The following is a 71,642-nucleotide window of genomic DNA, read 5'->3' as shown; positions in this document are numbered from 1 at the left end:
TTTAATCAAGTCTAGTACATCTGTCAACAACGCCGTGAACATAGTGCTAAACCACAACAGAGAGGCCCCTGTCAGTGTGTGTGTGTGTGTGTGTGTGTGTGTGTGCGTGTGTGTGTGTGCGGACATGACCAAACACACCCCTCCATCCATCACGTCGACAGGACAAATAAAATGGAACTAGTTTTTAAGCAAAGGGGACACGTGTGCTGTAGCGTGTTGGCAGCGGTCAGCATTACAGGAAGGACTGGAATGCAGCATCTGTTAACACTGTGTGATATTAAATTAAAAAAATGTTGTTATTAGTATCGAGTTGAATATAAATCATGCATGTCCAGATGCCTGGATGCCCGAAAGATACACAAAATAACACTTTGTATCCAGTCAAGAGGGTAACAACTACCTGCAAATATAGGTGCATGCAAACACACATACACACAAATACACACACACATATACACACATACGCATACCAACAGGTTTCTCTTGGTAGACAGTCAGATGCAGGCGGAGATGGTTCAGCTTTGATGTGAAAATCAAAGTGTTGTGAGAGGCTGCGCACTGATAAAATACATTAAACTGTCATGTTAGTGTACGTTTAAAATGAGATCTGTCACAGCATGAGTGAAAATAAAGATGAATGACTAACTGCACATAGAAGAAACTCGGATGTGAAATCGGAGATCAAGGGCAAAAAAAAAAAAAAACACTTTCAACTTCAGCTGGTTACCGAGGCTTCTCTGTGTCTCTTGGTTCAAGTGATGAATACAACCAAAAAAGTCAAGGGACATATTTCAATATGTGTAGCCAGCAAAAACAATATTAACTGTCTACATGATTTAAGTAATTCCTTGTTGAAAAGTGCAGGAATAATGAAAAACAGTAGCAACAGAGCTTGGTGCTGAGTGCAGAGTTTTTTTTCTGTGGTTAGAGCTGCAGTGTTGTAATCAGTATGTGGGTCAACATCCTGATTACAGTCCAGCATCGCATTCCTCTTCTGTTACAGTCAGCTGTGATTAGCATGTGGGTGAGCCTGTGAGCCTGCAGGGTGTGTGTGTGTGTGTGTGTGTGTGTGTGTGTGTGTGTGTGTGTGTGTGTGTGTGTGTGTGTATGTGCACCTGTCTATGACCGTCTGAGTTTAAATATGAGTGCCCACTCACTTTTGTGTCTGTTTGTGTGAGGATGTGATTATGAAAAAAACACATCTGGAAACACTAAAAATGGTATGGTGGCTATGGATGGTGGCCACATCTGCCACTGATAGAGTTCAGTCAAGCTCCAACTATTTCAGGTCTGTGAGCTTTGAACGTTCAGAGTAGAACTGACAACAAAAGGGAAGCAACACGTCATTTGTATGTTCTTAAGTTGCTGCCTTGTGCTGTGGAAACCTCCTTACATCAGCTGAGGAAGTTCAACCTGTCCAGGTCTGTCATTGAGTCTGACCACAAGTCAGCAATAAACAGTTGTGTCTGCAGAAAACATCACCGTTGCCACCATTAAGCACTTAAGCACACATACACCTTTATATGCCAAAACTAGCAGACATAAGACCACACAATCACTCTCAATATATGCACATAAAACCACCTACTTATATACAGTAACTTATTCATACAACATTTATTTCAGTATTATTTGCATTACACTGATCCAAAACCCTGAACAGTGAAAAGTAACAATCTGAACTGAGTATAACTGTGTTGTTGATGTTTAGGGTTGCAACTAGGGCTAACCATTATTATCAATATAAGTGGTTCATATTTCTGCTGATTTTACCAGTCTATGACAGTGACTTCTAACTCACGCTAGAAAATGTACCTAACTAATTAACCAAGCTTGTTACATGTTAAACTTTGTTACCATCAAATAACCAGGACATATAAACCTGTCTACAGCTCGCCATCAGAGTCTGCATACGTGCCCACTTGTCTTCCCTTATGTTTGTGTGAGAGCCCGCCTGTCTTTGTGTGTATATCAGGTGTGTATCAAATTCAGCCTTCACTAGGGGTGCTGAGTTTTGTCCGTGGATGTGGGTTTGGAGGATTACCTGCATTACTTCGACCTGATCCCTATCACCTGCGCCAGCTCTCCCAACACTCTACGTAATCTCCATCACTGCCAAGATGAAAGATCCACCATCTGAGGCACTGAGTGGGTAAAAGACCCTTCAGGGGACCCTGAATTGCAAGTAAACAAAATAATATTTAGAAGAGATTGTCTCTTTAAGAAAACCAGGATTCGGCAATAATTCTCCATAATCTTGGTTGTGAAATTTGAGTGTTTTTTCTTATTTATGTGCAGACTTTAAAATACAGATGTGGGAGTAGGAGACAGGGAAATCTAAAAGTGAAGCATAACTTTGCACAAAGTCTTTTATTTATTGGCAGGGATAAGACCATAGAGGGTGAAATTGTGGTTCACGGCCCTCACACTTTAGACTTAATGCTTATCTGTTGCAGGGAGAGGTCATGAGGAGTAAGGGAAGTGAATTGGGGGGGCGGTGTGGAAAGAAGACGGTCAAAGGGAGAAAGCAAAGCAGGATGGGAGCACCATCAGCTAAATTAAATTGAGAAGGAAAGGGCGTCATGAGAGCACGAGACAAGTGGAGAGGGAACAGAGAAAGTGTCACATAAATCTGCAGCCCTTTAGATAATAAAGCTGAGGGGCGGATGGAGAAAATGGAAAGCGTGAACACTTTTCTCTTAACCCCTCCTTAATCCGTCCTCACATGGAAATGGCTGCCTCCTCCGTCATTCAGCTCCATGCCATGTCCTCTTTCTGTCTATCACTACACTTTCTTTGTCCTTCCCTCCTTTTTCTGTCCTCTCCTCCCCCTCTGGTTGTGGTCCACTGTGGCATGCTGGGAGGCAGGTTCAGGCAGGTCTTTCTGACCCCCCGGGCCTCAGGTTCGATAGGATTTACCTGATCACCGGTGTTTATGAAAGACCTGGTCACTTCATAAAGGCTTTGCAATTGCGTCACAAATCTCTAATCAACGATGTCAAGCATTGTCATGGAAACCAAATGCAATTAGATTTGCTTTATGCAAGGAAATAACTACAAGAGGTAAAAGCAAGAAAACCAAACAACTACATAACAAGACAGAAATATAGACTAGAGGAAGTTTAGCAAAAATAAAGTAAAAGACCCCAATCATTGCTAAAATGATGCCACATCCAGGCATTCTTTGTGCATGCAAGAATCTACTATAATAAAAAAAATCTCATACAGCACAACCAAGATAAACATCAATTAGTTTTACTTATTAAGTAATTAGTCTCTATCCACACACACACACACACACACACACACACACACACACACACACACACACACACACACACAAACGAGCATGCTTATGAAAAAAATGTATTGACGTATAAACATAATTGATGTAACTGACAAAAATGTATGCACATATACAAGCACACACACACACACACAGAAACACAGAAAAACATTCACACAGCTGGGTTATTCAGTTTCTTAGAAAGCAGCAACTTTAGAAAGTGGACCTCAGAGCTTTAATGCATGTCTCAGTAATAACTGTCAGTTCAGTTGGAGCTGTGACTGGATAAATAGCACCAAGTTCTTCTCTTTGTCAGCTTGAAGGTCATTTGTCTTCATCTCTCTTCTTCTTTTTATTATTTTTAAGCCTGTAAATCCTGCTGTTACACATTACGTCAGTCTATGGTCTGTTTCTACACACCTGGCAAGTCATAAATCAACTCTCATATAGTACCAAGCATATCTTTATAAGTAGTAAGAGTATCTCCGTATTCTAATAAATATTTAAATCGATTACTAAATATTATAAGTAACTGCTTAGTGATAAACTGAAAAATGGTTACTATATTATTACTAAATTACTATAGGCTACTTTTACCACAAAGGGTGATTCTATTTTTCTTAACTCATATTTCAGAAAACAGGGTACCTTTTTGCTAAGTATGTGGCATGGTTTAACTGATAATGATCTCATCTGAATTGCATATTTAGTTTAAACATGATCAAAAATGCTCTTCACGAAGACAAATAGGTGAAGCAGTAATGCAGCATTCATGCCATGTTAGCAGAATGAGAAGAATGGGAAAAGCTCCCTTTATTTTGGCGATCATTCATGCATTATTGTGGCTGATGGTTGGCTACACTCAGTGCTAGCCTGGGTATGCTTAATCAAGGCTAAATTAGCTGTTTTATTGCACTACATTGTATAAAGTCATTCTCAGCTGAAACTGACCTATTCGGTCTGAATGGGAACCAAATGTTCATCTTGTATTATTTGTGTGATTTGACCAGTGGACTGATTTTGCTGTAATTCCTTCCTTCAACTGATATCAAGCATACTGTACAGATGTTTTCTGTAGCTATCACACAACAGCTGGGTATGTGTTTGTGTGACATCTCAGCCTCTGATAGCAGAAATCAGCTCCCAGTCTTTCCTGTTTCTTTCCTTAATCAACACTAAATTAGCTGTTTCTTTGCACTACATTGTATTGTTGTTGTATATTACTGAAACAAATATCACATTTATGTAGTGCCACTATCACATTTTTAAAGTTTTCTTCTTCACATCCTGATGGAAAATGGCACAGGCAGGCATCTGGATGATGGTGGATATGGATGTGTTGTACAGTATGTTCGTGTTGGTAAGCAGTAAATCTGCTCACAGCTCACTGAGCTGACAGAGGAAGGAAGGGTGTGATGAATGGAGTGGGAGAAAAGAAGATGGGAGGATAAACGAATGGAGGAGAAGGTCATGCGTCCCACAAACACCAGTTGGAGGAAGAAACAGCTGACTTGAGGGCAAAAAGGTGGAAGCAAGGTATTTTGTTTATGGTGGAAAAGCAGTGTTGGGAATACGATCTATAAACGTCTCAAGTGTTGACAGAAAAATTAAACTTGTCACAGAAAAATGCAGGTCATATGAGATGACATATTGTATGGTGTGTTTAATGCTTGGAAAGGTTAATGGTTCAGTCTTGATGCTGTCATTCCATATTTGACCTAAAGAATTTAAAAATCATTAACTTTCTACCCAAAATGTTTACCTGCATTCAGTGAATAAAGGGGCGAAGAGAACAGCGATTCAAAAAGAAGAAATATAAATCTGCAAAACAGAAGTAAAAAGAGTAAAAAGAGTAAAAAGAGTAAAAAGAGTCACGTGTAACTGCCTGCTAGAGAATCTGAAAAACACTGGTCACACTTCATTCTTCCTGGAAATATTTTGTATTTGAAAGGTGAAACATTTCAAAGCCCTGAGGCTGTTATTCAGTTTGGAGAATACACACATATGAAAATTCTTGGGGTCCCAGCAGAATCATAAATAAAACATAATATCTTGGTTAAACGATACATACGTGACGAATCATATAGAACGCTCGACTGTCTGTCTGGGATTCAAAACTATAACCTTGTAGAAAAAAAAAACATGCATCTTAACACCAGCTGAGCTCACACACAGAAGAATTACACGCAGCTCAGATTGAGGCAGCACAATACCGTTTTAATAATAGAAGATGTTTTGTTTTTTTAAGGATATTTTTTCTTTGGTTATTTTTTTAATCTGAAACAATCTGTAAACATATCCTTTTAAAAATAGATGGATACAAAACACACAAGCTGACACCGAAACCACAACAAAGACTTATACTGGAGCAGCTGATTGAAACAGAATCCCTGTTATTTCATCTAAAACAGGCACCGGTCTGCAGGAATGATGTGAAACAAGCTGTAGGAGAGAGGCCGCTTCGGGGGCTATTATCTCTTTTTATGTGTGCTTATTTGCTTCTATGGCTTTATCTTTTTTTTTTTTTTTTTTGAAATGCACACACACTGATACGTTAATAAACACAGGAAAAACAGCAGAATCTCACTTACAGCAGGACAGAGGGTCTGTGCAGCAGAAGAGAAGAGAACAGATTACGCTCTGGGCCTGATGCTGGTTCAGAAACATGGGCCAGTGCTCCAGAAGAATGTGGTAGCAATAGAAGAAAAGCAGTGTCTGTAATAATATAATCATCCTTAAATGCCCCAGAGTACATCAGGCATGTTTGGTCAACTTCATAACTCTGGACTGTTTTAGCGAGAGGGAGAGAGAGGGGGGGGGGGGTCTTTGTAGGTTTTATTTCCATTACGTATTTCTTCTTCTCTTCTTTTTTTTTTTTACTGGAACCACTTAATATTTTCTCTTTTTTTCTGCTTTTCACATTAGCATTGCAGTTTTCACCTTTGCTGCTTTAATACTGGTTGCTTATAATGCTATACAGTAGTAAAGTACCACCATCTAAGAAGTATAACTACTGGAATGTACACATAAGGGCACACAGGTAAGCAGATGTGACAACAGGATGGTAAAACACAAATAAACCTTTAAAATGTGGGTGAAAAAAACCATTAAAAACAGACAAACGGGACATTGAAAAGGACAAAGAACTTTAGCAGATTGACAATTCCCCCATTATACTCCCTAATAGCTGCATTCTGTTGTCCAGTATCAATATTTGTTTCTAATTACAGCCTGAGCGGAGCAGCCAGGTGGAACCAGTGAGCGTCCTGCAGGAGAAATAAGAAACCCATCTAGATCCGTCCATCTGCGACACAAATGAGCATCAAACACAATCATGCACTCCGGGAGGATTGTTTTATTGACCGTTTATAATCCGACATTCAGCAACTCATATTCACATGGCCCAGCTGCTGGTTTCTATTGGAGCAGTCGAGTGTTTACCGCCTTGTTTGATGGCACCCCCAATAACAAACACTATTCCTGAGAGCTCACATATTTATTAAATCCATTTGCCTGGATTGCAAAACTGCATGATATTCAATGAATGCAGTTTTTTTTCAGCTACAGCACATGCCACACATTTTCGAATCAATATATAATAATATAACTACTGTGTGTGTGTGTGTGTGTGTGTGTGTGTGTGAGTGTGCCTGAAAAAGCAAGAGAGTGTACTTTACGGTGCTGATGCTGGCGTTTGCCGAGCATGACGGGCACCTTCACCGACTCCCCATACGGGATGAAACTCACACCAAAATGATGATGACACAGGGCCTCCTGTGCCAGCTGGCAGGGGCCCATCACAACCTCTAAACGCTGTAGAAAAACATGTCACAACCTCTGAGCCTGTTCATCTCTATATATATTGTTTCAGCTGATACACACACACACACACACACACACACACTCTAAACCCACTGCAAATGCTAGTAAAAGTATGTGCAGACATGAAAGAATAAATTAATCTAGTCAGACTTCCACACAAGCATGTAAGGACATGAGATACCGCATGATAAGATGAAACTTTATCGATGCCAGAGGAGAAATTGTGTTGTAGATTACAAGAAACATGCACACCTGCACATCCTCTTCTCTCTGCCAAACTCTGGAGGCTGAAGTCTTGGGGAGCTTGATGAAGAGAAATAACTATTAATACCTCTTGCTGAGTCAGCTGGTAGAGTGGGCATAGAGTATAGAAATAAACACTCAAAAGGACACAAAAGGCTGAACACTCTCACGCTGTGGCTGAAAGTTTCTCTGTATATAGCATATCTTATAGTACAGTATGTATGAGGATGTTTTGCCATGCATAAGAAATCAAAGTCCCTGTCTTTCTTTCTCTTCCACACACACACACACACACACACACACACACACACACATACACACACACAGACCCCTTTATCCCCCACTGCTCTGCCAGTTCAAACCAATTAACTCAGAGGTCTGTCTCTCTAAAACCCAAAATTATGCTATCCATCACTCTTCCACATTTGATGTTTTTTCACGCACAGGATGTAAACGAAAATGAACACAGATAAAAAAAATAACACATGAGCACACAACAGTGTTTCGAAATCGCAGAGTGTTTCCATCTCTCCTGGGACAAAGCCATTAGAGTCTGGACCACCCTGCTGGCTGGACAACCATGAAACCTTCCACTGAAACTAAATCCAGCAGGGGCCACAACAGAGAAACACACAAGCACCAGATCGTCACTCACAAAAACAAATGCGTGTGCAATCAATGCACACACACACACACACACACACACACACACACACACTTAAATGATCAGGGACCTTGTATAACTCTTGGTCCATAGTTTCAAACACAGTTTCTGGACACTTTAATGCAAGATGTTCACAGTTTCAGCTGAATCTGAATATTTTATGGAAGTTTTAATTTTAGAATACTTGTAATTTATGTCAAATATGTCATGTCATTAACATCATCTTAGACACTCACCTTGCTCACCTGTGTGGCCTCGCCAGCCCGTACAGCCCTGCTGCTGATACATGTCTGTCAGCTTATCTCTAAAGGCTGACAAAGCCTGAACTCTTCTTCTAATGCTGCTTTTCATCAGGACTTTCTTGGTTTGGTAGCAGAACAGACATGCCTGACTGCTCATCCTCAATCATCTGCTGCTTTACCAGAATCACTTTCAGGTTTGCTCATGCTACCTCCCAAACCAAAATTTCTATTTGTGGCACAAAAGAAGCTGCCATCACTTGGTTAGTCAGTGTGTCGGAAGTTTTCCACTCCTGAAAACAACCTGTGTGAAGCCCCGCCTTCTAAAACCTCATTATAGTCCTTAAGTCATTAAGTCCAGTGTTGTCTTAAACTTTGTCAAGAAACTGTCTGACCATAATAACTGATGACAGGTATGAGATTAAATTACACACAGATCTCCAGAAGAAGGCTAAATGAGTGTGAGATGTTTTTCCTAATAGCTCTATAAATGGCAATGTATGAATGTATGTGAATGCATGTACAGGGAGAAGTCACAGTATGCACCTCTGGAAATATATAACATATAACTTAAACATCTGAATCCAAGTATTCTGAGTTGAGGAAACAGTGCTTTAATATTTAGATGGGAATCATTTGGCTTTATCACAAGTCAGCAATTCTAGCACTGTGCTGAGTCGTGTGTATGTGCGTGCTTGCATTAGTAATAAATCAATATTTGAGGATATGGCTGGCCTGTGTGTGTTTTGCATGAACTGTATTAACGCAATGTTTGTCTATTGTGTGCTTTGTTAACACGGCTGTGTGGGTGTGTGAATTTAAGAAAAGGCGTCTATAGTAAGCGCCTGCACAGTGTGTACATCAGTATATTTGTAGCAGTGTGTCTTTATTCAGCACTGTGTGTGTGTGTGTGTGTGTGTGTGTGTGTGTGTGTGTGTGTGTGTGTGTGTGTGTGTCTCTCCTTAGTTTTGTCCTGACTCAGCTGTTTGAGTGATCCAGAGATCAAAGTGTGGAGAGTCAGACGAACACTGCAGCGAAGTTTCAGCAGCTGATGAATAAACATGAGGCTGGAACATTTATGCAACGTACACATACACACATCTCTTTAAGAGCAGCGGACAGTACGCAAACCCCACTGCTGCTGCTACTGCACACCGCCTGCTGAATCTCAACATCGCCGCAGAGAGATGAACAGACAAATGCTGCACAGGGTCGACACACAAACATTTACAAGATACGCACAGTAACACTTCTACACAACATTTTACAAAGTATTAAACACAGTAAGAGCAGAATCATCACACACACACACACACACACACACATTACTACTGTGTGTCTACTGTGTGTGTGTGTGTGTGTGTGTGTGTGTGTGTGTGTGTGTGTGTGTGTGTGTGTGTGTGTGTGTGTGTGTGTGTGTGTGTGAGTGGTTGAGAGTCTCGTTAAGTGGGACTCAGCTTCTGCCTGTTTGTGCAGAGACAGGCAACAATCCTGCATTTATGAAAGACAAACATACAACGTCACCACAGTCTGAAACAACACGCAGTGCACACACACACACACACACGCAGAAACTCATATGCATCAGAGTGTATGAAAGAGCAAACACACACTCATAGTCCTCTCTCTGCTCCACCCCATAATGAGCAGAAGTCTTTGGCAAACACTCCACTAATGGATTAAGTTTTAAGGACTTCAGTAGCCAATAGCAGGTTAATCTCCATACAGACCCAACAATAGAGGGTATTATGGGGTGGGTGGGGTGAAGAGAAAGGAGAAAGGGAAACTGTGGCCAAAAAAATCCTGACATATGTAACTCCTGTTACATATTACATGTTATGAAAGAAAGATGACAAATCATCTATTGTTGGAATTAAAGCCCAATCAATACATTTCCAACCACCTCCAGACAAGCTAATTATATGTATCTACATTCATCTACATGTCATAAATGAAATCAGGGTAACATTTACAGCTAGCATTGATATTATATTAAGTGATGTACAAGTCTCACTTCCAAATGTAAGCTCACAGCCGTACTTTAAATAGTTCAATTTCTGTTTTTTAGACCTACTCTAAATGTGGCAACAATGCTTTGTTACTTTAATCATGTTAAACTCTACAGATGCTGCCCATATATATGCAGTGTTTATCAGTGTGTATATGGTTTCCAGATCCCCTCTGAGCAAAGCACTGATCTGATATAAAATATGGATTTCACAGCCTTCTTCCTGGCCTCAGTATTCAGCACATGTAGACACAAACCATAAAAAAACATTTTGAGTAGACTATTGCATAATCCTAAACTCATTATCCACTGCATAGTTCAAGACAAAATTATATACCTCATGTACTCACAATAGCACACTTAAATGAATACACACACACACACACACACACACACACACACACACAGTATGAATCACTGAGCAGTGTAATGATAGGTGTGTTCAGGCGGCATCTCTCCAGCCATCGGTTTGACTAATGAAAACGCAACTCTCATCAATGAATTATGCATCACACATTTTACCACTGCATAGATTATTAATATACACACACAAATACACTGAACACACGTATAGGCAGACAGGCACATATGCTGACACTAACACAAAAAATGCTGAAATGATCAAAAATCGCTTTTAAAAAAAACCACACAAACAAAAAAGTCAAAAATTGTGCTTTTTGAAGGTTATTCTGAATAATACTGCAGTTGTTAAAATAATGAATGTTCTACAAGCACTCAGCCAGGCTAGTAACATGGTGTAACTAATAACTAACACACACCAGAATGCACTGTGGTGTGTAATTGACAGTATTTAACATTTAAAAAACTAAATTGAAAGTTGCACACACGAGACAAGAAGTAGTGTGTTTTTTCATGTAGAGAAGCTGAACTGTTAGTCCCAGCATGCTTTACAGATGTACATTTGGCTAAAGGTTAATGATGAGGCCATTACCTGCTGACAGAAGAAGAGTTCAAGCTGAATACAGAGAAAATACCTAACAGATTTATGTGAGAGGAGTAAATGGTTTTAAGCACTCAGTCGCATTTTGAAGCAGTGGCTTCTGCTTTGAACCTTCATATTAGTACTGTGAGTACAGTTTTAATGGATATGAACACAGTGCTGCAATCATTCACAGGTTCAACAGTCAGGGTTTGAATTTGGGTTGTGTGTGCAGTACAAGAAGTTACAGGCCTGAAATGTAAATCAATGGAGAGTAGAGTTAGATAACACAAAGTGAGCAAAAACAGTGAGTGATGGCTGTGGTCATTCAGGATCTCCTTAATTCAAATTTCACCCATTATCATTGTTTAATAAAATGTCTTAGAAAACAGTCTGAACACAGTGCATCATGCAGGACAGTTTAACCTCAACTCAGGTGCACATCTGCAGTGACGGATTTTTATGAGTGATTGGGGACGTTAATAAGCTTTCTGTAGATTTAACAGATGGCCGAAGTGGAGAAGCATTGGAGAATATTACAGTGACGAGGAGGTAAGCCAGGCCCAAAATGTTTAGAAGTGCGTCAGCTGTTTAGACAATGTGAAATTTCCTGCGTGCGATCTGACGGTGACATCAGAGGGTCCGAACCAAACAGACTTTGAGTTCAGAGAGTCCATTCACACTTGAGTGACAGGGAAGGTTGAACATGGAGAACTTCTCTTTCTTCAGTAACAGGTGTTGTGATACTTAGTCTTTGGCAGGGTCGTGTCATGCATCTATGCGGACGAGTATGGGGGTGAACTTAAAAGTGTAGGCGAGTTTTAAAGAGTATGTTGGAGCAAGATGTTTGAGTGAGATGTTGACGCGGTTGTCAGAAAATACAAGTCCATACATGATTGAAAATGTAAAACATGTTGTAGTTAATGGTCAGTTAAATACATAATGCACATTTTACTGAGCTGAAAACACCCCTGCAGTATATATGAAAATAATTAAATTTGCATAATAATGAAGCAACACGTTGTGAATTGAAGATTATGAAGTTAAGTCATTAAGTTTTCATCAGAGCTGACAGCAGGACAGAGCAGTTGCAACACAACAGACTGAATGAAGCTTTATTATTTCAGAATAAGAGCTACATGTCAAGATTAATATATAACACTATTTAAATAAACATCTGGTACATTTTAATATAACAGTATAATAAAAATAAAAGGTTATTTGACACTAAAGCTTTGTTTTTGCATCACATTTCCTTCAACCAAACACCAATAAAGCAGCATAACATTTTAATTTCACCAATTCTGATTCCAGTTTTTATTTGTGCATCATATCCCTTTATTGACATATTATTTCAGCGTGGAAAGGAAACAATATGTTTGGAAAACAGACCGCCATCACTTCAAGCAGATTATCCAGCTGCACAAAAAAAACATTTCTCATAGAGACAAGATGCCACATCTGGTGAAAGTTTGCATTTTAATCAACTACCTCCATTGAGAAATCCACCACGTATGAAGGCGCTGTTGCTTTATGACACGTCACTCTCCTGTGAGGGGCTGCTTTTCATCACTGTTTGTAACAGCACCAAAGCAACTATTCTGTGACACTTCATTCACAATTATCTGAAGTTCTCCAGGTCTCTCCGGCTGTAAATTGCGTGCTGCTGATGGATGTTTTGAAGCTGATCCATAATTTGTAAGGATTCTTGTGTGTGAAAACAAATCCAGAGTAATGACTCCCTCTTCCAAACAAATAAGAAACCAATCTGAGTTTGGACTCAAATATTTTGATGCCTGTTCATTTTTATTTTTATAGCCTCATTAAGCTGTTCTGAGCCAGTGGTGCAAAAGCAGACCCTGTGATAACTCCTACACTGTGAGTTATAATTGTTCACTACAGTCATCTACAGTACATGACATGAAGGCCATCATGAACTCTCTTGGCCCACATCAGCAACTTACAGGTAAAGGAATGTTGTACAGAAACAAACAACGTCTATCTTTTGATTATCACAATCTCTCTAGCCAACAGGTCATTAACACTTGCATCATCATAGAAACCAGCACCACAACAGTAAACAAGCAAAAAGCAACAACAACAACAACAACAACAACAACAGTGAGGTCATGAGATCTCATTGTATCCCCAGCATGAGGACTTTGCAGCTGTCTCTTCCTTTTTTGGTGCGAGTCGTTCTCCAGATAAGAGAGCCGTGCTAAAAGCTTCTGTAAATGGGAGCCAAGAAAATGTTACCCTCACCCCCCATCACCACCACCACCACCACCACTTCCCATGTTAGCCTGCGTGGCACTGGTACAAAAAGTAGCTTAGGACGCAGCATGGGAATCAGGCGATGGATAAATGTGACAAAAGAAAGATGGAGGCGAGCCAAATGGACGGAGGAGGAGAGATGAAAGAGATTTTGTGTGTGACGGAGTTTAGACGGCTCCCACAGCTACAAATTAGCAGAATAAAGATATTCCCATGATCTGCTGCTGCATACTGTAGTCTTAGACAGTACAGTAGACAGGCAAACAAAGGCTTCATGCTAAATTTACAGCACATGCAATGGAAAACTATTGTATAAGCTGTATTATATTACAATTATATTTAAGAATATATCTAAAGGTATTCTGTCAATTACACGATCATAAAAACCTTTTTTCCTTAAAACATATGAAAATGTCTCCCATTGCTGCTAAATTATTCCATCCTGACTCCAATACAAATCTAATTGCTTTCTAATTGAAGAAGTTTGTCAGAGAAAGGCAGATTATAGCACTAGAACTGACATCACTTTTTTGAGCTTTATTTGTATTGGAAACAGACTTCATTTCACATAAACACTCATACACACACACACACACACACACACACACACACACTCTCCGCTACAGACCTGAAAGCAAACACAAACCAGACCCCAGACTTCCTTAGCACCCTCATAACTACTGACCCACCCCACCTGCCTCACTGTGTGTAGACAAAAGCCCCACCTGTTATAGAAGACAAACCAGAGTCATCACACTCCCAACCAGCTGTGCTGTAAAACCACGTGAATCCCAGAGACACACTGACCGTTCTGTTGTGATTCATCAGCATTTATGAGGCTCACAGCAGCGGAAGATTTACCGCATAAAGACAGATGAAGAGAAAAGAATATAAACAAGAGCAGAGAAACAGAGAGAATGAAAAGAATGACCAAAAAAAGAAACAAAGTCAAAGGTCAGGGCTTACGTATAGCGCTGACATAACGGAACATCCTTTTCCTGAGCAGGGCCCTCGCTGTTCAAACAACCTTTAACAGTCATAGGGTGCATCAAAAGGGAGATGGTAAAATGCTGCTACCCCTCCCCATCAAAGCTTTTGTTCATAAGCTTGTGAATGAATGAACGCTGTCTACACACACATGCATAGTTTTGTGGTCAAAAACATGGAGACAAAGAAAATACAGAGCGTGGAGGGCAGGAAGAGAGACCAAAGGTGGAGCATCAAAGGGGAGCGTGATGATGAATGAAAAGCTGAATGCGTCATTTTATGTGATTTCATGTTTTGCCCGTCACCCCCACAGTCCTCACCAAACCTCTTTTCAATAAACACACACACACTTATGTGAACATGTGACGTCCTGGCACACACCCTGTGACCACAGGTGAAGATCTTGGCTCAATGGTGTAGATGAGAAAGGGGAAAGTTACCATTTACCAAGTGTGAAAGGATGCAGATGTTGAAACTTTATGGTTGAGTATTTGATTTATTTGCCTTGTAAAACCAGTTTTTTACATTTGTTGACCAGGAAATTGAACAGCCCTCTCCAGCCAATAATAAGTCATACAGCTTCGACGTCCATCCAAATCCAATTGCAGCCCATTCCACTCAAATACAGCATGCAGTTTTTTTTCTTTATTCTTTGGACTTCTGACAGTACAGCACATTATTTTCTCTCAATCCCATAACATGATGAGGTCTTAAAGGGCCATTTCCTCTCACAAAACAACACGCAGAGGAGTACAGCTCAGTCAAGTAGAGGATTACATCCAGGCCTCATATAGTGCAGGTTTGAGCCCTCGAGCCTTCCTTCCACTATCAGACAGGACACATTACTCTAAATCAGCGTCAAACAAGATGTTACTAATTCTTCAGGTTAAGATTTACAGCAGACATTTTTCCTTTTGAGGGCAGTGAAAATAATATGAACACAACATTGATGTATTATAACTTTTAAATTGATATGGCTAACTATTATTCACTCTCCTTTAACTCAGTTTTGGTCTTACTGAGGGAAGCTGGTAAATGCTCAACTGTGTTCACCAGTTAGTCACTATCTATGTTCATGTTTCACTATGAGAGCAATAAGGGTGAACAAAACAATACAAATGTGGGCCAGCCAAGTAAACTATAAGCTGAAACTTGCTATATGAAACTCCATAAAACTGATGGGGGCAGCAGAATCATGTGATGAAGATCTGTAGGCTCATCTCTAAATGCAACATCTGACATAACACTATATGCTAGGGCTGAACGATTTTAGGAAAAGATATAATTGCGATTTTTCTGGCAGATATTGCGATTTCGATTTGATTCACGATTTCCTTCAAATCAAGCTTCAGTGCAATATTCACAATGTACAGTAACATTAAAACATTAAATGCTATTACTCTAATGCAAGGATAAGAACTAAAGACCAATGGCAGTTATTACAAATGAAGAACTAAAAGAGTACTTAAAAAAAGTATTGCAAAAAATCCTTAATTGTGTTAATTTAAAAAAAAAGTTAAATAGAATACAACACAATTCCAAAAAAACTAAACAATGTTAAATAAGTAATAAGAAAAACAAAATTCAACAGCATTTACACTCTGCGTAGAGCTGTGGGATGGCAACCTGGTTGAAGTTGGTGCAGGAGGGAATCATATCTGTCCAGCGTGCGGAGGAGGTTTTTAAACGGTGACATCTCATGTTGTCTCCGCTGCTCTTATCATACAGAGTTACACTGGCAAAACATGCTGTAATTGTAGTGTGTTTGCTACACTGGGCCTGAGTATCATGTTCACCGGACTTTTCACCGGACTTTTTCGTCATGCACTCGTCATGCAAATGCTTGTGTTGATTTTTCAAATGCCGGTACAAATTGGTTGTGTTTCCGCTGGATGTTGCAACTTCAGCGCGACAGGTTTTGCACAGTACCTGTTTCTGGTGCACGTCTGCAGCCTCAAATCCGAAACACTCCCAAATGACGGACGTGCTGGTTTTCTTGGGTATTAAATCCCTTAACTCCGCTTCTGGTCCAGTTGAAGCTATTTCTGAATAATTATAATTAAGGAGCCGGTTAATACTGATTGGTTAGCGTGACCTGTCCACGAGTAGCATGCCGCTTCTGATTGGTGAGCTTGGCAGGATGGTAGGGAGACGGCATGTATGTGTAAAATAGTTGACACAACAGATCCTGGGTCAGTCAGGTGCGCTGCAAAAACCGCAGCTTTGGCGATCACATGATCGCGCTGTCTGAAATCGCAATTTCGATCAGAAAACGATAAATCGTTCAGCCCTACTATATGCACTTTAAATTCAATTTTTTGGTAATCACACCTGTTCTCTCTTTCTTGCTGAGATTTAGATAAGAAGATGAATACTACTGTCATGTTTGCCCATTATATGTGAAGCTCCAAGATTAAGAATGCAGAGTCCCCTGGGAACAACATCTTGGAGGACCACCTTGCTCCACACATGCACTATCCAGGTTTTGAATGATAGGTCTTCAGCATAATTTAGAATCACCTGTAGTTTAAATACAGGATTTACACTGACAGGCTACAGCCTATGATCACAGCTTGAAGGACTATCAACACCTGTAGATAGCTTCTATCACACAGGATTTACACCAATTTGCAACAATACTTTCCTGGGCCACTACCAACAATAATATCAAAGCATCAGCCTATAGTGCAGAGGTCATGAACAGGCGGACCGCGGCCCATCCGGACCTAGACGCTGTCATATGCAGAATATTGTCTGAGTGTTCCTATTTTAACAGGCACAGCTTCTCCAGCCATTATGGTAAAAGTAGAGCAGCCCTAGGAAACTCACAGAAATCTGCTCACGTGACACTAATCAGCCAATCAAATCCATGCATGCAGAGAGACTTGACTTTCAGTGAGACACACACAGAGAAAAGAGTTGAAAAGTATGATGTGAAATTAAGTTTATGGTTTGAGTTTAAGTTAAGTTCTTTTTTATCTTTTCTAAAACTAAGCACTTTATTTAAGAAGCACAATTAAAAGCTTTCTATAATGCTACTTATTTTAAAATGCCATCTTTATTTGATATAAGAAAAGAAAATGTATTCATCTTATTCTTTTTTTAATTCTTATCTTATTACTTATTTGAATCCCACAAGTTTAGTGTAAATACTAATAAATGTTGATGCAATATTATAGAATTCTACTATATTGTCTACAATCTACCCACTAAACACGAATGCTGATGTAACTACAATGCTACTACAGACATTATGATATTCTTGAGGAAATGTTTACAAATTGGAATTTTAATTAAATACCCCTGTTCTACACACTGTCTACATTGTGTACATTGACAGGCAGCAGAGTGGCGCAGCGGAAGCGTGCTGGGCCCATAACCCAGAGGTCGATGGATCGAAACCATCCTCTGCTAAGTCATTTTGTCCGTGGTGCTGGTTTGGGTTGAATACCGAGGTCGGCACTTTAGGTGGTCCCGACCGAAATATGTCAGTACTACAGTAACTATCTATTACGTCAAATCACACGGTTCCAAATTTCCATTGCCTACACGTTGCTCTACTAATTGCGTTAAAGCAGCCCCAGTAAGGCAAGGATTGTGATCTCGACTCCTATCTATATGTCTCCACAGCAGAGTGGCGCAGCGGAAGCGTGCTGGGCCCATAACCCAGAGGTCGATGGATCGAAACCATCCTCTGCTAACTTATTTTTTACACAAGCCATGCAGACCAACATGAAACAGTAAAGCATCAGTGCAATAACCAGCAACACCATTTCTGCACATGTAGCGACACAAGCAACATGAAGCAACAAAATACAGCCAGAAATAGTGAGCACAACCATGTTTTCAGTTACATCCAGACATGTGAAGCAACAAAAAACAGTAGATATAGTTCAAATACAATGAACACACAAACCTATCTATGTCTATGGACCTTATTATTTACGTAGTCTGACGAATAAATTAGAATATTATTTTATTTTATTTTGAAACAGTAACCTTGAGCGCTGGGTCACTTTTCTGTCAACGAAAAAAAACTATAGCCTCTGAACACAAGCCGTTATGTTGTCCTTTAGCTATAAGGTTAAATACGTTCATTATATTTTATGGGGGGGGGCTTGAATTTTTTTTTACAGCCCACTCAGTCACTTCAACCTGGCGGCTGCCTGAATGGTTGAAATAGTTATCCAAAAGTAGGTTGAAATAATTTGGGTTAAAAGTAAGAGATAAATCATGGGGCTGATAAACTGCTTACCTATGCACCTGGTATCTGCCATCCGCATCAGTGTCGGGTGTTGCTGGTGCTCCTCTGAACCAGTTGCTGTTCTTTGCTGTTAGCATCATCCTCACCAGGCTCTTAGCAAGCATTCCTACTTCTTCAAAGTGGAGGTAAACGGTATGTTTTTCCAAAGTTCAATGTCTCTGATATTTTTTTACTTTCTCTTGATGTTCCACTGTTCCTACATTCGTTTGTTATATCCATGAAGTTTGAAGCTTTTTTCACATGGCAGACTTCCCGCTAAATTCCCACAATCCCCTCCTGACCTTACCTGATCTCACATGACTCTTCCTCATCTTGATATAGACACAGTCAGCACCAATCATAACCATTTCTTATTTGCAAATAAATTAACTCTGGATTAATTGTTGTGCATTTTAACACTTGTACATTTAATTTAATTATTTTATTTGATTTTTTTTAAGTTGAGCCACAGTTGGTGGGGGTTTGGACGCCCCCTTGAGGTCGGAGGATAATCTATGCTTGTTGCAAACACATCCCCGAATGGCAAAATTTTTTTTAATGTGTATTCATAGTCTTAAAAGGATGAATCTTGGTGTTTTTGGTGATCCGTCTAGCGCCACCATAAGCTTCCACTCTATGTAAAAATAAATATGATGTGCAGACTTCCAAACAAATTAGCTACAGTTAACCTCTAGCACCCTCCTCAGGCCAAGTGTCAAATTTCCAATAGAAATGCTGTCATGAAGTTTGCTGAACCCATTCATGCTCCTGAGAGGATATAGCCTTCACTCAAAACTTGTTTCGGAGGATGCAAATTTACACAAACGGGGTTTCCCCTGTTCTTTTCTATTCAGCTCTTTTCCATCGTCTTCTGCTGTACTGAGTTCTACTTCTCTCCCTCGCTCTCTGCAGTCGGCTGGAGAGGGGAAGCACCAGAACAAACCAACTCCAAAAGGCCCTTTGTCCCCCACTGTCAGAAAACACACATGCAATCTTCCCTCCCTTTGTCTGTCTACCTCCTACATACACCCAGCATGAGCATGAGTCTTTCCCCTGTCCTCAGCTTACAACAATGCCTCATCTCTGTGCCCCGGCCCACACACCAGAATACCACGAAGGGGCGCCATGAACTTCTCCCTCTAACTGGCTCGTTCATTGTCTCGAACACCCAGTCACCACTGTCTCGCTCCTCTTTTCTCTATCTGTCACTTCTTCGTCAACGCAGTCTCTCCATCATTTCTGAAATTGGTGACCTCACCCAACGCCCACAACACAGTGACTTCATCAGGCGGCAGCTGCAGTCAAGGCCACAGAGCCAAGTGTTGGTGGAGGGGACAATTAACACCGCCAGAGTGTCTGGGACACCAGGGTGAGACTGCGGAGGGGAAACTTCAGGATGGTATATCAACCACCTCTCATCTCGAGTATTTAATCTTTCAAAATGTGCTTCTGTGGAATTCATTTGCTGCCAGTGTCAACTGAAGGCAGGCCCACTTGTGTTGTCTGGGAAATGAAAGCGTTGAAACTGTTCAAGGCCGCTCTCATGCCTCAACTAGGCCACCAACATACTGACAAACTGAGGCTCCGTTTTTCCTCGGCAACTGCTTCAGTGAACCTCTCATATTTGTTCCTCGTTTCAGATGTCTTCACATTTTGCCCTTTTTTGTTAAAGAAATTCTAGGGTTTGTTTGTGACAATAAAACGTTGAGATCTAAATTGCAGCTCATTTGGGAGGTTGGTTTGTTGACTGGAAGAGAATTAAAACCTGTAATGTAAACCCTGAAATTTGAGGGAAGCTCATGATTAACATTAAAATCCAGCAAAGACCTGCCCAGAGCCAAATGTAGGAAAACTGAAGTCCATGACCAGAAATCCAGAAATGAAGAAAAGAAACAGAAAAAGATTGCTTTGTCAGCTCTTGTCTTTAACATTAACTTGGCTGAAAGGTCAACATTTCAGTAAACTATTTGTCCTGGCAACCCTGTGAGGAAGGTAGTCAAAAGCCTCAATTAAAGGCTTCAGATTAGGTTTCGAGTGGTTTGGGTGGCTGACAGCTCTGTAGTGGGTCTGTGTGGTTGCACATTGTGAAATATGGCCATTTAAGTTAAATGTGACACTTAAACTTCTGGGTCTTTTTGTGTGGTCACCAAAAGGTTCAGACTCAAGTCAGTCTTAATCTTATGCATTTGGACTGAAGCATCTCACGTATATTTTATTTAGTTAAAAATATCTAAAACATACATATAGGCATACATACCATGAATCTGGTAGGGTTCATTTGTAATGGAATAAATGTGCTGAAACATGAGGAAACTGTTACAACAGATAGATGCTGCCATCTGCAGGACATTGTATAAATTACAGTTACTGTATACAATAAAGCCATCATTAGCCTGCTCTGTCTATTAAAATAATGGACAAATATTTTAGGGTTGCAAATGTAGATGAGGAGAGGCATAACATAAAGTTTTGATTAATTATTATAGTGGGACAGAGTTTCTGTAGGTTGCACTATGAAAACCAGACATGACAACATTTTTACATTAGTTTAGGTTTGCAAATATTCTTTATTGCATGCTTTGATTTGGAAATATTTTTTACAAAATTAGGTACAATATAACATTCACAATGTGCGTTGTGAAAAAGGCAGTGGTGTGTTTAGTACTGACAACAGTGAGAATACCAATTATCCAAATATGATGAGTACCAGAACTCCTCCATCCAAACTTCATCACTGTAAACTATGTGTGCGTGTGTGTGCGTGTGTGTGTGTGTGTTCAGAGATGCTGGTGCAGCCACAACACCGTGTTGAGGAAGCAGTCGGCCTGTGTGTCCACTCTGGACAAAGAATGTCCATCTTCTGGAAACCACAACAACCTGGAGTGACATAAGGGAAGATGGGTACAGCTTTAATCTTCAGTAAGACTAAAGCTAAGACTCTTCAGTAATCACACTTAAAAGTGACTTCATAATTAACATTGATGTATTTCATGTTTTCTGTGCTCTACCTGACAGGTGAAGCTCTGCTCTTCAGCAATTTATAGAGCTCCAGACCCTGGTGAGGAGACACTCGCCTGTCTCTGCCTCCCAGCATCAGCAGCACTGGAGCTTTGATCTACAAACACACATACACATTCAATAACTAATCAGACTGACTCCAGCCCTTACACTAGTGTCCGCTCTGTCAATGATAAGGTCCTGTGTCTAGAAAATAAATGCCTTGATTCCATGTCAATTTATTTTGAATTCTTGGTCACCACTTGATGAATCCCAATTCAGGTTAACAGTAGGGTCAAAATATTCACTTGTTCAAAAGAGATAGCCACATCAGATTTCTATGCAATTCAAGGATAAGTGTTTAATTATTATGATGTTTTGGTCTTTCCTCTAGCACCTCAGGACAAACTATTTTTTAAGCATTGTCACTATCTTCAATAAACACTTTCAAAGTTTGGCATGTAATGAGAAGTGCTGGCTCTAGAGGCTGCTAGTGACTTACCTGGGCTGCATGTGTGATGGGTGACTTCTCTAACATAGCAGCCAGGGCCTCTGCAGTGGGTATCTGGTCATATGAGTATGGCAACCCCACACTGGTGTAACGCCTGGAGACACAGAGAAGGAAGATTTAATCTATAAAGCGGTTTGGATGTGTTACCGTGGAGAAAAAGCTTGTCTGTGTCATATGTGGATGATTTGTTATGTCATGTCTCTCACCAGTCCACTATGTCACTGGTACCCAATAAAGTAGCAGCATTAATGACAGGGTTCCTTGCTGCACACGCTCTGTAGAAATCTGGGTACTGACCAACCAGATGACAAGACAGGAAACCGCCGTGGGAACCTCCAATCACAGCCAAGCGCTTGGAGTCGAGTGTCATGTCATTCTGCAGTGCAGTAAGCACAGCCCTCTGTGTAGACAGTAAATCAGAGAAAATCATTTTCTATGACTTTCCCCAAGTGAGGTGAGCTGTTTATGGATCTACCTTGTCACAATCTGATCTTTTTCCTTCCTATTTGTCAAACCCATCTCTTCAGATATGCATTTTTTGTCTACATAGAAGACTTGTCAACAACTTGATTCTAACCAGGACTCTGGATCAGAAAGAGGAACAGTCAGTACCTGCACGTCTTTTACATCCTGACATCCGATCTGACCAATCAGGGACAAAATGCTGTCCTGGCCGAACCCTGTGGAGCCCCGGTAGTTCACTTGATAGAGAGACACAGAGAAGAGGAGAGAGGGAAGACACTTAAGGATTATTTATGTGGATTTAGAAGTAGTTGTAGTTTTTAAACAGACTCACAAAAATGTACTATTATTTTATTAAGCAGATTGATTTGAACTGTTTTCACACAGATTTGAACCCTTTACATAAAAAAGACACCAATCACTTCTACAGTAAACTAGGACTCAGAAAATGCTTTCAGTTACAGAAAGTGATGATTAAAAGTTGAGTTTTTATGTAAATGAGCTATCAAATTGATAAAAGTAAAAATAGAAAAACAGTGAAACCAATTAATATCAAAAACACATACTGATGTAATACATTTCTTCACAAAAATAATCTTAGCTATAATGCTAAGATTATTTTTGTGTGTATTTTTGTGCTGTGTTTGTTTTTGGCATCATGACTGAATAAAATCTTCCAAGCATCAAATAAACATTCAATCGTAAGTGAAAAAAGTAAATTGAAAGTGAAAAAATGACATCAAACGTGGCAAATACTGAAACCAAATTTCACTCTTGTAGTTTTATAGTTCACTTTTTTTGCTTTAGATGTCACTTACAATTGAATCTTTTTGGTTTGATTTTCAGATTTTCTTTATTATGACCCAAATTGAATCCCATGCATCTCACCCATTAGCACAGCGAAGCCCAGTTTGGCCAGTCCAGCTGTGGTGCAGTTCCACTCTGCAGGGAACTGGGAGTGCGGGCCACCTGGAGGCAACAAACACAAATGAAGAATAAATTCATAATATAAAGAATTAAATAAGTTTCATTCTGTTTCTATCCTGTAAACAGAAATGCAGGTACCACACAAGTGAGCACACACCATGGATGAAGACGACCAGAGGTGTCTTGGCTTCATGAAGGGGATGAGACGGTTTAACCAGGACAGCCCCGAAGTCTAAACCAGCTGATGAGACAGACACAGAGTAAGTAAGAAGAAAGGAGCTTAACGTTTGACCTGTTGTGTGTGTGTTGATATGTGTGTGTGTTTGTTTCTCACAGTAGTGTGTGTTGTCCTCTGCTGGTGGAGGTTTAACATCCAGGATTGACCAGTGGAAGTCAAAGGTCATGACAGGTTCCTGCAGGGTTCGCCAGTTCACAGTCTCACCTGCTGAGGGAAGGAAACCAACCCGCTGCACGCACGCACACACACACACACAAACACACACACACACACACAAACACACTATTTGCTCAAACTGATCTTGTTTAAATAAGCAGTAACATCTGTGTATGTGTTTGTTGTCTGACCAGAGTGGGTGGTGTGTTGGGACTGGAGCAGCAGACAACCATCAGGTCCTTCTGGACTGTCAGCAGCTTCCAGCTACCATAAACTCTGGAAAGATCAGAGGCACCTGCACAGGACAGTAAAAAGGACAGAGAAACAACAAGAATAAGGGGTGGAGAGAGAGAGAGAGAGAGAGAGAGAGAGAGAGATGAGACTTGACAACTGAGGGTAAACACACAGGGATAGGGGCTTTAAAATGACATACCTATAGTACATTGCACAGGTGTTGATGATATAATGTCTAGCACCTGTATATCCAAATCACATATGTAGAATATGTGCAGAAGATGCATTTGAAATATGATAATTTACCTTTGAAGATTTTTTTTTAATTTAATTACAGCTTATTGTACATAAAAAGAGGAAAGTGAACATCAGTAACAATATTAAGCTCTGCAAAAAATAATCTCATACTATTAAAAAATAATTATCACTAATCAGGATAAACAGCAGTAATCCAGTGTCATCCTTGCTGCATCTTCTGTATGACTCGGGTCAAAGTGTTGGTGACAACATTAAGTCTGCTGGTCGTGTCGTACCTTCCAGCTCTCTCTTGTACTCCAGATGATGAAGATGAGCAGGTGGAGGAGGAAGGGGAAGAAGGGGAGTAGCATCAAAAATAGGATCTGGAGGAGGAGGAGGAGGAGGAGGAAGAGGAGGAAGTGGATGAAAACGAGATGGTGGAGGTGGGAGAAGAGGGGTGGGTGGAGTAGGAGGAAGAGGAGGTGATAAAGGAGAGGGGTAGAGGGAAGCAGCATCAGCAGCCGGAGGAGGAGGAGGAGGAGGGGGAGGAGGAAGAAAAGGCACAGGAGGAAGAGAAGCAGGAGGAAGAGAAGCAGGAGGTGGGGGAGGATGAGGCAGCCAACAGGGGGAAGGTGGTGGTGGGAGAAAAGGAGAGACGGGAGGATGAGCGAGAGGAGAGGGAGGAGGAGGGAACTGAAGAGAGGGAGATGGAAAGGGTGGATTCTTACTATCAGAGAGGGAGGACACTTTCTTTGATGTTCTGTTGACCATAAAGAGTTCCTGAGGAAGGGAGACAGAGAGACAGAGAGACAGAGAGAACAGATGAAGCATGGAGAAGTGGATTGACTCTTATGAGGAATCTGAGACTATACAGACAATGTACTTGTTGTTATTTACTGTGTGTGTTATTACCTTCCAGTTCCTGCAGGCACTGCTGAACACAACCCTCTGACTGTCTGCGGACCAGCATCCAGACACCAGAGCTTCATACACACCTGCAAACTCACCTGAAACACATAGACACACATCATTTCACCTTTTAACAGCATAGTGTCCACTCCTGGCACTGGTTTCAGATTGACAGCCAGTGGTGGTAACATGCAAAGAAATGTAGCACTGCATTAGCAATGACAAAAAAAAATCCATAATTAAAAATATGAAAACAATTTCACTTTGAAAATGTTTTATGTTAAAGTAAAGAAAGAAAAGAAGAAATTCCAAAGTTCACATTTAAGGTCTTGTTATATTTCTTTTGTTTGTTTGTTTGTTTGTTTGTTTTTGGTCCCAATTTTAGCTAATCTGAGAATTACACACAAGCTTCACACCATCATGAGTTAAATTAATCTTAGTCACAGCTAAAATTTGGACATTAATCAGCAAAAAAAAGTTGCATTTATCAGAGAAGTCATGAATGTTTCTGTGGATAGGAGCTTATATTTAAATCGTGACGATAGATGACATGAACAGAGCTGTCAAGATGGAAGTACCAAGTGTAACGAAAAGGAACAATAATGTAGTGTAACCACACCTGAATGGAAAAAAAGGCATGACTGACGACTCTGATATCATTTCAATATAAAAACTATAAAATAACCATGTTAATAAGTTTCCTTTCCTTTTGGGTAATTCTTTTGTACAATTGAAAGTGGAATCCTGTAAAGAAAGCTGTATGTAACCTACCAGTCTGTGGTCTGTTCACAACATCCAACAGTGTGGATATCTTCCTGCTCTTCAGGTCCAACTGTGGAGGATTAACAGCTGCCGTTAACAGAAGGAACACACATATACACAGTACACACAGGCCCATTCACACAAGTACAAACAGAGTACCTGCTGCAGACACTGGCACTGATTGTGAGGACCAAACACTCGGCCCTGCAGGTAGATCAGCGTGGACCTGTCTGGACTCAGTCTTGGACAGGACACTGACTGGTTGTCCCCCGACAGACACTCTGATTTAGAGGAAGGAGGAAGTACAGGGATCAGAGAATGTGTTTGAATTGGATTCACTAACATAAAGACAAAAGGCGTCACACTTACCACAGTGTCCATCCAAGTCCAGCTTGAATAACGCTGACCTGTGTTTAAAGAGAAAGGGACACCAAATTAAACTGTAAACATTATTTTCCACTGGGTAGTTTGAGGCCTGCAAAATCCACAGTTTATTTTTCACATGATGCCAGTAAACTAAATGTTGTCCTCAGTTTGGATTTTTTCTTGATAAAGTATTTTGTCTGTGGTGTTTTTACATATCCAAATCAAATTAGTGTGGTTAGTTATATAGACTGTACAGCCCTCTGAGTCAGAGATTTTGGGCTAAATAAAAAACAAAAAACTTTCTATTTAATGTCTGACATTATGCTTGAGCTACTGTTATTTGTCATGCAGACAAAGGCTGAGTCAAAAAATGAAGCAGCTCTCTAACCTGCGGTTGGAGCAGAACCTCAGTCCGAGTCTGAAGGGTTCATGGTACCAACCAACAAAAAACATTGAATGACTTCCTGGAGCCCACAGAGCCTGGAGGGAAACACACACACACACACACACACACACACACACACAGAGAGAGAGAGAGAGAGAGAGAGAGAGAGACAGATAGACAGACAGACAGACAGACAGACAGACAGACAGACAGACAGACAGACAGACACACAAAACATGTCACTTGTAGATAAAACATCCACAACTAGTATTCATAATAACTGGAGAGGGTCTATACCCCTGTTATTATGTATCAGTAGGCATCAATACATTAAAGGTTACACCAGTGTGACAAAAGCCAGAAACAGTTAAGAGATGATCCTGCAGTGAAAGCATCTCCATCCTCACCTGTCCAGGTGAGACATCAGGTGGGACGCCCTGCAACACACTGACAGTGCCGCTCTGCAGATTCACCACACAGACCACCGGAACGCTCTTATTGGTCAGTGTCTCACCCCAGTCCTCACTGTACACACTCCTGTCCTGTTAGAGCACAAGCAAACAAGAAGGGGGGCGTGTATGCATAAATACTCTTTAGTGTGGTTAATGACATCCATACAATTTTCATTCATTATTTTCTATAATCAATGAATTTCCTGTTTTTTTTCATTAATGGATTCATTTTTGGACTATAAATTGTCAGAAAAACTGTGAAAACTGTCCCTTTCCAGAGTGAAAGGTGACAACCTCATATGTCTTGTTGTGTCTGACCAACAGTCCAAAACCCAAATATACTGAGTTTACAATCATGTATAACAAAGACATTAAATCTTCACATTTGAGAAACTGAAACCAGCTTTTTTTTGTTTTTTTTTTAGTATAAAATTGATTAAAAAGATTTAATCAATTATCAAAATAGTTGCTGATTAATTTTCTGTCAAATGACTAATTGATTCATTGTTGCAGCTCTAGTTTCATGACATTCATTTTAAAACATGCCACTAGTCTCTGTGTATGTGTATGTGTGTGTGTGTGTGTGTGTGTGTGTGTGTGTGTGTGTGTGTGTGTGTGTGTGTGTGTGTGTGTGTGTGTGTGTGTGTGTGTAATACCTTCCCCCATGCAGATTCTTCATCATGAGTATCTCTTGACGTGTTCTTGTTCTTCTCAGCTACATACAGGAGTTTGTTCTCACACTCCGACCATGACAGACAGCCAAATTGGGCTGGCAACACACACACACACACACACACAGTAAGTGCATATATATACAAACATGAACACACAATAATACAAAAGCTCAACAAAATGGAAAACCCTGACATCATAGATGGCATGACTGGGCCAGTGGTCCTTAGATGAGTTGTTTTTGTGGTGATACAGCACACAATACTTTAGGAACAGAGCAAAAATATCAGCAACAGGCTTCAGAGAAAAACACTGAGTTAAAAAAGTTGCAACTTAAGGTTGATTCAGGAGATTCTCTTTCCTGTTTGGAGGGTGTGTTTGTGTGTGTGTGTATGTGTGTGTGTGTGTGTATTGGGGGTAAGGTGGGGGTTGCGTGTAACAACATGCCGCACCAGTCTCACCGTCATCATACACTCTGCCATGTTTGTTGAGGGCAGTCAGGTTCAGGCATTTCCTGAGGCCATGATGGTCCCATATCTAAACAGCAACAACCATAAACAACAGTAGTCTGTCAAAATGCTCAAACACAGATGTTAGAGGATGTTGTAGTCTGTGTTTCTCACCTCGAGGATCTGGTGGCCACCTGTGTCCCTGACAATGGCTCTCAGGCCTCGAATAGGAGATGTTGCACTCAGTAATCTGAAGAGGAAGGAATAAAAAAAAAAAAATCTGTTTATGTTAGACTGTGTTCAGTTTGGCTTCAATTTGGCCACCAAGATTTGGTCCGGAGGGCAGACACCCTCCCTACATTTAAGAGTAGGCTTCAAACTTTCCTTTTTGATAAAGCTTATAGTTAGGGCTCTTAGAGCTCTTAGCTTATGCTGCTATAGGCTTAGACTGCCGGGGGGACTCCCATGATGCACTGAGCTCCTCTCTCCTCCTCCCTCTCTCTCTCTATCCATCCATCTATATCCATTAACATTCATGTTCTATTAATGCATTCAATAACCTAAACTTCTTCCCCGGAGTTGTCTGTGCTTTCCGGTCTCACAGGTAATCTGGGCCTGTAGACGTCCAGATGACAGATTCCAGTCCCTGACCTTCTAGCTTCATTGTTGATTTTCATTGTGCTTCTCTCCTCTATCCTTCCTTTCTCTCCTCTCAACCCCAACCGGTCCAGGCAGATGTTCTCCCACTCTGAGTCTGGTTCTGAGGTTTCTTCCTGTTAAAAGGGAGTTTTCTCTTGCCACTGTTGCTCATGTGGGAATGTTGGGTCTCTTTAAAATTAAAACCTGAAGAGTTCGGTTTAGAACCTGCTCTATGTGTAAAGTGCCTTGAGATAACTCTGTTGTGATTTGGTGCTATACAAATAAAGATTGATTGATTGATTGATTGATTGATTGATTGGCAAGAGTGCTTGGTTGCACCTATAAGCACATCTAATGGTGATGTCACAGTGTACTGACACACCCTGGAGTATACGTCCACATCACAGTGAGGGGAGAAGCAAAAACAAGATTCTCAAGTTGATCTTTAACCCCAAAAGGGAAGTATGTACAGCAGTTGTGTTACCAATGACAACATTTAATACTGCACATGTTCAGGCTGAAGCAACAGGCTCTTAACATTACTAAATATGTTTTTTAGTCAAAGCATGCCAATAACAGGTTTAAATTCACAAGACATGAGCACACTATTGAATGTTTGAATGTGAGGTTCATTTACACACAACCCACCAACCTTTTCCTAATATTGTGTATGTACTCACTCTCCAGACAAAGGCACACAGGGTCCAGGGGGAAGGACAGTCCTGATACTCTTGTGGTCGTTGATGTCTGCGATTAGAGTCCACTGCTGTGAGTAGCGCAGTCTGGAGCCTCGGACCAGGTCACTCTGACTCCACTCTGGATGTGGACACAGTGAGTAGTTTCCAGTGAAGAGAAATCTCAATTATTTCATTAAATCACACGAGTGACACAAACTAGTAGATACACAAAACCAAGAGGCAAAGTCTCAAACCACATTTGTTTCTGTTCTGTTTTGGGATATTGGCAAGACAATGCTCAGTAATCTTCTTGGTTTAATGGATCATAATTACAGAATATAAATTGTAGTTATTAATACAAATATTTTAGCTTCTAGGATGTTTACCTTTAGAAAATTACAGTTATATTTAATGGTGCCTTATACATCCTGCCTTAGACATAACTATAAAATTATTATACTACTATTATTAAAATGCATTATTCTTAAAAAAATGTTTTTTCAGACATCCAAATATCAATCAGACTATAATGGATTTAATTTAGTGTGACTTCTTGAACTCTATATATTATGGCCATTTAATTTGCTTATACTATGAATATGACATGACATGTCCTTCCCTGAACCCACAATCCAATATCCTGTGTAATATCCAATAAGCAGCAATCAGTTTGAATGGCATTCCCCTAAAGAGACAGGCGGATTTACTCTGTAAACCTTTTTAAACCTTTAAGGCAGGATCATAGTGTCAGTGGCAGAGTGACTCTGACCAGCAGGTTGTCACGAAGTCCAAACACATGCTGGATTATCCTCCATGAATGCTAGACTGCTTTTACGCTCTGGCTGTTTGAAATCAAAGTAGGGGATGATGATACACATTTATTCTCATAAAAGTAAAGACTGATACATGCAACTTTGTGTCGGACTGTCATGAAATTGAATTTGTATATTTTTTGTTACCATTGTTATCACTTCCCGGGACTCTTTAGCTTTTGACATTATATTAGGTCCAGGTTAAGTCTTCACATGGTCATTTGAATGGACAAATATAATATGCAGGAAGTTTACTGTGGACATTAATATTTCCCAGATGAAGACCTATTTCCTGTGTAGACACTTTGAACTTTCTCACTGATATGGTGTAATAGTACTGCATTAAAGAGAGGGAATGTCCTACCTACAAATTGATTTGGTAAATCTACAAGTATACAGACATTTTAGACTTTGAATTAGAAAAGTAAAAAGGTTTACTTTGGCTTAGTTGTAAGTTAAAAAAAAAAAAAAAAATAGGTGTTATTTCCCTGCAAGTGTGTGTTGCGCACAGCCTAGGAAATAAATGTTCCAATTTATTGTAAATTGCACTACCTTTTTATTTGTAAAAAGGTAGTGCTTCTTCCATCTCAGATGCTGAGGTACAGTAAAAAACTTTCTCAGAGTCATCTTGACAAAAAGTCGGTGAAGTGGCAACAAGTTGTAGCTTCAAAAACAAAACAAAACACACACACAAAACATCCCATGGATGGATAATATCCTTTCTTTAAAGGAAGGCACTGTTGTTTTTGTAAGCTTCTGCAACTTATTAACTACAAATCATGTGATACTCAATATGTCTTTTATTTTCCTTTAGATAGTAAAATCAACAGATTGTTGAAACTTGATTGTGTAATCCATCCCAGGATTGTTTTTCATAGTTCCATCATCGTTATGTGGTAATGTAGTTTCAGTGCAGATTTCACTACATCACTTCACAACAATGACGTAACTGACAGGAATGAATGGAGACAGGTCGTTTACTGGTTTGCATCAGTCATGATAGAGTTATCAGGAGGAGAGTGGTAACAGTAGTACCAACAGGCCACTGATATATTGCACAGGTTAGAGTGTTTATGTCACAGTTAACCTTTGGGGACACATTTCAGACTTAGTACCAGTTAATTAGTGACAACTTGTTCAACTGAGGACAAAAGTCATGTTCCAAACTGGAAAACTGGAGAAAGGCTGACTTTTGGGTCAGTGGTTAAGGTTAGGATTATGAAAATAGTGGTGATGGTTAGGGTTAGGATAATTCTCCAGGAAATTAATGTGACTAAGTGACTATGGTCTAGTGTGTGTGTGTGTGTGTGTGTGTGTGTGTGTGTGTGTGTGTGTGTGTGTGTAATTCACCTGCAGTTACGGTGTACATCCGGAACTCTGAAAGCTGCTCTTCACTCACATAAGCTGAAAGAGGCACAGGGAGGCCGCTCACCTCTCCGTACACCCCGGTTATTTGTCTCGCCTCCATTTGTTTCTGCTGCCGTGCACACACACACGCACACAGCTCACATGAAATCACAGACCTAAACTATCACTCAGGCAGCACATACAAGTGCACACTCATGCATCATGCACCGTTAGCTAACAGTTTCTGTTTGCAGCTGCTCGCAGGTTAAAATATGGGTTCAACCGGTCGACTGCAGCTCCGTTCATAAATGTATCCACATTACTCTTATCAATGACTTCATCGCCTCCTCCGGACCTGATTCAACATTTCACAACAATGATTTCAACTGTACCAGCGCCTCCATGTTGCATTCATGAATGGACGATACCACTTTGGTCCAGCTCAGAGGGGTGTCGTTAATAAAAGTGACCGCGAGGGGGCAGCAGAGGACCACAGTGGTTGTTCAATGTGATTTTTTTTTTCTGTTCTATTAGGCAAATACTGGTTTATTACTGACTACTACTACTGAGTTTAAAATGTTCACAAGTGTCTATTACTACATTTTCTATTACTATTACTTCTTACACATTCAGGTAGCAGTTCTCAGCAATTGAATACAAGTTCATTATGCTGATTTTCACGTTTTCTCTCCTGTGGGTTCGAGATTAATTTAGTCTTTAAATCTGTTGTATAATTTAATTAAAATTGCATGGCAGAGCAGGATCTGCAAGCTTTTAAAAAGAAACATGGTAGTCATTTCTGGCTACAGTGTTATCAATATGTGGTCAAAGGATGATTAACCCTGAAAAACCCTGAACATTTCTTATATTTCCATCTGTAAGAAATCCACCACCACCAAAGAGTTAACTGTATTATTTTTCTTAGGATTAAAAGTTTCATTGATGAGTCAAGCATCACGCCAACTTTACACTGCATATTAACTGGTTTCCTCACTCCACTGATCAATTATTCCCTCAAACCAGTCTGTCCAGGACACAAACAGCTACTTCAGAGAAAACTGTTTAAAATTACAAAAGACACAAAGTCAATGCTCAAATACTCTCTTTATTTCATTTGATCCATCTTCTGTCGATGTGTTATAACACCAAAACTACTGATAAGACAGTTTGGTCAGGCTGTTGATATGTTTTCAGTACGTTACTGAAACATATAATAAACATTTAATTGTGGCGTTGCTGCCACAATCAAAAGCATGGTGAGTTTTAGAGGCTAACTTTGTCGACCAAACTTCAGATCAGCAGCTCTGGTTAGTGGCCTGTATGTGTTAACTGCTTGTCAAAGGAAAAATCAGTTAATACATCTAATGATTCAAGTACACATCTTACCATAAACCCTTATGTACAGTATATCTGCAATACATACGCATGGATAGATTGTATGACCCACCAACCTGCATTAAAAATATACATGAAACAAAAAACCCACAGAAATTCTTTTTGTCATCTTCATCCCATAATTGTCTGTAAACAGTTCTTTAAGTTTCTTAAAAATCACACAGTACTGCTCTTTGAATAAATTAGAAACCAGAAAATGTTTAAAATGCATTTTTCCCTCTCAAAAAAATAATCAAATACAAAAAGATGACATTAACTTTCATTTATTTATTTATTTATTTTTAATTAGGCATCTTCTTGTTTATGTGTTATAAGTGTTTTATTTCATGATGTTAAATAATATTAAAATAAAACACACTTCTCACGCAAACACCACACACACATCTTGGTTTAGGTTGCATTGTTGTGTAAAGTCAGTTTGTGGTTTTTGGCAGCTGAAGTGGCCTCTGGGTGGAAAAACAGAGGACCACTCAGGAAATAACGAGGAATCTTTACGACACTCATCAGCACCGATTCAATAACGCTTAACACGGAAGGCTTCCACAGATCTGAAATGTATCATAAAGCTACAAAGTCTTTGATTCTTACAGTGAGATTTAAATACTTTGCTTTTTCTGTATTTTTATTGATAAAATTTATTTTTTTTAAAAAGACCGTTCTGGTTTCCAGGAGGTCGCATTTCATCTCTACTGTGTAATTAAGTGGTTTCAATCCCACATAAAACATGTTCAGCATTGTCTTACAGTTTATAATCCACCTGGTACTTTGAAAATACTGTCAACACTCAACACAGTGGATTGTTGCAATTCACTAAATTTTGTGTCAAAAATGAGTGACAGCAAATGCTTTCTGGGAACATAAAAACTGTTCCTCTGCAAAAAAATAGGTGGTAAAAACTTGCTTTTCCTATGAGAGCTAAGTATAAATATTCACTATTGTGAATCTGGGGAATTCATTTGCAGGTAAAGAGCACAAGTGAAAAAGCCCTGTTAAGATTTTTTGTTGAGTCCTTTTGTGTGTATGACAGCTGAGGAGTGGAAGGCATCATTTTGTCTCATCCCAGTCTTCTGCTCCTCTTACATGACGTCAGCCCGTTTGTCCCTGACTTTGTTCCTCTGTTTAGTCCTGGCCTTGAAGGCAGCAGAGTTGAAAAGGTGCTATTGAAGAAAAAGTATTTTTATTATTGTTCAGTCAGTGGCATTTAAAGCTAAACTTTAACTTGCAACAGCATAAATACGAGACAAGGAGAAAAATAATGAAAACTTATAAAGTGCATGGTCAGATTGTTCCAGTGTGCAGGACTGAGCCAGAGAGCTGCTGTTACCTTCTCAAATCGTGAGATCTTTTGGCTTTTGACAGTAGTGTCCAGGATGAGAGGAGGGCCAAGGCCAAAGATGTCTCTCAGTAGTGGATTGAACTGCAACACAACAAAAATAAACACTGAAATTAAGAGCAGAAGACAAAGTGATTGTTGACAGTTGACTGTTTTGTCTTTATTATTCATGCGACCTCCAGGCTACAGACATGAGCAGGAGAACAGCATGAGTAGATCAGGCTGGATGTGAAATATGTAAATATGACAGAAATGAAAATCTACTGTTCACCCTCTGAGAGGACAAACTGCCTTCACCAGGCTAACTGACAGTGGAAAGTTACTGGATCTCAATCATTTGCATGTCAGCCCTACTGGAAGAAATCAACAGTGTTTGTATTTATTGATATATTGGTATGGTTGATAAATCAAACACACATACAGCGGGATATTTGTGTGATTTAAACAGATGCCTGATCACATTATGCTTCAATAACCTTTCTCCCTAGAAATGCTGACTCTCATTAATTTCATTAACTGAGATGTAAACTAATGTCACACACTAAGACCCTCAAACCAAAATATTTCCATTTACTAAAATGTTTAGCACAAACACTACAAACTTAGTTTCTAAAGGAGTTCACTGCTGACTTCAGAGTATTTCCTGACCTGTAGATGGTGTCTGACTCCAGACTCCTGGATCTCTTTGAATGCATCGTAGATTCTTCTCCTCATCCAGCTGTCAATGTAAATGCCCTCCACTCCGAAGCTGATCTTCTCCACTGTGAAGTCCTCATTCTGCAGGAGATGAAAATGGGACACTACAAAGTCAGAAGTGTGAAGAAGAAATCTCCCCCAGCTTAAACTACTACTAAAACTGCTACCAACATAGAGGGAAAAAATCATGAAATAAGAGATATTCTAATTAGAGCTATAAAACATACCTCTATATAATGTAGCACCTCTCTGAAGATAGAGCGTTGTTTCCTCCTGTCATTCTTGGCTCTGTGTTTGTTGCTGTCTGTGGCTAAACTCTTCAGACACTCACACAGACTTTCACTGTCCTCCACTTCAAACTCCTGCATACAAACACAAACCAATGACAAAACTGTAGTGCAGTAATATGATACTAAAAACAGCAGCCTTTAAACCATAGATAAAGCATGTGTATCCTTTACACAACATTTGTTTTCAGTCTCACCACTGCGTATGTACCATTTCCAGCTTTTGTGTGTGTGTGTTTGCTCTCAAAGCCACACAAATGCGCGTGTGGGTGTGTGTGTGTGTGTGTGTTCACCTCGGATATATCTCGTCCTAGCTCCACCAGCAGGGCGATGGTTTCTCCCACTGCAATCCTGTAGTTGACGTCACTGCTTTGCAGACACGCTTGCAGTTTGGGGAGGTGACTACAGAGAGGGAGACAGAGGCAGAGAATCACTATTAGTTACACTGTTGGTCACTGTCGATGGTTTATTAAAATGTCACATACAACAAGCTTAACACATCTAAACAGAACGGAGAGATCAACAGGAAATAGAAGAGTAGAGATGAAGTTTCTTTCCTTTCTTAGGCTGCTGTTCACATCCAAAGTCTGAACACACTGATAATTGTAAAACCCAAAAATGTTAAGCTAATGTTTGTTGTCCTGACTGAGAACATTTTATCGTGTGAAAGTAACCCACCCTACATGTGCATTTAATCTGATGTTCTTAGTCACAGAAAATAAAACATACTAAAAGAAATTGATACATTTCTGTCCCATGAAATCAGGACATGTGAAAATATTTTGTTGTTGCAGCATTTTTTGTCACCCCTTTAATCCCCTTCAGTTGCAAGATGAAAGGGAGGAGGAGAAAGGTTTCACGTCAGCTGTCAGCTGTAGTCAACACTCTGGCTGATTAGTTTTATTTTTTCATTGAGAGCACAGAGTTTGTTTCACTCACAGGTCAAGCAGCATAGACAGTTTAGATGCAGGACAGATGGTAACCAGCAGCGACCAGGCCTGCAGGGCAGCACCGTGGAGACCTGCATTGCCAGGTTTGGGTGTGGGCAGTGTCCCCTCTCTGTTAGGGTAGGAAGTCATGAAAACACTCTCCAGGAGGGCCAGCGACTTGATCAAGTCCTGCGATGGTTCAATGGTGAAAAAAGACAAAGAGAGAAAATGCAATGAGGAGTGTGAGAGACAAACTGATTATATATACTGTCATAAATACAACTAATATCAAGCTGTTGCAACTTTGTAATTCAACATCCAAGATCCTTAGATACAAGAGCCTTGGACCCATATTTGATAAGAATTTGTCTAGGAAATGTTACATGTTTTTTTGTTTCTTGATATATTTCTGTTTATATAATGAACACACAGAACGCTATGAACTTGCTGCCCAAACTTCAAAGATAAAGTACAACAGTCAAACTAAAGTACTCCCTGTGTTACAGATATTTTATAGTAACTCCCTGCAAGATTCTGAGATTTGTAAGTGTCATGATGGATGTTTCTTACCTCTCCGTCCTCTGCAGAAGAGACGTAACAGCACATCCCCAAAGCTCTGGCACACTGATGGAGACAGACGAAAGAAAAGTTTTAAAGCTACTTCATGGTACTCACACAAGTTGAGGTTTGCTAACATTGTAAAAAAATATATTTAAGTAAGAACACATACAATCGCTGTATCAAGGTTGCAACTGTGATCCTAACATGATGTCTTTTCCCAACAACTTGGTCACTCTTAAATAGTTTTCAAAAAGTGGTAAATAACCTGTTTCAGCAACCAGGCAACTGCTGAGAAAACAATAAGCAAATCACTCAATGTTATTAGCCTGAATCTCTTCCTCCAGATAGAGCTATCAGACTGAGGTCCCACTCTCAGATATAGATCAACAGAAACACATATTATTATTTAATGTGTAAGTGGTGGAATTAAAGGTCCTGAGAAAGACAAAGAATGAGGAAAAATGACCCATGCTGTGAACGCTGTCTCAGAAATAAAAACTAAAATGACTGAACATGAATTATGCCAGGGGATGTCATCAGCCAGGGAGTTAAACTATTACTTCACTAAGCAATATTTCAATTAAATGAATAAAAACTATTAAAAAGTCTGTTTATATTGTGGAAAAGTAACTGTGGACAAGTCGCTCTGCAGTTTTGGCCGCTAATATTTATATTGTAAGCTAGCGTTATCATAGTTTGAATTGTCAATTTAAATGACTGATATATCTACCTAAATTGTTAAATAGCCTACTTCTTTATACTAAATAGTCTAATAATTTTGCAAACAGAGTAATGTCATCATGATTATGGATTCAGAAGTACAATTTAATGAACGGGACATACTTGCATCCCCTGTAGTTAACACCAATTACTCAGGGGTCTCTAAAATACTGACAATATAATACGAAAACCCAAATCAGTTGACTCTGAAGCTCCACTGATGTTACAACCTGCTGCTGGATTGCTGTCAGCACAGACCTGCTAACACCCGGGATGACAACGCAGGGCAAGCCGGCAGAAGAAGTATGAGGGTAACAGTTCAACAGCTCAACCTCTCTGTGTCTTATTTGTGCTGATAAACTACAGTAGGTTACATCACTCTGTAGTATCTCTACCGTATTGTGCTTGGCTGTATTGTATCATACAGTGTTGTTTGGTCTTGATACCCGTGTGTAGGTGTTATGTGTTCATTAAATGATTATCATATATTGCGTATCTAGTATATGATGTCACACTCAGTGAGCTCTTGGCTGAACCTCATCGTTTTTGGTTGTTGTTGTTACTTTGCAATTTATTCACTGTCATGTTGCCAGCTGGGTTTAAAGCTGCAGCCTGTAGGATTAACTTTTGATCCAACATTTATTCATAAATATTGTCAGAGCAGACATGCATTTCATTATTTCATTTTAGTCTTTTTTTTTTTTAAAAAGATATAATCAGTAAGGGATAATCCCAAATCCAAAATTTCATAGGACTTAAGGAGAGAGGGTTTGTGCATGTCCTCACACTCTGGCGGGCTGCTATGCTGGCAGTGTTGTCGATCAGGATGGTGGTGAGGATGGGGCGAAGCATCTTGAAGCCCTCCTCCGCCTCGTCGCCGCCACCGAGCTGGATACAGAGCAGGGCGAAGACTGTGGCTGCCGCTGCTTGCTCTTCCCCGCTGCCTGGAACATGGAGGAACAGGAGGGGAAACTCAAATCATTATTATTTTATCATTGACTGCTGATGTTGCTGGCAGCCATTCTGCTCTGCATGAGACACCTGAGTTAAGACAAAGCTATAATTACCTTTAGGTGAATTTATACAAAATATACTACATATACAGTGAACATATGCAAAAAAATGACAATAATCATAGTAAAATACAGCTCTGGACAGTTTTGCCACTTTTTTCACCTTTTTTCAGGCTCCTTTCCAGGCAATCACTGACAGTGAGGCGTCTCTCTACGAGGAAGTCATAGAGAACTCTGGAGGAAAAGACCTGCCGCAATGACTCAAGGGCTGCGAGACGAGTCTTTGCACTGAAGGAATGACATAAGAAAGAGAGAGAGAGAAAGAGAGGAGGGTTAAGGTGTTAATAGGAAGGTTTTTCAGTAATATCACTTCCTCCTTCTGGCATTGCACCATATCCTTGCATCTGTCTCCCTGTTTTGTCTTTTCTCACATTTCCTGTTTTTATTTTTTACTGACTTGAAGAAAGGGGAAAGCACCTCACCTCTTATCCATCAGGTTGTCTATGCACTGTTTGAGTTTGTCTTCTGTTTCCTCTTGGGCAGTCTGCTCATCCACCTGCTCACCACCTGTGTTTATCCATTGAACACACGTAGATCATTTGTAAGGATTTTCTTAATTGCGTGTCAAGTATTTTTGTATGAGCTCTACTTTACCACTTCACAAATCAAAATGCACTATAAAAAGCTAGGTTGCATTTATGTCTTTTGGTGGATGAAAGCACCACCTTGGCTGTTATCCAAAATACACAATCCCAAAAGCCGTGTAGGTAGCATCTGTGTTTGTGTACTAACCTGTGCCCTCGTCCTGCACAGAGGTGCCTTCACTGGCACTGCTATAGTGGCTGAGAATATCAGACATCAGCTCATCATCACTGGCACCCGATTCTCCCTTCACCCCATTTTTAACACCTGGAGAGAGAGAAAAAGGGGGAAGATATGGAAAAAGTGAGACGGAAGGAATAATTAATGAAAAAGGAGGGATATCAGTCAGAGGTAAAAAGAAGGATGAAAAATATTTAACTTAAAAGTCCTGTCTTGACTTTGACTCTTAACATACCAGCGCTGGCGGGTTTTATCAATGGAGCGTGTGTGACTGAATCATTAATGAATCATGACGTGAGTTAAGGAAGGCTGCCTTAGGTGTCAGCCATGTTAGCTCAACAGTCCTACTGCATGGCTGTTGCTGGGTGAGAGGTAATTCAATCAGCTGATTTGGACAATGCTGAGCATCTCTACCATGGCAGGTATGGTGAGGATTGACATGCAGCTGTTAGAGCCGTGATAGAGTTTCCAAATCAGAAGCTACAGTTTTGTTCAGCAGCAGCAGTCAATTCCTTTACTTACTGTTCAAATGATTGTTAATAGTTATGTTAATTAGTTCTGTACTGTCTTCATCCGGCTGCAATGCCAGGGAATATCAGCATCTTTCACTGAAATGCTATAAAAAAAAAGTTAAAAAAAAAAAAAAAAAGAAGTCAGTTTTGGGTTGTCTTAAACAGCCAATTATGATTCCAAAAAAATGGCTAGAGCCTCAAAATGGCTATGAAAGTGAAATAAAAAAACCCTTAAACAGCCAAAATTAACCAGAGCCTGGCTGCCTGCCATTCACCAGTGGTGAGTAATGGCAGGTTTAGGGAAGCTGACTGTAGGCTTACTCTGCTCTCAGCTGTCTGTTTTTGTCAGTAACTTTACACCAGAGTTCTTCTTATATACAGACAGACACACTCACTCACTCGGACCCACATGTTCTTCTTCTGTTAAGCATCAAACAACCTCCTGAGACACTGAAAAGCTTTATACACAAGAATGATTCTCAAGACAATCCTCCTCCAATATAAAAAGCTCACCAGCGAGGCTTTTATTTTTGTATGACTCACATCTGGGGGTAACTACAAAGAGGTGACTTTTAAATGCAACCAAAGATTATAATATCAGATCTGTTACACTTGGATGACTACAATATATTCAAATGTATTTCATAAATTCATCATGTCATGTAAATGTGATTCTATGGTCGCCCTCGCTGTGGTTTATTATCAGTGTCACCCACACACTGGACGCAATGACAGTAAACAGCAGATAACTTTTACATCAGACAATCCGTTATCATCTTTTGTGTTTTTATTACTACCTGTAATTAGCATTTTCATGTTTCCATGCCGCTCTGCCTTGGCTGTGTATGTGTGTGGCAGTTTGTTACACAGAGTCTGAACAGGACAGGGGGGGCTAAAGCCAGGCAGGCTAAGCTAAGCTAACCCTCAAGCTACTGCTGGCTCAGGACTTTCTACTGTTGGTGGGATTACTGGTGACCAGAGTGACCATTCATTTATTCATTCATTCAGTGTGTACGATCCAGAATGGTCAGTCTGTGTGTGTGTGTGTGTGTGTGTGTGTGTGTGTGTGTGTGTGTGTGTGTGTGTGTGTGTGTGTGTGTGTGTGTGTGTGTGTATATACGTACTCATGTTCTCAGGTCAACCAGGTCGGTTGAGGTAACCCAGAGGTCACTATGATTGTTACAGCAGTTCAACTTTGGGGTTGTAGTAATAAATTATGACTTTCTCAATGAAAAACATGTATTTTATTGGGTTTTTCATATTAAATGTGGACTATGTAATATATACAGTATAAAGACTAAATATGACAACTTTAGCAACACCATAACTGCTGTCATTCTTTGTCCACCCCTTGCCCAGTTAATAAGAAAATGCCAGAAGAACTGGATCCAGGACTGTCTGAGTTCAGAGTGATTGAATTGGGTTTAAAGTTCAGATATTTGACTTCAACAATGATAAAGTCATTGTTGAAACTTTCCGGTTGGAAGTTATTTCCAGCTTCAAGCCAAATGCTGCTGTATTACCCCTTCATACCTGGTGTATAATTTAAAAGCTTGTCCTTTTCTGCTGAAATTGCTGCTGCGTGGTGAAATGGTGACAGTAGCAGTTACATTTGTTACACCTGATGTTTGGGTATTATAGCTTTTTTCCCTGCACCTCTTACTGTCTTACTGCAGCTTGAGACACATTTTACAGCTGAACTCAACTGGATAACAGCTGGATAATAGCTCTACGGTATAATAGTGACAATAGATGCTTGCTGTGCTCCTATTAATAGCTACCTTTTCACCTACATCAATATATTACAGTCAGTTGTAAAACTGGGTGTTGGAGTGCGTAATGTGCTGAGCTGGTGATACAAAGTAAAGCCTCTCGTCTGCAACGGACATCAGAAAATATGTCTTAGACAGAACAGGCTGCAGGCTCTTTAGCTCAGAAATCTACTGTTCACAGCTCAGATACTTGCTCTGTGGGTCTTTATCAGTTAGTCATTTCTCACTTATCATCCTTGAACCCACAGCCACTGTGCTGGTTATTCCCCCGCAGTTACACACATACACACACAGCTCCACACCTGCCCACACACACAGCTCAGTTATTTAAGTATGAGCTCCCTGCCACTGCTCACGTGTCCTCTACACTTTGCTACTTTATGCTAACGTGGCAATCACTCAGAGTCCCAGAAGAGGCTCCGCTGACAGACAAGTCAGAAATCTGAGCCAAAAGGAAGGGAGCTCATTTGAGTCCCCCTGGCAAAGGCCCAACTAGAAAAAGCTTTAAATGCAACAAGACACAGTGGGGTTCCCTATATAATACTGCTCTAACAGTTTGGAAAATAATGCAACAAAATCTCCGCTTTGGTATTATTAATTCTCACCCTTCACCATTTGTTCCAATTTTATGCTGTAAAACTGTGATCACTAAAAGCCATAATGAACCACTCCTTAGACAGACCTTGGAACAAACCCCCCCCCCCACCACCACCACCACCCCTTCCACGCTGCTGGCTGCCAAATATAGGCGATATAGGCATTAAAAATAAGCTCACATGGCAGGAGGTTGAACTGGGCAATTACTGTATGACACAATGTTCAACTGAAATTGGGACCCAGGTGTATCGTGGACTGTGGTAATTTGAACACAGTCTAAAGAATGTCACAAGGACATGACATTTTGTGCACATTTGCATGAGAAAGAGAGAATAAAGTCAGCCCAGGAAACGGCGACTGTCTTGAAATGTTTCTGGTGTCAACGCAGGTAAGAAAAAGAGGATAGATGGGTCAGAGGGATTTCAACCAAATTAACTAGATGAAGAAGCAAGGCTGGATGTTAGAAGCCAGCTGCAGGTGGAACAGGTCGGACAGATGTCAGATGTGGATTAACGTCCTTATTAGTTCTGTGATGTTTGTCTTTTAAAAGGGCAGCCATCAATCTCAGCACGAATGTGAAGCGTTAACTTACGGTATTCAAGACATGCAAGAGGACTGAAGAAACCCAGACAATGAAGTGTGTTTCGTGTCTCTGAGGCTGTGATAAAGCCAGGCAGTCAGTCAATAAAGTAAGCGGCCTGGGTACAGTTAAAATGTTTTCAGTGCAGCGGGGGGAAAAAAAACTCTTGCCAGGTTATGAAGCATGTGAGTGGCTGCTGCGTTTACTGCATGCACTGAAGTGATGTTCAAGAGCTTCTGAACAAGCCTCAAGTTGGTCACGAAGGTGAGGCCAGGGGTCACAGGTCAGAGGAGTTACCTTTCAGCGAGCCTTTAGCCGACAACTGCAGCTGAAGAACCTCCTGACGAAGAGATCCTGGAGATGACGTGGGGACGAACGGATGAATGAAATGTAGGGTGTACAGATCGGAGGGGGGAATGATGGACGGGTGTATAAATGAATGGAAAGATAGGTTAAAAACAATGGATAAAGGGAGAGATGGGGGGAATGACCATGATGGAGAAGAAAACAAAAGAAGTAAGCTAAATTTTTCCCATTCACACAAAATGCACAATGAACAATGCTCCTATTGGACAGTTCTTTATTTTCCGTCCCTCTCTCCCTTCGTGCGTGTGTGTGTGTGTGTGTGTGTGTGTGTGTGTGTCTGTGTTAGTCTATTTAGTCAACGCACGTGTGTGCTTCCCAAGCAGCGTCACTCCATAAAACGTGAGGGGGCTGTAACGCCCTTACAGGCACATGTACGCACTACTACTGTACATTGATTTTTTTTAAAAACACGTGTAGCTCTGTCAGACTAGCAGGGAGCAACTTAATTGCACATTAGCGACGTCAATGTAAGTGTAGTTGTACTCGAAGACCTTGTTGCACTTGAGTTATTCCTCTTCAACACAATTCTCACTGACCTGAGTGGTTTTAAGTGACAAGAGAGGGCTGCTAAAAATAACATGCGGTTAAACTTAACCTTACATGTGTAGCTTTAGCAGCCCGGTGTCCTGACTGCTTGCAGGAGATCATTCAATGAACCTTATCTATGCCTAACCACTTCCTGCACACTTCTTCAAATGGTACATAAGCTCATTTTAAGTGACAGAGTGGTCTCTATATACATGTCAAACACAGACTGCACTGTTACACAGTGGCGCCAATTAGAAGCCACATGGATGAAGAGGGCAGACAGTACAACTATTTATTTATTATTTACAAGTAGTTAAAGTTAAAGCAACAGCTGTTTTATCTCTCATGCCATATGGCACAGTGCTGCTACACTTTCATATAAATTTAACAGACATATTCATTCTTCACATTTCTGTTGTTTTCACAGTGGGTGAGTGGACAGGTTAGCTACTGTTTCATATGTGAATGCTACTCACCCGTTTTACTGGAGCCACGTTTCCCTTTTTTACTCCGCGGCATCTCGAGCAGCGCTTTGATCAGCTACTTCACAACAAAGCTAGCTGTAGGTAAGCTAGCTACAGTTAGCCTGCTTTAAGTCGACTGTCAGCTCCTCACAGGCTGACAGCTGAAGGCAGCAGTAGCAGCAGACGGCTGGATGCTGTCCGTGGTTTGTCTCGACGGCTACGTAAAAAGCTTCCCCAATTTCCAGCCTCTTTCACACTTTTGTTGACACTTTGGCTAACGCTGGTTAGCGTCCTCTAAAAACGCCAACCACAACTCCGCCTTCTTCAAGTCTGGGAATAAATCTTGTCCGGTGGCGAAAAAAGTGACTAGCCTCAATAGTTTTCACAGTATATTATCTATGATTGTCCCCAGGTAATCTATATCTAATACCAGGTTGAGATAGTAAGTATTTTTCAAAATGTTTGGGACGGAGTTTTGAGCACGCTGTTGTCGCCAGGTCCACCATCTTCCCCTCAGTAACGACTGAACAGACCGGTAGCCGGGGTTGCCAGGTTAGCTCTACTAGCATCCCCCTTTCCGGTATAGACACTTCCTAACTAAAACCAGACTACAGTGATGAAGCCTTTGCTTTTAGGATTGGGTGAATTACTTTGGAAGAGTTAGGTTCATGAAACAAAATCCTGAAACTGTTGAAGCAATATTGTAATTAGAATACTGACATTAAAAAAAATGAGTGTTAAAAAAACACACATTTTCTAATATTTTAAATATTTCAAAAGCCATGTGTGCCAAAAATTAATCTTGGAAAAGTGTAAAATTGAGAAATTCAAAGGAGAAAAAAAAAATCAGAATTGAGTTTCTTCTATGTGACCATAATAATTAAAGGGATTTTTTAGGGTGTTTACTTATTCAAATCAAGTGTCAAACTCAAAGAATGTGAAGGCGGTCCTTTTAATCATTAGGTTTTCTTTTTAGGAACCAATTTTGAAAAACAAAAAACGGGTGGTTATTTGATATTTGATATAAAATACAAAATATTACATCGAAAAACGAGCTGTTTTACTTTTTCCTGGTCAAAAAAAGGATGAGCAGAAATTTAATAATGGTTTGAATTTCTTTTCATATTTAGAATAATAAAAAATAAAATCACTGGCAAACAGAAACAAAAAAGGACACATTTCCCCATATTCTGAGATGGTTGTCCTCAAGGCAAGAGTGCTAGATCAATAAAAAAAATCCTTTTAGTATTTTTTCAAATCTATAATCATCATCATGATCATGTACTACTGTTTAAATGTACAACAACATACTGAGAAGGATTTCTAATCTTGTATCCACCCCATTATATCAATGAGGTGAGGCTAAGTAACAGAAAACACATCTCTGTATCATGAAATATAGTTCAGCGGTATCACAAACAGCTCCAAAAAGGCTCCAAAATGACCATACAGTTGATTTAATGCCTCTGAAAACAGTTTAAACAAAATCTGAACATTATAACCTTCATGAAATGAGAATTTACTGCAGGACTGTTGTCATCACACAGAGGAGCTCTGTTGTCAGTACTGTTTTGGGCAAATAAGCCAACTCATCTTGTTGTTTTTTTTTCACAATACTGAAGGTGTTTAAAGTTTGTGGCGATGATGACGATGATGATGATGACAACAGGTTGCAAAAACAGATGGTGGTTAGGATAGTTATCAAAATCAACCAAAGCAATATATCAACTCAGCCAGGCCAGTTACAATAACAGCTTTGCTCAGTCATGGGTAAATTGTTAACCTTTTAGTTTAATTAATAATCTTATACATTTAGTGAAAACTGTAAGGAAGTGATCCTCACCTGATCTCCGATATCTGGGTGGTTTGACTGTTTTTGTGAGACAAGAGTGAGCTGTAATACCTTGTTACCAGACATGTCAGAGCACAATCATCATATTTACCTTTCTATATTGACATAGACATACATATGTGGCACAGATATTGACAGTTATATAAGACAAACTGATATACCTCTTTTGTATCCACACAGCAATACGTCAAAGCTCCCAAAAACATTACAGCAACCTCTAAAAGTGCAACTGCAGCTAATTATCACAAGGTTTCATAAAGATACAGTGTGATTTAAGTTGAATAAAAGTCATCAGATTACTCCCCTACAAGTACTGTAATAACTTGGGCTGCATGGGGGACCATTGGGCAGGTGTGGACTAGCGATACATCATTACAGTGCTGTTGAAATAACCCAGAGCTGAATCATGAGCTCTCACAGGTCAAGGCCAGAGCTGGAGTCTTAAAGCTTTAAAAACTGTTAGTATTGAATTGGTTTGTATCACATTGTGCTGCTTAAAACTTGTAACTATGGGTCATAACATTACCAAAGATAACTACATAAAGCCAACTTTATTTTATTCCTTATTATAAAGATAATTACATCTACATGCCAGCTCTCTGTTTGAAAGAGTTACCAACCACAACCATGACAAATTAAATGTCAAATAACACATTTAAAATAATATTTACTGTTAAAGTAGTGTCCATCTCCTATCAAGGTTTCATTAGCCAGGTTGATTGGATGGCTGCTTTTCTGGTTGACTGCTGGAGTTTAGGAATTAGTAGGCTGATTACACAAACATGCATGATGATGTATCTACTTGTATTTACAGGAATTGTTAAAAATAATTTGTAGTTTAAGCAAAAAAGAAACATAATCTTAATTTAATGTTTTCTGTATGAAGGAAATCTTTTATCCAGATCTATCTGGTAAAATTGAACTTGTTTATTACAGTGCAGCTCCTAGAGTCTGTTATAAATGCCCTGCTGGTTTGTTGAGGTTTGTTGCTGCTGTCAGTTTACCTGTTCCAAGTCTCCTGCTGACTTCAGCATATGCTGTAAATGATGCTCCAGGAGCTGCTCTGTGGTCAGGGCTGGATCTCCAGAGACAAAATGGAGCTAACGTAGGTCTGAGGGATGCATCACTCTGTTTCTGGGCATCCCTTTGACACCAGCCAGCCGTCTGGCTCGTGTCTGGGGAGTGACTGTCATCCTTTGGAACTGCAACAGCATATAAGCTCCATCTCCCAGACTGTTTGTTTCAGAATTACCTCAAGAAAAAAAAGATAAAACACAACAATCTATACATGACGACATATTTAATTTGTAGTAGTTTTGTAGTACTTCTATTTGTAATTGTAATGATAAATACATGTTAGTCAGTGGTTTAGTAAGGTAATTAGTTTTAACATACAGCAAAATACCATCATTGTTTTTCATTGCTGGCCTGTGGACATGATGGTTATAATCCAGAGCTCAGTGTAGGCTACATCAACATGTGGTTGTGAAATGGTTCCAGTTCTGTAGTCAATCAAAACGTAGTATAAATGAAAAATCATAAATGACTCTAAACATATTTTGTCTGATAGATGAAGGATAGGAAATACATACTTCTTATTTCTCCACCTGATATGTCCAAAGTGAACACACACTTTTTTACTTTATTATTATTATAAAGTGCATAACTTTGAAAAACTTTTCCACGTCCCTCAGCCACAGATCAAGGATTGTGTGCAGTCCTGCTGAGTCCACATGTTGCTTTGGCTCTTGAGCACTGACTGAAATCACAAAGACAATTTGGGCCAAATAAGGAAGACAGTTCAAATAGTAGTACAGTCAATATCAATAAATAATACAAATCAATAAAGATAAAGAAGTTAGACGCAGAACAGTAGAGCAGTTAGGGCCGGTCGAAAGGTGGGAATCCCATCTGTTGATGTGTTTCTCTGGGGGGAATCCCGGACCTCCACCTGTGTTCACGTTCACGCCCTGTCAGTTTGTGTAAAATCAAATTTTTCTGAGGTATTAATTTAGAGGTTTGGGCAGTAAGTTCATTCATTTTCATAAATTCAATGTTTTGTCACTGCATGGTAATTTGACTGTGTAGTCTAGTCTGTTTTATTTCAGGTAAGATTAGTGCATCCACAAAGAGTCAGTGGGGATCTGTTGGGTTAGTGTGTTCATGATTTGGCGCCACCTGCAGCCGTTCTCTTTGATAGATACATATGACAGTCTGTTGGATAGTTTTTTTAATTGATCTTTATTACGCTCTTGCCTTGATGATGACATCTGGTCTCACAATATGAGAAAATGGGTAATTTTTTGTTTCTGTTTTCCAGTGATTTTATTTTGTATTATTTTAAGTATGAAAAGAAGATCAAACCATTTTTAAATTTCTGCTCATCCCCTTTTGACCATGAAAACAGCTCATATATCAATTTAATCTGGACATTTCAATAGCAAAATAACGGAGTCATGGGCAAATGAAAAGCAAACTGTCTTTATTATAATTACAAAGAGAAGATATTTTCTAATCAAAATGTTAACATTGAGTTAAATATTAAAACCTACACTCACACACACCAGTGCACCTTCAAGACAGAATTGGCAACTTATAAATCAGTAGTATCATTTTAAATACAAAGTATTTTGTTATTTTTTGACAAAATAAGACATTCAGAGCTCCAAGTGCAAAGAAAGGTCCTAGTTTAATTAAAAAAAATTACATTTCATTAGTAGCAACATAGAATCCACATTATGACCATTGCCGTTTCAAGTCTATAATTTTACCACATCCAGTGTACAGTCATGTAGTATAGTTAATGTACCTCTGTCAAGTTCAAGATATGACTATGTTACAAACACTCTGAAAAACAATCCGGTCAGGTTTTATCTGATGTGGAGATCATATCATTGACCATATCATCAGAGAAAGCCAGAGCTCAGTCACAGTATCTCTAAACAAGGACTTGCTGAGAAAATCAGGAGATTAACACCAAAATACCAATTCCACAAACCAACATATTTGTGATAATTAGCACATTTTGGATAGGGATTTTGTGTTGGAATGATTATGCTTTGGCCCTGTTAAACTACACTTAATCCAGCTGTAGACAACTAACAATATTAGTGAAGGAATTTTGGCTTTGAGGTATTTTAAAGACCTTAAAAAACAAAAATGCAGGGATGTGATTTAACATCAAAAATACCATTTGGAATCATAGTTTTGGTCCAGCGATGACAGACTGAAATGTTATCACGTCTCATTAGCAAAACCTATATTCTATAAGAATAAGTAAATTATTAGTTTTTAGTGCATCTTTAGCTTCACTGTTTTATTTCTTACTGAAAGTGCCATAAGTGTCGGCTAATTTCAGTAAGTGACATTTTGATTCAGTTAACCTGTTGTTCACTTATAAAAGAGTATACAGAGAAAACACAACTTGCTTTGTATATGAACAATGTTGACAACACATCTAGGCTCATACTATAGCGATACATACATTTTGTGACTCAACAATACTGCTTGTAATGTATTTTATGCATCTCATGTATAAATTGCTCACAATTCATCACACATCTATCCACAAGTGCAACCTCTTGAACACATAAGGTAGAAAACTGACTGTATGTAGAGTGACAGTCTGCTAACTGTTTGTACTGGTAATAATAAGACATTATACTATTATAATTTCACTAGTATTCTAGTTTAGAATTTGTTTTCTTTTTCTTTCAGAGGACTCATCTGTTCAGATGTTACACTGGTGTTCTGAAGTAGGTTGCATTGGTGAATATGGGACAAAGGGGAGGAATGGTCCAGTGTAGTGTGAGTGTGTGTGTGTGTGTGTGTGTGTGTGTGTGTGTGTGTATGTGTACTGTATGTGTATTGAGGTGTTTGTGTGTGTCCCTTCTATCCAGAATAGTAGTTGGTGGGAACGAAGGGCATCTTGCTGACAGTGGCAGGCACTGCTTTTTTCCGGACCTCGACCTGAATGGCTGTTCCATTCTTAGCAAATGCAGCGTCAACGTAACCCATGGCGACATTCTTCTTCAGACAGGGAGAGGGGCAGCCACTGGTCACCTCACCTGAATAAAACAGCAAAGGATAAGTCTTTTCAGCGTAATCACTGGCAGACGAACCTTCAAAGAAACTTTAGATGCAGAGTTAAACCCTTTGGTTATAATATTAAATTGGTCCGATTCTCTGCTTGTGATCTACTTCCTGAGCAGTAGACTGACCTGTTTATCAATTCACCTTTTAGCTTGCTTGCACATCACATTCACTCATTCATTCACTTAAGTCACTAAAAGCTGGGATGATAATATGCTTGAAATTATAAGCATTATTCTCTAAACTGACAACATGTAACAACTACCTATTTGATGCGTCACACATGGCACACATTACATGGTAACATATAAACTGAACATTTTAAATTAAAGTCTGCATTTTAAAGCCACAGTTTGGGGGGTTTGAAAATGTCTGACTTTAGTGACACCTAGTGGTAGATGGTAGGTATGGCAATCATAAAAAATGCAGAAAGATATGCATGTAAAACATAAAGATATAGATATAAACCATTTTTAAATCATTGATGGTGTGTTGGGTTATTTTAGTTTGGGTTTTACATCTGCAGCTGCCTCAGTATAAATTATGAATACATTATCATAAAAATATACAGTATCAGTCAAAAGTTTGGACACTTGTGTTTTGACTGGTACTGTTTATTTAGAGATTTTATAAAATAGAAGAATTCTTACCTTCAGGTCTATACTTTTATAGAGAAAGATGCTATTCATTTAATTCACATTGTTGTTTATTAAAATATAACCACTGTGTTTGCTTTCTGACCTATGACCTTTCCGTCGGGGCTGAGTATGGGTGTGTGTTGTCTGACGGGGGGACCAGTTGACACCAGACCCACTCTCTTCCTGGCTGTCTTGGCTTTGATCTGAGGTACGATGATGTCAGCACCAGGGAAATCCTTGGTCTGACGCCGACGCTTTCCTGTGTGTGAGAAAACAAAGCAAATGAGTTCATACACCAGTGAGTGTGAAATTGTACTTTCAGGACTACACTACTCTGAGTGAACAATTGTGGAATTGACTTGAGTCTAGATAAAAGTGCAAGAAAAGTAAGAGACCTTACACTTAGAACTATACAATGCTCAATATGTAGCTAATATTGAATTATCTTCTACTCTTCTATATTCTTTATTTGTCAGGCCTAAGAGGCAGAGAAATTAGCAGTGTCCATTTACTCATTCCACAATAGCTTTCTGTAAAGATAAAGTGGCTGGAGAAAAAAAAGTTAATTAAATATTAAGTGATTCACACTAAAACATCACCTATGGTCCAAACTAAGGTGGCCTCCACAGGCGTGGTGGTCTCATCGATATCATTGCCATAGAGACAAAGTCCTGCCTCTAGCCGCAGACTGTCTCTGGACCCCAAACCGGCCAGCTTCACCTCGCTATTACCCAACAGCTTCTGCGTCAGCTCCACCACTCTGGATTGAGGTACAGAAATCTGAAACACACAGACAGATAGTATTGTTAAACAGATGATTGGAACAAGTAATCACATAGTGTAAAGTCAGTCGGTTTTTTGGTTGTTTGCAGACTATGTTGAGGATGCCGATTTCTTCATTTCAATATTTAAAGTTAGACAGGTAATCAGAATCTTATTTTTGCCATATTCTATATGCTTGTGGGGTAAACACAGACTGAGTCAAGTGAGCCTTAGCACTGAAGCAAAGACTTCTGGCAAGACGAATGAAAAACCTGGTAAGGAAAATTAAACTCCCACCAGCCAACCCACATCCATCCTGTTTCCTACAGAGCCACCATAGAGTGGGCAGTGAGAGTGTAAAAAACAGTAAATCCATGCAGTAAACCATCAATCTGGAATAAGCCAGCAGGCTCCTGACAATTTACTGAAAGGTTTTTTTGATTTTTATTGTCATATTTTGGAACAGCAACTTTTACATTTCACCATTCCACCAAGGGAAATACAGCCAGGTGGCAGAGGAGAGGGTGGCGAGTTGGCATGTCATGTCGGCAGAAATGTTCATTTCAGCCTATAAATAGAAGAGCCAAGAAAGAGAAATTATTACCTCCACCCCGTCCTCTCCAGTGTATCCACAGCGGGTGACCCTGCAGCCAGGAATACCGAATATAGTGGCCAGGGTGGAGGTCATGAATGTCAGCTTGCTGAGGTCCTCCTTAAGTCCCTCCTGGAGCACCCGAGACATGGATGGACCTGACAACACACAGCTGGTAAATTATTCAAATACACTAAGACATGAAAAGTTGTATGCAGAGGAGGTCAAATAGACTATTAACAAAGGATTAGTTAAAAAAGACACAAATAAAACAAAGAATCAGTAAGAGAAAGAGTGAAACCAAGACCAACAGAAACATAGAGGACTAAGATAAATAGCGAGGGACGGAGAGGAGGACTGAATAGGTGGTGGAGGAATGGAAGACAGACAAAAGTAAAAACAAGCTCCACAGAATTTTACCTTGCAGAGCAATAAGCGCTTCATCCAGGAACTCAATATCCACATCTGCACCAGCTGCTTTGAACTCTGCCAGTCTGGCCTATGAGCAAAACACACACACATCATGTCAGACACTTTCTATCATACTACCTGACTCTCACCTGTCTGTCTACACACACTCTCTGTCTGTATTCACCTTCATACGAGCAGAGTCCTTGTCAGAACAGCCAGCATTGGAGACAACGTAGAGGTAGCCCTGGTCCGTCTTTGTGACTATGAGGTCATCAATAATCCCTCCTTTCTCATTGGTGAAGAGGGTCAATGTACCCTGAAGGGTGAGGGAGCAAGGAGAGATAAGTGGATGGTAAGTGAATTCCTTGTACTGGAACACTGTTCAGTTGGTCAAGTTCGTCCAAATCTTTATGTGAGCACATTATGATTATGGTTCATTCACACTTGGCAATAAAGTTTGTCATCATCTGGCTCAATTTTTACAATACACAAATAAGCATATTTTCCAAAATGTTGAACTATTGCTTTAACACTATACTACTGGACTACAATGTTGCTCACAGTAATGAAGCCACTGAGAATTGTCACCAAACTCTGTAATTCCCCTCATCTCTACTTGGGTCCTTCATCTCACCTGGTTGTCCTTGAGTTCTGCGATATCTGCAACCACTAGAGACTCCATGAACTTCACCCTGTCTTTGCCATGGACTTTGGTCTGATGGAAAAAAACAAACAAAAAAGAGATAATTAAATATAGAAACAGATTTTTTTTTGTTAGGCTGGGTTGTCAATTTTCATCATATGTAAGTCTGTATGTGTATTACCTTACTTACATTGATGTGAGTATGTGTTTGTATGTGTGTCCTTTTATACTGGTCTCACCTGCAGCATGTGGCTGACATCAAAGATGGAGCAGTGCTCTCTGGTGTGCATGTGTGAGACAATATGACTGTCTTTGTACTGGACAGGCATACTCCAACCTGCAAACTCCACCATCTTCCCCCCATGTTCCCTGTGGAAGTCAAACAGTGGAGTCCTCTTCAATGCAGCCTGGGGAAAATGAAACATTACAATAAGTGTAAAGGATAATAGAAATAACTACAGTGGAACAATACAATATAATAACTTACTTTATTTAGCAGTTTTAATAGTTATGAATGGTCACTGATAGATGCAAAAATGTATATGTAAAAACTGCTTCTAAAATTATTTTATAACATGAGCAGATTTCCTCTAAAAATCATCTGATCAAATATTAAAAGAAAACCACATTTCTGTTCAATGTAGCTCAGTTTATAGTCTCATTTGTCAAACGATAAGATGACAGAATGACAGGTCTGTGTTCGTCTGGCCCTGACTTCTGACCTTTGAACCAGCCAGTGAAAGGGGGCTTATCAGCACAGCAGCAGTGCATTATGGACTTTACATAAGACTCAGTTGCTTTTTACAAAACTGTTCAAGTCCAAAGTCAGATATTAATTAGAATGAACAGAGGAGAGGTGGGTGTTCTACCACGCACATGTGAACACACACACACACACACACACACACACACACACACACACACACACTTATTAAACTACCACAGATTAGAGCCACATGGTTAGGACTTTAATCTTTATACTCATTTAGCTTTGTGCAACACTAAAAGATAAAAAAAAAACAAATGAAAACTTTATCTTAGAAGCTTAATAATTTGCAGGAATTGCACATATTGAGTCACACTATTTGTGTCTGCTATATTAGTTGATTATAACCTCCTTTTTAGAGAAGAAACAGTAAAAGTGAAAGAAGGTCTGAATGAATAAATCTCACTATAGCAGAGGCCGAGAGAGCACTGACAGAAATGAATAATCAGTCACTCGTGGTTTTAATAAAATCATCTTGTGCAGTTCAGTGAAGTGAGGCAGGTGGGGGAGGGGGAAGGGGGGGGGTTGTGGTCTACTGGGACAGATGTACATTATATCTGCATGAATTAACTGCTGCTCTTACAGTCTGATGTAGTGTAATATGCAACACTGATAGAGAGACAGTGATTTATTCTGAGCTTTTCTGAAGTGAAGTTCAAGTATGAGGGTCAAAACAATCCTTTCCAAATGAACAATTAATACATTATTAAAAAATTACACAGAATATGAGTTTTACAGTAAAATACCATTGAGCTGGTTGAAAAATGCACCTCTTTGCACCACAGTCAGTGTTTTCATCATCTTCTGCTCATAAAACTGTGATTCAGCTGCTTAAGCCAAATGTAATAATAAAGCCCACTATACTTGTAGAGGTACAGGCTGAACTTCATGCTCCACTTACCTCTGAACTTGAAGCGTGTCTCTCCTGCTGCTTCTTCGCCGCACATCCAGCACCAGCGACCCGCAGCAAACCATCTCTGGAAGCCCGCAGCCCGAGCCCCGAACCCCCGACCCTAACCATCAACCGAGCCCACATTCTGCTACCTGAAGCCCCGCTGAAGACTCTCTCTCAAACACACACCCTCGGTGCTCCTGACGGCTAACACTTCCGCTGCGTTACTCAACTCTTTGGACTCCAAACTCTGGAATTTCTGCTCTCCTGGCAAAAACACATGAAGCGGCAGCGATCGGAGGAAGGAGCAAAGACTTGTGGGAAATGTAGTCGATTGGTGTGTTTGCCCTGCAGGAGTTCATAGTCAATGCTATGATTCATGCTTCATCACATCAAACACCTCTGATAATAAAGACATAGGGATTGGTTTAAGACATGCCTCAGCTCTAGAGTCATAGGCTACAAGGCTGATCACAGATTGTATCGATTATAAATCTGAAAATAGTCATAGGTAACTGATCTCTCTTAATGTGACTCCAAGAATAATGACAGTTTATAGTTTGTGTGTTTAAAGCAGGAGTGTCGAACTCATTTTAATTCAAAGGCCACATACAGCCCAGTAAAAGTAAAATACCAGTAAAACCATTGCATAATAATCTACAAGTAATATATAATATATATTAGAACTTTACTATAATAAACCGTCTATTCACTTTTCAACAGTATTGTCTGTTTTTTTGGTCATGTTATTTTGCACAGAAGCTGCTGATTGATAACATTTTGCACAAGAATGATTTAAATAAATGGTCACGATATGAATTAATACATATGTTTTTAATAATATATGTCTGGGCTGTTTTTTTTCAGACGATTGTATTTATAGTTAATGTGGAGGAAAAATTGGAATTACTTCTCTTTCATTTTCATACTTTACAAAGTTATCCAGTGGCCAGATTGGACCCCTTGGCGGGTCAGTTTTGGCCCGCAGGCCATATGTTTGACACCCCTGGTTTAAAGCATTATCTTGTGCTTTGTGTGTTCCAGTATAATACAGAGGGATGTTTTAAGTTCATTGTGTGGCTTATGAAGCTGACCAGGATCAAATCATATTGCCAGATACAGCACCAATGGGACCACAAGTCTTAATTATCCATGCCACTGAAGTCATTAACAGGACATTTAACAATGAAACATGGAGCAGACTGACTCAGAGTCAGCAACATCACACCCTACTTAATGTTTGTTCTCTCTTTATGGACAGTGACTGCCAATGGGTCAACAGAGCAAAACAACTAGGAATTAACACCTCATTCAAAAGTGAAGAGTGATAGGAAACATTACAGAGGGTGTTAATCGTCTGTCCTTTATATCCTCATATCCTCATTGACCATATTTATGGGATGGGTCACTTTAATAGTTTGAAAAACAGCATGTTTAATGGAGACTTCATGCATTCAGGCGATCTTAATGCCAGCATCCATGTTCAAAATTAAAACATGTAGTATCAGACCGTAACTCTCCATATTGCCTGTTGTATACAATGTTCTTATCTTATTTAAGTTCTACAGACATTTAAAAAACATTGCATCTCTTCTGTCTCTTCTTCTGAAAGTTTAGGAAGTTTGTTTTTGGTCAGATAAACTTGCCCATTTGACCACAATGATATTTTTCCATGTGAATACTTGTACTCCATCATGCTCTGCACCCAGATCATTGAGTCATCCTTTGGTCTGGGAATCTAATAATAAACCCATGCCTCCACTGCTATTTTAGGCCTTGGGGGGCCTGCAGGGTTGGGTGTGTGTGTAAGCCTGTTTGGAGGGAGTAACAGGCCTGAGAAGACATCCTCTCTCTCCATGTTTATAGCTCTCTCTACCTCTCTCACAGGGCAGTTAGGGTGGGCTAAATGGAAACGCATACACAGTAAGAAGGGGGGGTGGCACTGGGGTGTCCTACAGTTGCTCAGTGACACAAACACTCACTCACGAGGAGATTAGGACCCTGAGGCAAAACCTGGAGGTTCCCTTTTGTTTTCATACATCACGGATTTTACTGGAATCATTTATTCACTCTTGGGATTTAATTTGAGTTTGGTTGGACTTTCTTTGTCACTGTATGGTTCCTGGATAACTTGTGTGGATATTTAATATGACTTTTTGCTGCTCCTGCGGGTTCAAACACATGCTTTGGCAATCGGGCGCCTGTGTATGAGGAGACTGGATGAACAAGAAGAGTGACAGACAAGAATAAACAAGCACACACAAACAAATCAGTACAGCTCTTGTTAATAGTGAAAGAGGGTAAGTTGGAGGAGAGTATGCACACTTTCTGTAGTCTTACAGTAGACTGCAATTAGGTAGTCGAGTTAATCATCCATTGATTCACTCACTTAGTAAGTCATTAGTTAGAAGTATGTACTGTCCTTCGGCCCTCAATTCAAATTCCAGCAGCATTGTGCCTTTATGGGTTTGACAAGCAGCTCTAATAATAACCCCCGATGAATCAGCTATTTATATGGCCTGTTTGTTTTGTCTTTAGAAAGAAACCCAGTTGATCTGTTTTAACATCTTCACATAATACATCCCTACACATTGACCCACTGCACTATTTTTATTTTTTATTTTTTATTACTACAGGATATCTAGTAATTCCTGGCAACACATATGTCATCATCACTATCATTTACTTACTTTGAGATCTAAATAAGATGACACTAAAATAAAATCCAACAGAATTAGCAAATACAGTGCAAAAGCAAATGCAAACTTATGGATATTATTTAATAATATGAGCAAATGACCACAGGCGTAGAGATTCATATACTAGCACAGTGTAGCACTTAACCATAAAGTGGTTTTCACTGGACTGACTGTGTGCACTATCAACACATCATGAAATGCTGCCAGCAACAAGTCACTTTATACTTCCCTTTATTTGCATTTCCATCTTAGAGTGACTACAAATGCAAATGAAAATTAACATTAACCTTGGATTGCCAGTAGCCAATCATATATTATTCAGATCCCAGTTCCATCATGCACTGCTTTAGTAAATTGACACAAATTCTGGTAAAGACGTTGGTCAAATGTTTGCTGCCAATAAGCCTTTTTCAGAGGAGACATGTTTACTTATCATAGCAGGAATAACACAGGTGTTACTAATAACATTAACAATGGCTCCATTGAACTCAAATGTCCCAGTAAACCACCACAGCATCACAGTGAGCCAGCATGGACAATACCAGGACCCTGAAAAGTGTAATTCATCCATCATTCATTTTATTGTCTGACACTTTTCCTTATATTATATGACATGTTAAAATTAATTTTGTCAAAAAGGTTTATATTTTGTACATCCATCCATAGGCCATTTGCCTGGCTGGTAAACAGGGCCATGCTGCTTGTCACTGAATAGGATTTCTATATATTGAAGTTCAATGTTTTGTAAAAAGTTGTTAGTCATTGTGTTTGAAACCTGATATTGTGAGAAGCTTTAGGGAGATTATACATTTTCCAGATATATTAATGAGGTGTTGACTAGTTGAGTGCTGTTTTAATCCATATGACTGACTATCTGGTCATCTGGAATTTTCTCTCAAGAGGAGGCGAGATGTCGAGGCCTCCTTCCCAGACCACCCCTCAGCTCTACAGGGTCAGCGAGAGAGATCTCACCGAGATTGAGCTCCATTCTGTAGACTCCATCAATGACCTCCACCTCCAACACAGCCACAAAGGTACACACACACACACACACACACATACACCCCGAACACAGTTACACACACATACACACATCCTGAATACATCCACAAAGACATATACACACATGCACCCTGAATATAAAGACAAAGGAACACACACAAAACACAAACAACACACCAAACACAGCTACAAACAAACACAATGTAACACACACACCTTGTACAGAGACACAAAAGGTACACACTGACTCTGATCAACCTCGCTGTGTATGATTTCAGGAACAAGGCCTCCTCGCCCTGCTTACACACCCTCCCCAAATGGAAACCTTCACACATGTGACGTGGCGGCTTTCAGTCAAAGAGGACTTCCAGTCAGCAGCAAATGGCAGAGTCGTCTGCAGGATATGTTGACACCAAGTTCATCGCGTGCCTATGCTATGGGCTGCGCTATCATCACTTTACTTCTGCTAACAGTGTTACTCATCTTCTACTTTTTAGGTGAGTTATGATATTCATATTATTTTGTTGACCAATTTTTCTCTCAGCTTTCTTTTGTATTTGTAATCTTATTTGCAATATTCCACTTAAATGTCCATCTCAAGTGACACAATGTAATCATACGACTTTTCATAATATCTGAATCTTGCATTAGTTTGCTTTGTGTAACCTAAAATGGACAAATTGACTGTATTCCTTCCTGTCTGTTGCTCCTCCAGTCCAGCAGGGCGGTGCACTGCGGATGCTGACCGAAGCAATAAGAGAGAAAGAGGCCGCAACCACAGAGCTGTCACTGCTGATCAAGGAACTGCAGGTGCTGAGACATAACCTGACAGCCACAAGAGGAGGGACATGAGGCATAGAAAACTAAATAGGCACACAGATACACTTTTAATACTGAGAAATACTTGCAACGATTTAAAGTGCAGAAAACTGTGTTTGGTGGTATGGTGGATTTTTCCTTTAACGTGAAAAATGTTTTTGTATGTAAATGTCAAAAATGGAACCATGTAATTAAGAGATGTGAGGTACCTGAAAATATTTTCACCCTCCGTCGCCCTGGTAACAAGGAGAAGGACTTTTGAATGAGCGATTGTTGTTGTTTTTGGTTGGTGCTGTTATTAAAAGCTGTATGATATTAAGTTTCAGCATTGCTATTCTGTTACGCAAAATGAGTTCAAATGACACAATATCTTTACAAATGGAAAGGCTGTGTCTTTTTCATGCTTTAACTTTAACTTTTTTTTTAGCATGTGAAAAAATACACAGTCAAAATAAGTTTGGCTGACATTAAAACAGTTTTCCATGTTAGCCTGTTTGTATTCTTGTGGCCTTTTTTGAAAAACAAAAATAGTTACATGAGCAAATGTTATATAATTATTTCAAAAACATTTCAATGCTTTGTGATCTGTGTGTAATTACATAAGTCTAATCATTTTGTGTTTACTGATTTCTTAAAAGAAGCAACTCATTAAATCAGATTTTCACACAGTTTATGTCAAGGCCAGACATTCAAATGTAGTTTGAAGGCTTTATTCACTGTAGTTTAAACAAGGTCTTCTTGTGGTGAGTACAGTTTAGAAAGTGTTTTCAGTAAGAGAAAATAATGTAAGTGATGAAATAATTAAAATCAAAAAGTAGTTTAAGAAATGTTGCACTTTAGAGAGATATAATTCAAATCAAATTTTTTATGTTGAAGATTTTTAATCTTAATTTCAGTCAATGATCGGAGCCATGGCTGATGAAATCTTAACATATAGGTGTGGGTTACACATCCTTCTCCCTGTTCCCATCCTTCTTCTCCCGACACTCTGGCCCAGTCCAACCTGGGTAGCACTGACACAGGAAGTGCTTGTGCAAAGTGTTGTCTCTGGAGGAGTCGGTAAGGGGGTTGACATCGTTAGGGTCGGAGGTCACAGCTGAAGCTGAAGAGATCATGTGACCAGAGCTGGGGTGTTGCCTGGCACAGCGCCCGTTGCCATTGCAGCGCTTGAGGCTGCAGTGCTGGGTGTTGGACCTCACTGTACGGACGAAGGGACCCAAGACGGTGTGAATGTAGTTTCTGAGAAGGAGGCACTGATGCTGGAGAGAGAAAGAGAGAGTTATATACACACACACACACACACACACACACACACACACACACACACACACACAATATTCTCATACACACCGTACCTTGGATTTGGCAAATTTCAGCTCTCCCCATAACACCACTCCAGCAGCTCCGAGTGCCGCACTCTCCCCCAATGTGTGCATCAGGTCTGTCTGCAAACACACACATGCACACACACACACAAATGCACATATACTCACAGTTGCTATTTTGAATCACACATTTGTATACTCATACTAACTATGTTAAGATGTTAATAATGTGATATAATGTATGTGTGTTTATGAGCAGCTTTACATTTTACCTGATTAAGAAAGTTGAGTGTGTGTATGAATGCTAGCCTGGCATAGGGAAGGACAGGTGTGGCCTGGTTAGTTTTGTTGGCATGGGGCCAAACTGATGCCACCCTCAAAGCCTCTAGCAGCCTGTGTCTGAGTGAAGAACACAGAAATGGAGATAAATAACAGATTAAACAGTACACTTGACACAAAGACATCCTCGTAAGATGTTTTTATGACGGAGGCAGATTAATGTGGGTGAACATATATTCATGTTTCTTTACCTGACCATCAGAGCTGCATCTACAGACCCTGCTAGCTGCGTTGGCAGGTATATGCTGGGATAGAGAGCAGTGGATTGAGTCCACAGCCAGGACAGACGATCATTCTCCTCTCTAGTCCCTCTGTGGCATCGACCTGTGTAGCTTTGATCTAGTCACACACATGAAACAAAAGCTTCACAGGTCACTTTTACCATCAGTTATACCTGACTTTAAGAGTAAAGGGAAGGTAAGAGTTAGGCTACAGTTTTGATCTGCTTCAATACCCTCCTTGTCAAAAGAAGAGATCATTACACACAGTCTGTCCTACCTGTCTTTCTCTTATGTTTATTGAAGCAGGCTGGAGAACCATAATATCCCCAAAGTCCTTGAGGACGATGTCTGACCGCAGACCGCATCGTCTCCTCCATGAACCTCCGTGCGCTCTTCTCAAACCTTTGCTTCGCCACTAATGTCAAGGCCTTGTCAGACAAATCTGGTCTCTCCTGTCTCACCAGCAGCTTGGACAGTGTCCTGTACACTATCTTGGTCCCAAAGTTTCTCTTCCACAGTGGCTGCCACTCTTCCCAGTCGATAACAGCTAAACCGGTGAAGTTTGGCTGCAACATGCTGGATATCTGCATCTCTGCAAGTGGAAGGTGAGTGGCGAGGTTACCGAGCTGCGGGATTCCTCCGTTCACCTCTCTGCCATCCTGGGACAGGTATGGGTATATCCCCAGGTGGTCCCGGTAGAAGATAGTCATTTTCTGAAAGGTTTGAACATTTATCCACATGAGAATCATCACCATGCCTCTCAACTCTACAGACCCTTTGAGCTTGTTGTTTTGTTTTACAGCACATTTACTGTAATATAGGAGCACAAAAGCTGAATATTTGTCTCTGAAGTTGATGTAGACCAAACCAAAAGCTGAAAGTGATTGTTTGCTTACATTCGTCATTTGGGGAGAGATAAAACTCCAACATGTTAGCCATAACAACCTTATAAGGCAAGATTATATTGTATTGACAACAGCTTTGTAGAATGTTCTGCCCCCAGATGACCATAAAATGAATCAGTGCAGCTTCACAGAAATGTGAGAACAATGTCAAAAGTGAATCAGGTGTTTCAAGTGAAATTCAAGACTTTGAATTATGAACCTAAAAAAGTATTAGCATGAAAATGATCCAGTTAAAGGGCTGGCAAAACATTCTAGTGGTTTTAGACCTAAGACATCTGTAATATCAGCCTTGTTAACCCATAATAACAAAATTATATTATAATATTATAATCAATATTATAAAAGTGTACTGGAAATGTATTTCATGTGCCTATATATCATTTTATTTCTTAATACAGTAAATCTATGTCAAATACATTTTTATTTTGTACTGAGAACTGTAGTATTAATCCCTTTGATGACACCATACTCCACCCAGTGAGATCAATCACCTGTCCCTGGAAGCTCTGCTCTTGGTTCTTCACTATATCGAAGTCTCTCAGGTCCAGGTGGATGTCGTAGCGGTCCTGACAGTGCGCTGTGGGCATGTTCCACACCACAACAAAGGGCCGGTTCTGCAGGATCGGGCCTGCTGCAGCCATGGCAGGCACAGTGTATCCACGGGTGGAAGTGTGTGACAAGGAGGTGCAGAGGAGGGGAGAGAGGAAGAGGAGGCAGAGGGAGGAGAGAGGGAGGTGAGACAGCACCATGGCTGCTCATCCACTGATGTGTCCTTCCTGACAGGAGAGAGAAACACCGCTAAGATAAGAGTTCATTGTGCTCTGAGATCATTTTAACACCTTCCATACTTTATGTGATTATTACAAATGCTGACAGGAAATAAAATGACAACCAAATATTTCTCTAAATCTCTTTATTTCCATAATTTTTCACCAGTGAAACAACAGATATAAGATTTCCATCACTTTCATCAATATTAAAATATGGTTCAAACTTGAATAAGGCTTCAGTTCTCTGGCAGTTCATCAAGGCACAACATCACAATGTCACATCATTCAAAAGTAGCAGCAGATAATGACTGAATTTTGACTTCTGAGTTGTTTAAAAGGACACATATTCATCCAAATTCATTTTGTTTTCTATATTCATTTCTACATAGAGTGCAAACATTTGGTGGGTATTATTTCCTATTTCCATTTAACCGTTGGCTTACTTAGGTTACAAAACAAATTTTTGGGGGGTTGGTTTTTGCCTCCACGCAATGACACTTAAACCAATTATTTTATTTTAGTCACTGGAGCTCCAGCATATGCAGCAAAGAGATCAAACATCTATAAATTGACAATTTTCAATAAAGTGAATAAATAGTATTTAAGAAAAAGTTTGTGTATCTAAATCAATTATTTGGAAGTGAAAACTAAAATTTAATGTACCCAAACTGAATTTAATCAGTTTTGAATTTACTGTGTGTCACATAAAAGCCTTCACACTGTGCATGAGTGTGTATGAATGTGTAAATGAACACTTGTTTTCTGTATTTCTTTGGTTTACGAACACATTTCTATTTCTAGAGTTTTCCTTCGTCACTCTTTTTCTGTGTCTGAGTAAACCATAGTTGTGTGTGCGCTTTGTGTATCTGTGTTCAGTGTCTTGTTCAGTGTGTGTTCTTCAGATGTCTTTGTGCATCCAAAAGATGGCTACACCCTTAGCGTCTCTGTAGGGAGTCTCAGTGAGAGTCTGAACCACCGGCTGCCCTACAGACTGAGGAGGAGGAGGAGGGATGGAAGAAGGAGGTGATGGAGGGACAGATAAAGGAGGAGGAAGAGGAGGGGCAGAAGGGATGGAGGGAGGAGGAGGTGGTGGTGGTGGTGGTGGTGGAAGAGGAGGTAAACTAGAAGGTGGAGGTGACCCTACAACACAAGCCCCTCTTGAGTCTCTGCTCTCTTTATGTACTTGAGCATCCGTCTCTGTTCGTGTTGGCTGTGGTGGTTTCGGGGCCTCTTCGCTCGGCATTCTGGAGAACCTCAGCAGCATCTCCATGGGAACAAACGACGTCATGGAGCCTGCGTTCTGCACCGGCGTCGAAAGCACGTAGCCGATGTGGGCGTAGAAGTGCTGCTTGTCGTGGGTGGTCAGGCACAAGCGCTTGAACCCTCGGCTTTTGGCGTAGCGCTCAGTCTCCTCCATCAGAGTCCGGCCGTAGCCCTTCCCCCGCTCCGCCTTGGACACAACCACCGACTCCACAAACAGACTGCCGCTGTGACCTACGACCTGGGACAGCCTGGCGTGGCCCAGCAGCCGCTCCGTCTCCCTGTGGCCCTGCAGGAGAACCAGGCAGACGGGGAACTCTGAGCAGGACTTCTGCAGGGAGTGAACGCGGGCGGCTTGGCTCCTCTGCCACTCGGAGTTGACCAGGTCAGCGCAGGGGACCAGCAGGTCGGGACGCCGGTGGATGGGAACCGCACGGATCTTCTCTGGCTGTTCAGAGTCTGTGTGTAACGTCTCTGTCACGTCTCCGCCCATCACTAAAATCTCACAGACTCTCTCTGCACGTTTTGTCTGACAGTCTGACGTTGAGATGTGCCGCAGATCAACATTGAGCCCGTCTCCAGTCTCCACTTTTGGTTCAGACCTGTGGTGATCAGGGTTTAACTCAAATCAGTCGTCATTCAACTCCTGTGGCTGAGTGTAATGCTTAAGAAAGGTTAGAAACTGTTTGTAGCATGCAGATCTTCAATTTAATGTTCAGTCTTTCTCCATCACACAACACGTAGTTTGAGCAAACAGGTCTAAATGATCAAAGGTGGACTCTGAGTTGATGTACGGTGGCCCTAAAGTACAAAACAAACTTTTGCACCTTTTTTTTTTGCCACCGTATAGATGAGGTAAATTGATTTCTCGACCAAATCTAATGGTAGCCAGATAAAGCAGACTCTCCTTCTCTCTCGGATCAGAGGTTTAATCCTTCTGTTTCCTGACAGTTCCCGAAGCTCGGTGCTGCTGTAAGATGAGACACATGCAGGAGGATAAAACTAGAGTGTTGATCTCCTCTTAATCTCTGTCTTTACTCCACACTTCCACAGTAACATTGACCGTCTACCTCTCCTGTTTCTAGGTAGACTGTTGCAAGTAATGTACCTTGCTCAAGGACATGTTTGGTGAGTGCAGCTTCAGACCAGTGGACTTCCTCAATTCATTTTTTAAAAATCAATTATCTAGCAAGTGAATCGATCAGTACTTAAACATATTATACTTATGTGTAACAGATGTTTTGGCAGATGTGGTAGTGCTATTTTGCTGTTAGATGTGATGGTTGTAAATGATCATATTTTTTTATGTAACTTTGGGGAATTTACTTTATGCTGCAATTTAGGCCAGGTCCCACCCGCAAAACAGATCATGTATATTAAGAAACTTCCTGGTTAACAAAAAGATTGAAAAAAAAAAGTGTGTGTGTCCTTTCATTAATGTGCACAGACAGCGTCTCTGCACAGTCAACTAGAACTATTTTAAGGAAGCAGTTTCCGATAACATAATAATAAAAATAACACCTTTGCTCTGAAAGGAAAGAAACGTTATGCTGCGGTAGAATACATTGATTGGCTTCTGCAAATGAATAGGCACTTATTGCAGATACAGTACATACTGATGACTAATCACATTGATGATCAAAGATGCAATATACAGAAGTGAAGTAGAAACCTTTGCTTCATACTGTAAGTGGATACACAGCTCCAGCTTGCTGTGCCTGACTCTCTCCAGTGATATGACTGCTGTAGCATCATGTTTTGATAAATCGTGTGTTTTTTGCACTATGCATTTCTGTCTTAATAAATTAATTTAACTGTAGATGCAAAGCTGTTGTCCATTATGAAGAAAAGTATGAAAATGATGGTGAGTATAAAATATTGGTAGACTTTAACCTTTTAAATAATCCTTGATGAAACCATATTTAGTCCATTTGGTTGATTTACTACATTTGACATGTTTCATATCATTACATTGATATTGTTAAATAACTGATATGACTGATGTCTCAAACAGATGTTTGTGCAGTTATTGTGCAGTCGTGGGTTGTTTAAAAGCTGACATATCGTCAGTCTGACTGAGGAACTTCTCCTTAACACATCTCACCACACAGTTTGTTAAGAAGGCTGAGCTGCAGGGTGGTGAAGATACATTTCACACCCAATAATTGTATACTGACTTCTGTCCCTGTGTACTGGTGTAGTACTGATGCCTATTTTCACATTTTTTAGTATGAGATCCTTAAAAGTATTTAATCTGAAGGATTCATGGAGCAGCCTCGCGTTCCTGTCACATCATATTATTAAATCCTAATGTTAAATGTTGGCTGTTTGAAACTCAAAGTGAGTCAACAGATGGTACAAGACAGCTGTGTCTGTGCGACAGCTGAAGCTATCATACATTGCTAAGGCCAATAACACTGCAGCAAGGATAATTTCCAGTTCACATGCTCTTTACAAGGCCTTCAAGTTATCTTTAAAAAAGGCAAAAGTGCTGAGTTCATTTTAAAAAGCTGACATCTCTGAGGAGCAGCTGACTGCTTTCACAGCACATAATCATTTTTATGAAGAAATGATACAGATCTTAAACATTTTTTTCTTAAATGTACTGTGAACCAGATTGTCTACAATTCCAGTATTGCAGAAATAAAAATGTATTGTTAAAACAACGTATAAAATACAAACTCACCGAGAAAGAGAAGCTGAAGGCAAATGCCTAGAACAGAACTTGGTGGAATGCAGAAGAAAAAGGGATGTATGAAAGATGAAACAGGAAACTGTGTGCTATATAACTGATAAGCACACACAAAACAGGAAGAAGATCAGCTGTCAACTACCTAATAACTGTACATGCTGCTTTTGTTAGAGAAGAAGAAAACCACACTTCCATGGCACTTCAGGTACAGTACACTGATTACATCTAGATTTAGACTCAAAGCAGGAAATAACCCTTTTTATGTAATTACTGTAATGTTTAGAGTAGTTCTTTATTAGATGCTGCAGTGCAAAGAAATACTGGACATTTTTAGGACCCTCATTCTCAAAAATCAAATGTTCTGTAGGTGTTGACAGTGAGCCAGTATGCACAGAAGCAGCTAAATACACTTCAGACATTGTTCATTTTGTTATTTACACGTGTAAGTTTAACTACTGTCACATGCAGAAATGTCCTACACTTGTGCTAAAGAACGCTTTGCCTATGAAAATGTCAGTTTTTGTTACATTGTACAGCAGACTGCAAAATCTGATTTAATACTGTGGTATTTTCTAAGTTAACATGTGTCCTGTTAGAGTCTTTCCTCCCATGACCATGTCAGCCTTGTTGTGCAAACATTTAGCTTCACAGTTTGCAGGACTGTATGGTTTCTGATTCAAAAACAAAGAATTAAAGGTTTAATCACACACAATAGTTATCCTCCTCCCATGACACAAAATGAGCCTTTACACTTCAGAGCTGTATGAACTGAGGATCCTGGGTACATTAGTGAGATATAGTAGGTTACACTACTTTCTAATTTCAGATCTCTTTGATATAATGTTTGGACGTGCATGTAAAACTCTTCACTGAACTGCATTTCCTGTGTAAAGGACGCGATAGAGATATGGTTTGATAGTATTAGATATGATAGATATGACATCCTAAGTATATTATGTCCAATGTTGTGCAGTATTAGTATTTCATGTATACTACTAATTTCAATTCAACTGTGCAATATATATATGTAATATACATATATATTTTCTTTCACTTTAAACTGTGCAATAACAATATAATTGCCGGTGCATTACCACTCAATATCAATATAACTCTTGTAAATGATGTCACAATTATCTTACGAACTTTACCATTGCTTTTTGTACTTACTTATATATTGTTCTTCACAATTTTTATTATTGATACTGTTCTATTTAACTGCCCGCTATGTTTATTCACCCATTATAGCACTGTTATTATAATGTTTCATTTTCCACAGGCAGATAGTGAAACTCCTTCAGCTGACTGATCAGCGAGCCCACTTCTTAGAGGAAGCATATTATTTTTGAACATATTAGGAAGCCCCACATACGCAGGGCATCAAAAAATTAATTGAAACTCTTAGTGTTCCTCTCCACGGAAATCTTTAGTAAAAGGCGAAAGATTTATACGATCTGAAGAGAAACAAGAGTGTACTGACGAGAAGAAGAATAAGTGTCGGAGCCTATTCTCCGCCTTACCATCCTCTATTATGGTTCAGGAATACTTGTTTAACATGCTATAATTTAAGTTAATATATTCATCAGAAGCATTACGTCCTAACACTTTGCACTAACCCCATAACATGAATTTAGGAGAGCTGTAAATGTAAATAGTTTAACATATACTATAATTTATACACGACCGCAATGCATTATGGGGACATGGCGACCAAAGCCACGCCTCTATTTTTTTTTTTACAATAACGTTAGACTGTTTAATTAGCACAAACAATGACTTTTCGACATTAAAGAAATCTTTGTAATTGGAGTACACTTAAACGAAGAGAGGATATTGAATGTTTCTAGTCATTTTACATTTTAAGGACTCAAATCGTACGCATGCGCAATAAACACTCCAAAGGATGAACGTACAAGAGAGATATCCCCACGTATGTCTATGGTTATCCCCATCCGCTTAAATCTGATTTACTTCAAGATGATGTGGTATATTCATCGTGTATACCGCAAATAAAACATTTAATTCAGCAACAGGGACGTTTTGTAAGCGGTATCAACACCGCACATGCGCAGTAGGTCAACAGTAGAGTATTACTTTATGTTTACATACAGTATATATTTTTTAAGACAGATTTTTATCACTTTTCTAATCAAATCCTTGCGTTCTCTATCTGTGTTGATGTAACTGTGTTCGCATTATAAATATAGTAAGCCCAAAGCTTTTATAGTATATATAAACTATTGATGGATAGGCAGGTGAAATAAAGGCAGAGTTCCTAAAAAAGAGACACTTCCACTCTATATAAATGAAACTATCTTGTAGCCTCGACAATGATGAGATGCATTCACATTAACAGCAGAAGGGAGAAGATGTGTGTTATTGTAATTTACTGTCGTGACATTAAAACTTCTTTCTAGTTTGTCACTTGTATTCATGACGAAAAAAGTGCAAATCTCCCCTGAGGCACGTTAAGACTATTTTAGGAGTGTGGGGCTGCTTTATGAAGTGAAACCATCAGATAAGCGTTAAGATCCACTTTCTAAAGACTTATTGCCCTCCTCCCTTCTTGTCTTCCATGTAAGGTAAAACTACACAAGTGACAGGAGTCCCCACCACATGCTAACTCAGCTAGCTCATTTGCTTGTTTTCAGCAATTTAAGAGGGCAACACTGCGGAGAGTTTAGATTACACACTCATACCGACTGTGTTCACTTTTGATTACCGGACACAAATGAGTATTTTCGGTAGTTTCAACCTCACGGTTACGTTACCTACATTTTTTTAATCTGGCGGTTGGTCGCCGGCGAAATCCTCGTCTCTCAGAGCTCGTGTAGCCGCCTGACAGCTGATCCGCGGTCAGCTTCAATTACTCCCACAGCCAATCACGCCGTCTGGTGACAGCTGCTCACTGATCCACGGTCAGTTTCTAACCGTAAATATTGCCATTCAACGAGTATGTTGCAGTTTATCCTCCCACTGCTGTGTGAGAGCACGACTGCCACCCTACGGATAGGAGTGGTATTACATAAAGTAAATAGACCTGTTGGTATCTTAAATAGGGTTGGGAAGGTTACTTTGGGAAACGTAATAATATTCAGATTACTAGTTACCCTATTTAAAATGTAATAAGTAATGTAACTATTTCAATTACTTAATCAAAGTAGCGTAATAAATTACATTTGATTACTTTTCTAATTTTCTAACAAATGTTTTCAACTGTAAGGGTAAATGTATGTACCCATTAAACCCACCAACATGTATGTTCAGGTGTTTCTCATGGATACTGACATGATTTATAAGGGAGATAATTTCTTATAAAGCAAGATGTATGTCTCATTTGAAAATGTATTCATTCATTCATGTAGATTTTGGAATATAAAATAAAGATACTTTATGAAAAAAGTCAAAAGTCTGACATGGGTTTAATTGGTACTGTGATACCATTTACACCCATCTGTGCTCCAAATAAGACCATGTCATGATTCATTTACAAAACATTTTTTTTTAAAAAGACAAAAAAAAAAATATATATATATATATATATATATATATTTCGATTTCAAAGAATTAAAAACACCACTATATGTATTCAGTAACATGTTAAATATTCAAAAATGAGGAAAAAACCCTCCTAAGCAAAATCTTAAAGCTCTAACATCAGCTGTAACCCCCTTTGTAATCACTGTTTTCATGAGTAACTGTAATTTAATTACACTTTTTTTTGTCAGGGACTGTAATGGATTACAGTTAGATTAATTTTGTAATTAAATTACCCAACACTATTACAAGTAACTTGTTACTCCCAAACACTGACCACAGACTCAAACTAAACCCTAACACATTACAAAAGTCTGGAAGATTGATTGTATGCATTTTGAGGTGATTTACAAAATAATGATCTGTGTTGCTCACATGACTCATCTCTGTACCTGTGTAAAAACAGTTATCTACACCAACTGTCTGTAAAACTGTATATTATGTGTTTAACACAATGTGTATTTACTACAGGGCTGTTGTATTACAAGGTGTTTGCTATTTTGTCCATCCCTTGAGTGAGTGCATGGCTGAATCATCAAGAAAATGGTTTTCATCACATTTAGGAGGAGGTTTAGCACAGCTGGACTTGAAATGAATAAAGAGACCAAACTTAACAAAATGTTTGCTTTATTTTTTTCCATTTTTTTTTATCCAGGACAACTCATTCAAGGATAATCAAGGAGAAATAAGCACTAATGTTTTTATTAGAATTTTTTTTTCCGTTTTTACATTATGTCAGAGATGAATGGTGAATTTTTATCAGAATTGGTCAAAGTAAAACAAAAAATAATAAATGAATATATAATAACAATACATTAATAATTAATTCAATACATTGAAGTGTGGCGTCAATGATAGAATAACAATGGCCCAGAAATGTAGGGTTGTTATCGTTTTCACCGCTTCTTCTGT

The 71,642-nt window shown here is 39.7% G+C and overlaps 5 protein-coding genes and 1 non-coding gene across 7 annotated transcripts; all 6 read right to left on the bottom strand.

Moving 5' to 3' along the window:
- Positions 1-21,009: 21,009 nt before the first annotated feature.
- Positions 21,010-32,340, bottom strand: zgc:136971 (S9 family peptidase). Its single transcript, XM_053318300.1, has 21 exons — positions 31,942-32,340; positions 29,783-29,918; positions 28,638-28,713; positions 28,476-28,551; positions 27,999-28,111; positions 27,298-27,432; positions 26,894-26,985; positions 26,509-26,546; positions 26,299-26,420; positions 26,149-26,209; positions 25,381-25,475; positions 25,197-25,248; positions 24,189-24,292; positions 23,938-24,070; positions 23,761-23,844; positions 23,565-23,645; positions 22,827-22,915; positions 22,421-22,614; positions 22,206-22,308; positions 21,715-21,821; positions 21,010-21,583 (listed from the first exon to the last, which is right to left on the bottom strand). The coding sequence occupies exons 1-21, from the start codon at positions 32,057-32,059 to the stop codon at positions 21,484-21,486; spliced, it is 2,109 nt and encodes a 702-aa protein (XP_053174275.1). The 5' UTR covers positions 32,060-32,340; the 3' UTR covers positions 21,010-21,483.
- A 689-nt stretch (positions 32,341-33,029) lies between these two features.
- ifrd2 (interferon-related developmental regulator 2) lies at positions 33,030-45,018 on the bottom strand. Of its 2 annotated transcripts, XM_053318301.1 has the most exons (13): positions 44,526-45,018; positions 43,453-43,509; positions 39,665-39,781; positions 39,355-39,439; positions 39,036-39,160; positions 38,646-38,803; positions 37,149-37,202; positions 36,589-36,767; positions 35,943-36,051; positions 35,590-35,724; positions 35,315-35,443; positions 34,658-34,750; positions 33,030-34,490 (listed from the first exon to the last, which is right to left on the bottom strand). In XM_053318301.1, the coding sequence occupies exons 1-13, from the start codon at positions 44,566-44,568 to the stop codon at positions 34,410-34,412; spliced, it is 1,365 nt and encodes a 454-aa protein (XP_053174276.1). In that variant the 5' UTR covers positions 44,569-45,018; the 3' UTR covers positions 33,030-34,409. The 2 variants fall into 2 exon arrangements, with proteins under 2 accessions (XP_053174276.1, XP_053174277.1); XM_053318302.1 differs by lacking the exon at positions 43,453-43,509.
- A 4,999-nt stretch (positions 45,019-50,017) lies between these two features.
- amt (aminomethyltransferase) lies at positions 50,018-55,404 on the bottom strand. Its single transcript, XM_053318303.1, has 9 exons — positions 55,171-55,404; positions 53,743-53,910; positions 53,495-53,575; positions 53,045-53,176; positions 52,870-52,948; positions 52,462-52,607; positions 51,695-51,875; positions 51,199-51,354; positions 50,018-50,432 (listed from the first exon to the last, which is right to left on the bottom strand). The coding sequence occupies exons 1-9, from the start codon at positions 55,303-55,305 to the stop codon at positions 50,257-50,259; spliced, it is 1,254 nt and encodes a 417-aa protein (XP_053174278.1). The 5' UTR covers positions 55,306-55,404; the 3' UTR covers positions 50,018-50,256.
- A 5,202-nt stretch (positions 55,405-60,606) lies between these two features.
- hyal3 (hyaluronidase 3) lies at positions 60,607-67,240 on the bottom strand. The gene is made up of 7 exons (XM_053317670.1): positions 67,188-67,240; positions 62,963-63,247; positions 61,844-62,279; positions 61,537-61,684; positions 61,279-61,405; positions 61,037-61,126; positions 60,607-60,940 (listed from the first exon to the last, which is right to left on the bottom strand). The coding sequence occupies exons 2-7, from the start codon at positions 63,218-63,220 to the stop codon at positions 60,626-60,628; spliced, it is 1,374 nt and encodes a 457-aa protein (XP_053173645.1). The 5' UTR covers positions 63,221-63,247; positions 67,188-67,240; the 3' UTR covers positions 60,607-60,625.
- Positions 64,128-65,090, bottom strand: LOC128357342 (N-alpha-acetyltransferase 80). The gene has a single exon (XM_053317671.1). The coding sequence runs from the start codon at positions 64,992-64,994 to the stop codon at positions 64,140-64,142; it is 855 nt and encodes a 284-aa protein (XP_053173646.1). The 5' UTR covers positions 64,995-65,090; the 3' UTR covers positions 64,128-64,139.
- Positions 67,241-68,553: 1,313 nt separating the features above from the next.
- On the bottom strand, positions 68,554-68,667 carry LOC128358054 (U5 spliceosomal RNA). The gene has a single exon (XR_008321269.1). It is a non-coding gene; the product is annotated as a U5 spliceosomal RNA (small nuclear RNA).
- Positions 68,668-71,642: the final 2,975 nt, after the last annotated feature.

The sequence above is a fragment of the Scomber japonicus genome, chromosome 4, assembly GCF_027409825.1.
Source record: "Scomber japonicus isolate fScoJap1 chromosome 4, fScoJap1.pri, whole genome shotgun sequence".
NCBI classification, from domain to species: Eukaryota; Metazoa; Chordata; class Actinopteri; order Scombriformes; family Scombridae; genus Scomber; species Scomber japonicus.
This window is presented reverse-complemented; position numbering and strand designations above follow the sequence as displayed.

Coding starts and splice junctions, on each gene's coding strand:
- zgc:136971 (XM_053318300.1), bottom strand. CDS start 32,059: ATGGAGGCGAGACAAATAACCGGGGTGTACGGAGAGGTGAGCGGCCTC. Junction 26,421..26,508: donor GGACTTGGATGGACACTGTG/GTAAGTGTGACG, acceptor CCTCTAAATCAG/AGTGTCTGTCGGGGGACAAC. Junction 23,845..23,937: donor AGAGGACAACACACACTACT/GTGAGAAACAAA, acceptor CTGTCTCATCAG/CTGGTTTAGACTTCGGGGCT.
- ifrd2 (XM_053318301.1), bottom strand. CDS start 44,568: ATGCCGCGGAGTAAAAAAGGGAAACGTGGCTCCAGTAAAACGG. Junction 39,782..43,452: donor GGCTAAAGGCTCGCTGAAAG/GTAACTCCTCTG, acceptor CTCTCTCTCCAG/GTGTTAAAAATGGGGTGAAG. Junction 36,768..37,148: donor CTTCTGCAGAGGACGGAGAG/GTAAGAAACATC, acceptor GAACCATCGCAG/GACTTGATCAAGTCGCTGGC.
- amt (XM_053318303.1), bottom strand. CDS start 55,305: ATGTGGGCTCGGTTGATGGTTAGGGTCGGGGGTTCGGGGCTCGGGCTG. Junction 53,576..53,742: donor ATGTCAGCCACATGCTGCAG/GTGAGACCAGTA, acceptor TTTTTCCATCAG/ACCAAAGTCCATGGCAAAGA. Junction 51,355..51,694: donor CACCTTAGTTTGGACCATAG/GTGATGTTTTAG, acceptor TCTCACACACAG/GAAAGCGTCGGCGTCAGACC.
- hyal3 (XM_053317670.1), bottom strand. CDS start 63,220: ATGGTGCTGTCTCACCTCCCTCTCTCCTCCCTCTGCCTCCTCTTCCTC. Junction 61,685..61,843: donor TAAACATAAGAGAAAGACAG/GTAGGACAGACT, acceptor GTGTGTGACTAG/ATCAAAGCTACACAGGTCGA. Junction 60,941..61,036: donor TGAAATTTGCCAAATCCAAG/GTACGGTGTGTA, acceptor TTCTCTCTCCAG/CATCAGTGCCTCCTTCTCAG.
- LOC128357342 (XM_053317671.1), bottom strand. CDS start 64,994: ATGGGCGGAGACGTGACAGAGACGTTACACACAGACTCTGAACAGCCA.